Genomic DNA, 72,089 nt, shown 5'->3' with positions numbered 1-72,089 from the left:
ATTTATCAAGAACTCCTAATTTAATCCTTTTAGGAGAAGCAATCAATTCCTATTTTCCAAATAATTATTACTATCTACCCAGAGACTGTAACTTTCATTGGCCAAAGTGTAGAGTCATATTATGTTGTGTATGAAAAAGTTATCTCAACTCCAGAATCAAGTCTAAATAACTTACTAAGACCCTAGTGCAAAGATGAAGTACAGCTAAGAATAATCTTAGAAGATGTAAAAATAAGTAAGTACATAAGACAAATGTAATTAAATTTGTGGCACTAATGTTTTAAAAAAACATTTTAGAATATATTTAAGTGTAAGTTTAGCAGTAAGTTTTTTAATTGCAGTTGGTAATGCTTCACCTGCAGTTTATGGTTGTGCTTTCAAAAGAATCTCCCATATTAACTTATAATTAATTACACCATAAATTCCTAAAAGAATTTAACTACTCAAGTCACAAATGAAGTTTGAAGTTTAAAAGTTGTTTCTAAATTGTACTATTTAGATATACAAGTTTTACTAAATTAAACATTTTTAAAAAGTCCACTCTCTATCTGCTTCTTGTATTACTGTGGTTCATTCACTCTTTCTCAACACCTCAGTTAGATCAGAATTACCTGGCACGCTGTCTGTATTTTCTTATTATTAGGTCTGAGTCTTTGATCATCTTGCTTTTATTTGGTTGCAGTACTTTTCTTTTCAAACAGAAGGCCAAGGGGATACTATGAAATATAGTGCTCAATCCCCTGGGTTCCAAACATAATTCTTCTTGATCTCATTTTGTAGCACTAACTAATTTCTCCCTGGTGATTGAGATCAATCACCCCACCCAATGGAGTGACCCCTGTTAGATCAATGCATGAGCAGCCCAACATGGCCAGAGTACAGTCCCAGATTCCAATTAATCAGATAATTGAGGGTGTTCCTTTGGAACATTCTAAGCTTGTGCACATAGACTTCAAATAAACTGAGTATAAGGTTATGGGTGGAGAAATTAAAATCTCGTTAGCTCTTTTATGTAATAGTAAAAGAGGCTGTAGTAGTCAGGGTCCTCCAAGAAGAAGACACTAAGTTGGAATTAAAAGTGCAAGGATTTTCTTAGGGAAAACAGCCATGTCTGTGTAAGAGAAAATGGAGAGGGAGCCAGAAGAAGCAAGAAGTGCCACTAAATCATGAGGCAAGTCTGAGCACAAGTGAAGAAGAGAGGAAAAGAAGGATGGGCAAAAGCATCCTAGACCATCGTTCAGTTTATGGTAAGTTGAGCAAGGCAGGTATTCAAGCCAAAATTAGCCATCAATCCAGGGCCTAAGAGGAATGGTATTCCTGCTGTGCTCAGTTATTAGCTGGGAACAGATGACCTTGGTAAAAATGGGGAAATGTATTTCAAAGATCAGCACCTAGGACTTTTGCACAATTATACTCCCTGTGCTTGGAGCTTTGAAAGGCTCATTTTCATGGCCACCACAGGTGCCATGCCAACTCATCCCCTTGGTTCACAGACATGTACATTCTTGATAAAGCAGATGAAACCATACATTGGCTCCTGTTTTAAAGCATGCAGCATACTTAGAAGACACCTCAACAACCATGATTGAGCTTTCATACAGCCCTTCCATGATTTGATCAGGTCAATCACACTTCAAATGTGTGGTATAGAGGACTCCTATAGAATCACTTCTGAATGATAGGGCAAAAAGTAAAATCAATTATTTCTGTGGATTGGAGGAGATGGTTACTATTCCTCTGCCATCTAATGTATTTCTTGGTAGAGATGATGTTTGGTGGGATACCATGTTCACAAAAAGACATTATGTAAGTCTACATCTGCAGGTGCTGACAAGAAAAAGTCGTAGGAAAATAGGTATGTAAAACAAATAAATCTCCCAAAATGTGATTATTCCTGGAAAGAAAGTCTTTAACTCTGTAATTTTAGATTAGTAATAAGTAGTCTAATCTAATCACCCTGCTACCCAAGTGGTTCACCAATCCTCCCAGAAAATGATAGCATATCAGAGGCACAGTTGTGATCTCTGTTGTTGGCATGTGGGATACAGTGGAAACAGTTAAATTAGTCTTCGTGAAGAAAAACATGTTGTTGAGCTCATTCTAGTTGCTCAAGTCATTTGTACAAGGGCCTGTTGAGCATGAACAGGAGAAAGATGTGTATGTGTGGAGAAAGAGGCTGACTGACATTCACAGAGCATGTCTATCTGTAAAATGTGTTCTCTCATGACTTCCACCTTGCACATCTTCAATCCCTCTCCCCCCAAAGAGATGAGTTAAAGGTGATAAATTGGGATCTCCACCCTTGTATCTTCAAGTCTTTGATGGAAACTCTAATCTCTGAACTTCCCATCAGGTTGAGATTTTGTTTACTGCCTCAGCAGAGCAATATCAACTTCTACTTGAACCTTGAACCTTGAACCTAATAACCCTCATTCCATGGGTCAGAGATAGAACTAGAATGAGGATCTTGTTCCAATCTGTGTATCTGTCTATATATCTATAACAATATTATTTCTGGGTCTGGGTAATAATGATTGGCTATATACCTGGTCCCATTGGACCTACTGAAAGATGCAATCAGGCTAAAATTAGCTTTTACATTGTTTCTATTACCCTCACTGGCAAGTATATACCTCTAGTGTTTTCCATCTCTGTAGATTAGTGTCAGTTCAGAACCAGTATCTAATAACCCACAGAAGATCTGGGTACTTCCATTTTCCTAACATGGGATTACCCTCATAAATGGCAGCAAGCCATCCACAAGAAGGCTTGGGGGACGACATACAGTGTATACCTTGGCTAAGTTTCAAGGTTACCTCCTCAAAGGGACCTTGACTTGCCATAAGTCCATGTTTTCAATTGCTGTACACTAGCTTAGGTCAGAGAATTATGTGAGAGGTCTTATTGCCCTACTAGAACATCCTGAGCTAGTTTTTATCCAAGTAAAAATAAAATGCTTTACTTTAGAAGAAAAATATCACTGTGGTTGGTTTCCCATCAACCTCACTCCTTAAGAACCATCTAATCCATGAGACATTGCCACAAATGTCTGAACAAAATATTTGTTTACCACCCAGCTATGGCATACTGGGTAATTCTTTCCATCTTGTCTCGGAGAGTATTCACTGCAATATGGCTTTCTGGCTGCCTGTTTGTTTAAGTCAGATAGTCCAGGTTTAAACTGCAGCAGAAGCCAAATCACCACATGATATTATTGCATTCCTCTCTGCCACAGAAAAAAAAAAAAAAAATGCCGTGCTGTCTACCTGTCCTTCATTCCATGAAGCCACTGGTGATCATTTAAGTAAGTGTGATGCTACTGGATGCAATAGATTGCCAATGTTCCATTTCCCACCATGGTGGATTTATGTGGCTACCCTTCAAATATATGAACAATCCAAGCCCATTTGGTTTATCTCCTAGTACTACTTCTAGGATCAGTATCTGGCAAGTAACAGATAGCCAATTAAATTGATTAATTTAGGAAGGGTTTAAAAAAGGATTATTACAAAGAAATGTGTGTGATATAGAGAATTCCTAAGGAATAGTGTAATAACTTCAGAACTAATAACTTCTGAGAGCTATAACCTTTTTTAATTTTTTTTAAAGATTTTTTATTTATTTGAGATAGAGAGAGAAAGAGTATGAGCGGGGTTAGGAGGGTGCAGAGGAAGGGGAGAGGAAGAAGCAGTCTCCCCACTGAGCAGGGAGCGTGACATGGGGCTTAATCTCAAGACCCTGAGATTATGACCTGAGCCGAAGGCAGAAGCTTAACCAACTGAGCCACCAGGTGCCCCCCTTTTCTATTTTTGAAGGTGCATGAAGACACAGAGGTCATGAGGAATGGAGGGAGAACTTTGAAATGAATCACCTGGTAAGTCCAGGGATGCAGCCAGCTGTGGCATTTTGCAAGAAAAGGGACTGGAGAAAACCACTCAGACCTCAATCTCTTCCCCACCAATGACAATCTTCACCATCTTCTTATTGCAGTTTCTGAAACTGTCGTGTTCACAAGAAGAAAAGACCATATACTACTATTAGAGATCAAAAAAGGAAATTAATATTACCAAAAAAAGACAAGGGAGAAAGAAACACCTAAGTGCACAAACAAAGAAGCAACGTCTTTTCTTACAAAAGAAACAGCATTGTTAATATCTACAGAACAGCTGGGGCAACAAGATGAAGTAGCTGAGATTACTAGAGATTATTAAGGGCCAAAGCCATCCAAAAAAGTTCAAATTTCTTTTAGTTTGATATGCTTTAAGAAAGCATCACGTCATACGGTATTTTTGAGAAGAATTCCAGACAAAAGGACCTATCTCTCAACACAAACCTTTATATTCTAGTAATTAGGGATGGAAATGCATTATTTAGTTTGTCATACAAAAGTATAACTTCAGTTAGGAAGAATCACATGTTTGCTGGTTAGCAAGCACATCCAGATAATTGCAGTTGGGTTAACAAAACAGAACTCAATTTTTTTTTAAGATTTTTTATTTATTTATTTCACAGAGAGAGACACAACGAGAGAGGGAACACAAGCAGGGGGAGTGGGAGAGGGAGAACAGACTTCCTGCCGAGCAAGGAGCCTGATGCGGGGCTCGATCCCAGAACCCTGGGATCATGACCCGAGCCAAAGGCAGACGCTTAACAACTGAGCCACCCAGGTGCCCCAAAACAGAACTCAATTCTTCAAGCCAGTCTCTGCCCAAGGAAATGTATGCCTTACTTGTTTTTGTTCTGGCATTAGCAGTCAAAGTAGATCTGTTCATAGCTCATCTCTTTAAATGTATAACATTATGCAACACATCTTTGACTCCTCAAGTCTTTACAACATTGTAAAGGCAGACAGACTTCTATGATAAAGAATAAGAATAATGTAACTGAGGGGTGCCTTGGTGGCTCAGTGGGTTAAGTGCCTGACTCTTGATCTCAGGTCAGGTTGATCCCAGGGTCATGAGTTCAAGCCCTGCATTGGGCTCCATGCTGAGTGTGGCGCCTACTTAAAAAAAAAAAAAAAAAAAAAGACGAAGAAGAATATAAGTGATATTTATTTCAACATTTGTCAGACTTGATCTATGGACAATCTGCATTAAAAGCCCTTGGGCTGCATTACTGAAAGCAAGTTCCTGGGCCCCACCCACAACTTGCTAAATTAGAAATCCTGGGGCTGGGCCAGGTGATTCTTACAGGCACAGAATTTGAGAACCACTGGTTACCTGAGTGGTTGCGATGTGCCAGGCACTGTGCTTAGCCCTTACTTGAGTTATCTTCTTTACAACAACCCTAAGGAGAGGTGAGTTATCCCCTACATATGAAGAAATTGAAGCTTTACAATGTTGACTAATGATGGAGAACTTGAATCTTTGTTAATCTCCTGAAAGTCAAATTTTTTTCCAGGATATCCTGGGTATCTCTGGTTTGGAGCACTCAGTTCTGATTGTAAAAGCATGCTTCCTATCCATCATGACATATGAGGATGGAAAATCTGTTGTTCACATGAAAAAAAAAAAAAACATTTTCACAGACTCACTCCATTTAGGCAGACAAATATTTGGTAAGGCTTTTTTGTAGGCAGATTCCTTTGTTTCTTCCTATTTCTGTTTGCAAAGATCAAGGCAGGGATTACTGGTGCCAGAAAATGCATGTGGGATATCAAACAATTCTGTTGATGGTTAAAGAGTAAAATGACATAATTAGAAGCACCCAGAAAATCATTTCTATTGGTTTGTTTCTTTTCCAACTCAGGGCTGCCCTTTCATTCATTCATTCATTCAATATTTATTGTATGTCTATTATATGCCAGATATTATTCTAGGTACTAGGCATATAATAATGAATGAAAGAGACAAATATCCTGCTCTCATGGAATTTACATCCTAGTGGGATCTTATCTCTGCTTGGCTCCAGTGACCCGGTATGCCTATGAAAATTAGAAATTTACGACTCAGAGATATTCTTCAGGTATTTTCTATTTTTTCACATAATTCCCAGAAGAACCCTATAATAAGTCACAAAGTAAAATACAAAGCTGTGGAGTGTGGTTTCTTCACAGAGTGATAACATCCTTAAGGAACATTTCTGAAATGTGCAGTTGGATTTTTGACTGCCAGAAAGATCAAGGGGCCATTTAATAAGCAGTAGACAACAATGAAAATGTTTTTTACCTAGGGGGCAGTCCCATCCAAAGAAAAAAAAAAATGTCCCACCCTCTACAGCCAGCGTCTTGATGGACATTTGTGCGTGGAAAAAAAGATCTTTGTAATTCTATAGTTTAAAATCTACTCCACTTTACAAGTAAACACTATATTTTGCAAGGTTATACTATAAATCAACTCACCTAAGAATTCAAAATTGACGGAAGAGTGTCATTTATTTTGTTTGGAACTTTATCAAGAATTATTCACCTTGTCAGAAAAATCTTATCACTGATGGAAATGCCACTCTTGATATTTGAATCACTAATACATTTGCGATGATTCTACATACATGTATAACCATTTCACCAAATGTTGTTAGGATTGACATATTAAAATTCACATTATTTTAGAACAAACCCTATAATTATTACCATATAATAGTCATATTATGAGCTACTTTTCTTTTTTATGACTTTTGTAATTACAATTAGATATTTTATATACATATACATACATATGTTTACAGGTAGGTTGTTTTAACCATAAATTTCATTTTAGGACTATAAAGGAAGTATTTTAAATTCTTGTTATAAAGTGGAAGTTTTTCAATGTGATAAAATTGAGAACTGTTACTAAAAGCAATATCAAGTTGGGATAGGTGTCCTTTTAAGCATTGTACATGGCTAGTTATAATACCTGGAGAAAAATGTTAAGTCCCGGGCTTTTAGACCCAAAAGACTTAACAATGACATCACATATTTTGTTACTTGACATAACCAGTTGGGTTAATTTATTGGTCTCCACTCTGAAATTTCTTTCCGAATTCTATAGCAATTCTGTTCCTAGGTATCTACCTATTTAAGACAAATGAAAATATATGCCTATACAAAACTTGTACAAGGATGTTCATAGCAGCATTGTTTGTAATTGGCAAAAAGTAGAAACAATAAAACATACATCCATTGATGAATAGGTAAACAAAATATGGTGTATCCATATAAAGGAATATAATTTGGCAATAAAAACAAAGTAATGATACATGCTACAACATTAATGAAAAAGAAAAATATGCTAAAAAGGCATATTTGGGGGTGGCATATTCTGCCATCTTTCAAATGTCACCACCTTCTAAACCACAAAGGACTTTCCCATCTCTCCTGGACTTTGAACAATTTGTCCATGTGTAGCTGGAAAACAGGAAAGGACTTTTTCCTTTCAGTGTCTAAGTTTGATTAGCTCCTCTACCCATTCATTTTCACCCCACCATCCAGTTTTCTCTTCTTAAAATCTCTAACATTAACTAAAAATATTTCTACATGTATTTGTTTATTTATTATGCAGTCTTCCTTCTAAATAAAGTCTCCATAGAATAAGGGTCAGACCTATTGTCCTCACTGCTGTATCCCAATGCCAAGAGGCACGTGGGGCTCAAGAAATATTTTCTTAAAAAATGAATAAGCCCCCAAGAGCACCCAAGATTTCCTATTATTAAATGCATTTCATTGAAATGAATATGTTGACATTCCCATCGCATGCCCTAGTCAGGCAAGATTCCTCTCTGATTCTCCCTTGCCCTAACAACTATAGGCTTGACTGAATCTCACAGGCTTATCCCAGAGATTGCTCTCCTACGGTAAGCTTGCTCTCCCATAGTATTGGTTGAGGGAATTAAATTCTTCACTCTTTCACTTGTAGGTGCGGTCTCATTAAACCATGGAGAGAAGCAATCATATCGTGACTGAGTTCATCCTGGTGGGCTTCACAACAGACCCAGTTATGCAGCTGATCCTGTTTGTGGTATTCCTTGGTGTGTACTCTGTGACAGTGGTAGGAAATGCCGCCCTCATAGTGTTGATCTGTAATGACTCCCGGCTGCACACACCCGTGTATTTCTTCATTGGGAATCTGTCTTTTCTGGATCTCTGGTATTCCTCTGTCTACACCCCAAAGATCCTCATAACCTGCATCTCTGAAGACAAAAGCATCTCCTTTGTTGGCTGCGTATGTCAGTTCTTCTTCTCAGCTGGGCTGGCATACAGTGAGTGTTACCCATTGACCACCATGGCTTATGACCACTACGCAGCCATTTCCAACCCCCTGCTTTATGGTCAAGCCATGTCAAGGAGATTGTGCATCTGTTTGGTTATATATTCCTATACTGGAGGTTTTGTCAATGCAATAATACTCACCAGCAACACATTCACATTGGATTTTTGTGGTGAAAATGTTATCGACGACTTTTTCTGTGATGTCCCACCACTGGTGAAGTCGGCATGTGATGTGAAAGAGAGTTACCAGGCTGTGCTGTATTTCCTCCTGGGCTCCAACGTCATCACCCCCACAGTGCTCATCCTCGCCTCCTACCTATTCATCATCGCTGCCATCTTGAGGATCTGCTCTATCCAGGGCCGCCGCAAGGCCTTCTCCACCTGCTCCTCCCACCTGGTCTCAGTCACCTTGTACTATGGCTCCATTCTCTACATCTACTCTCGCCCAAGTTCCAGCTATTCCCTTGAGAGGGATAAAATGGTATCAACATTTTATAGTGTGCTGTTCCCCATGTTGAACCCCATGATCTACAGTCTGAGGAATAAGGATGTGAAAGAAGCCCTGAAAAAACTTGTCTGGTTAACACAATCGGAAGTCTGAATTGACATACATTTCTCAAATCAGTGCTCAGGAAGAATGGACTGCTTCAGAGGAAGCCTGGGAAACTGGCTTTTTTGAACACACTTTTTTTTCTAGTCAAAGAAATCCAGTGAAAAAAGTTTTGTTTATATTAGTTTGATTTGCTTTAGTGATCGGACTATAATCTATATTACAAGCTATTGGTTCAACTTAATAGTAACATCGTTTTAAAAAAGCAGGATTAGGGTTTAATGCAAAATAAAAGAGCATATATATGTATATATTGCTTCTAAGATCCCAAAAGATTAAATTTTACTTTACTATCTCCCCTAAGATTGACCTATTTTTTTCCATACATACCGAGCTTTAAAGGAATGTGAAGAAATTCTGGAGGCTTGTGCAATACACCCCAAATCCTTCTCATCCAATACCTGCAGAACTTCTGTAATAGAAGAATAAAAAAAAAATCTTGGGGCGCCTGGGTGGCTCAATCACTTAAGCATCTGACTCTTGGTTTTGACTCAGGTCACGATCTCAGGATCATGGGATCAAGCCCCAAGGTGGGATCTGTGCTCCGCAGGGAGTTTGCTTGAGATTCTCTCTCTCTCCCTCTTGCCGTCTCCCTGCTATCTCTCTCTCTCTCTCCTTCTTCCTCTCTCTCTCCCTGTTAAATAAAATAAAAATCTTTGTAAAAAAAGAATGTAAAAGTGTTAAGAATATTGTGATGAAAAGAGAAGGCAATGAGGTGTTATTTGATGAATGCAGAGAAAAAGAAAGATCAGAAATGCCAGAGCTAACAGAAATGCTGAAGTGACTCCACCTATTTGTTCCAAAATTTTAATTTAAATGCATTTTATGGGGCGCCTGCGTGGCTCAGTTGTTTAAACTTCTGCCTTCAGCTCAGGTCATGATCCCAGGGTCCTGGGACTGAGTCCCACATCAGGCTTCTTGCTCCACAGGAAGTCTGCTTCTCCCTCTGCCCCTCCTCCCACTTGTTCTCTCAAACTCTCTCTTTCTCTCTCTCTCAAATAATAAGTACATAAAATCTTTAAAAATAAATGAATAAATAAATAAATAAATAATGCATCTTATAACTGTGCCCATTACAGCAATAGCTATAGTCTTTCAATAATAAAGTACTAACTGGTGAGGCACAAGCTACTCATTTGTCACATGTAACTAATAATCCTTAATTTTCACTGTGGTTATCAGGAGTATTGAAAAAATATCAACTAAATCTGTCATGTCCTGAATATTAAGCTGTAAGTTTCTTTATGCTTAAAATCTGGTGGGAAAAAAAAAGAAGTAGCGGGTCTAGAATATAGAGGTGTTTTTGTTAATCAGTTTATTTGTTACGGTTTGTTCCACTTGGTCTTGATCCTTTCCTTCACAGAGAATATATGGTGGTACGAAGTGAGAGAGTGTAAAGCAGAATACTTGTTCTATTCTCCATGGAGAGATCACTCTTTTGAGGTGATATACAATTTCAGAGACACATATCTCTTCATGGGTTTAGAAAGACATTTTGGCTGTTTGTTTATTTGCTCATTCTAAACAACTCTTAAACATATTGCTAATATTAAATTGATGTAGAAGACACAAGGTTTACAAAGATACTTTTTGTATACTCAATTAGAGCTTTATGAAGAAGTATGGAGAGAATGCCTTATTAAAAATAAATATTTGTAAAATCTTGAGTAAATTTCCAGCAGTTTAACCATTCTAGATCTTTTCCCCACACAATAAAGTTTGCTTGCCAAGGTTTAAAGACAAACTGCATGCACAAAAACTATCCAATTCCTTTTCTCTTTCCAAGATCCCCCAAAGATAATCAAGGGGATGAATTTTATGTAAATCTAGCACTATAAGAAAGTAAAATACAGTATTGCAAAACATCAAACGACAATCCAAAATTTATAGGTTTTAAATATTTTAATCACAAAATAATAATAAACAAAGAGTGGTTTCTTCAATGTGTCATTGCTTTAAGTATGAGTTGTATTTACTTGAAAATTGCAATGATTACCAACATACAGATAAGCCAATAATTTGGAAAATTATGCAATAAGAACATTCTGCAAAAAAGATAACCTTCATCTCTGCGGCCTTATGGTTTTTGTTGCCTTCCATAAGGCCTCTTTGACATCTTTGTTTCTCAGGCTGTAGATGAGAGGGTTGAGCAGTGGATTGACCACAGTGTAGAACAGAGCAGCCACTTTGTCTCTCCCCAGGGAATAGGTGGAACTTGGCCTTGAATACATGAAGAGCAGGGATCCATAGAAGAGCATGACGGAGATGAGGTGTGAAGCACAGGTGGAGAAGGCCTTGCGCCTTCCAGAGGCTGAGCGGATCCTCAGGGTAGCCAGAAGGATGTTGCAATAGGAAATCAGGATGGCAAGAATGCTGGAGAGGACTGTGAAGCCCACTACACCCAGGAGGACTTTTTCACAGATGTGGGTATCTGTACAAGACATTTTTACCAATGGTGGTGCATCACAGAAGAAGTGGTCAATAATATTTTTACCACAGAAACTCAAGCGGAAAGTGTTGGCAGTATGGGCTATGGCATTCAAAAGCCCTCCAAAGTAGGAGCCAGCAACGAGCCCAGTACAGAGAGAACTGGACATAATACTTGAATAAAGTAATGGGTTACAGATTGCCGCATACCGGTCATATGCCATGGCTGCTAGGAGATAGCATTCAGTGTAGGCTACAACACAGGAAGAAAACAACTGTGCTCCACATCCAGCCAAGGAAATACGTTTATCTTCTGAGACACAATTAGCCAAGATTTTGGGAGTATACACAGAAGGGTACCAAAAATCCAAAAAGGACAGATTGCCAATGAGAAAGTACATAGGGGTGTGCAGGCGGGAATCAATTCGGATTAGGATAACCAGCGTCATGTTCCCTGACAAAGTCATCAAATAGAGCACAAGAAATATTCCAAATAGGATCAGCTGCCACTGTGGGTTTGCTGAGAAGCCCACCAAGATGAATTCAGTCAGAACGGTACGATTTCCTACTTCCATGTCCGCAGAGGAGAAAGCCTGATAAAGACTTTGAGGGGAAAGAAAAGTCATTTTGTGATTTTTCCATTGAAATAAATAAACAAAGGCATAAGTTAGGTCAATAATTATTAGGACATTTATAGACTTTTATCCATGATTACCTAGAATGATAGAATTTCAGTCTGTGACGTGGGTAGACCACAGGAATTAGTGTTAGAATCTGATTGTGAAATTAAGGCTTTCACTTATTAATTGTTTAATGCAGGGCAAGTCCCTTAGTCCCACCAGAGAAGAAAAATGAAGCCCCCAACACGTTGTTTGATTGAAGAAGACATGCATGAAAATATCCAGCCCAATGTTAAGTACATAGTAAGTGCTCAAAAACTTTTAGTTTCCTTCATGCATTATTGAGAATTTATGTGTCACGCATTGTGCTGAAAAATTATACCAATACCAACATACTGTACCACTCCTGTGACTATCAATACAACATTTACATTTGATATGATATGATATGATATGATACAATGTAATATAATACTATAATATAATTAATATAAATTACTCATTATGTGCCAGTTAATATTCTAAATCCTAATCTTGAACCATTTAATCCTTTCTACAGCTTCATAAAGTAGGTACTATTATGATTCTCATGGAGTTTAAGAAACAATTCCAAAGTTACAGAACAGATCAATAGCAGAGCTGGTATTTAAAAACAGAATTCTCTTTATCAGGAGTATGTGCTCTCAACTATTAAGCCATTTATGTCTTTTATAAGTAAATTGTTTTTCTCTTGTTCTCCTGGTTAAGGCAATATATAATCCTCCTTCCAAATCATCTTGTCTCTAAAACTCTGAGGGAGAAGCTAAAAGGAGGAATCTAATTCAAAACATGTGGAATTGGGCTGATGTCCCAGTAGCCAGTTGACTATCCCTTAGTTAAAAAGGTAGTGGCAGAAAGTTAAAACCAAGAGGGGATTGTGATTTACTTCCATGTTCCGAACATTCTCCTTTGCTAAACCAGAATCAGTTTGTAAGTGGACTGTAAATGTGAATTTTCTGCCCCAAAGTCTATTGTTCTGCTTGTTAAGAAGGGAGGTATCTTAATCTTTAAATATTAGGTCTCCTTATCTTTCAAATGTAACTGATGATGTCAGAGAGGACATGACTTGAATGGTGGTGACACTGTGGTAGGTAAAGCTTGGAATCCTGAACGTCACTCATTCCTCCAACTATTACCATATAATGGATCTCATCTCATTAGCACACAAAGCACAGATGCTTTAGTCCTATACCCCCTTCCATACAACTCTCTCTCACTACTTGTCTTCACCTATTTAGGACTTCAACTAAACTAAATTACTCACATAACTGATTTCCCCTTAATAATCTCACATCCCGGGAGCTTCACATTTATTGTGCTATGCTGGTGTTCATTTGTACACTATAATTTTTTTCTGAATTAACTCAAGCTTGAGTAATAGTTATCTTGGCAGGGATTTATGGTCATTATATCCATAATCTATAAACTGGTGGGCGATAGCCATCATCCCAATAATTATTATGAACCTCCTCTGCTGTGTTCATTTATCTATACGATGAAAAATACCTGTGCCTTAATAAGTTCATCTTTAATATGAAATAACTTGGGGAAAAAATGAAAATATCTGACAGTGCCTATTACTAGTCTTCTATTCCTGCCCTTCGGAGAGGCAAATAACTGAAAAAAAATTCATAGTTTTTTGGTCACTGCTCAAAGTCTTCACAGAAGAAGAGATATGGAAAAGAAACCTGAGAAATGAGCTCAGTACTATCCCATTGTAGGAGTAAGGAGGAGAGGAGAGCATTTCCATGAGAAAAAATGACATATATCAGAGCCCTCACATGAGAGAGAGTCTGGTGAGCTCAAAGAGTTGAGAGGCGTCAAGTAAAGACAGGGTGCAAAGAGGAACCAGTAGGTGAGCCACAAGAGTGATCAGCTCACAAAGCCTATTGGAAGCCATATTAAGGATTTTGGCCTTTACACCAACACAAATGGTCTTGGGGAAAATAGAGCAGAGTTTGAGCAAAACAAGAGGATGTGGATTGCTGGTAGGAAGAGGTCATGGGATTTGAAATAGAGTGATGAAAGAAGAAGATAGCAGGAGGGGAAGAATGAAGGGGGAAATCGGAGGGGGAGACCAACCATGAGAGACGATGGACTCTGAGAAACAAACTGAGGGTTCTAGAGGGGAGGGGGCTGGGGGGATGGGTTAGCCTGGTGATGGGTATTAAAGAGGGCACGTTCTGTGTGGAGCACTGGGTGTTATATGCAAACAATGAATCATGGAACACTACATCAAAAACTAATGATGTAATGTATGGTGATTAACATAACAATAAAAAATTTAAAGAAAAAAGAAAGAAATAGAGTGATGAGACGGGGCCTTTTTCAGAAAATAACATTTGAATGGGATTTGCAGGAGATGAGGTGTAAGCCCAGACTCTTCTCTATTTTCCCCAAGATGTACTGTCATTTTCTATCTCCTGAATATGGTTTATTGTCCATTTTTCCCATCAGCATGCAATGACACAGGTCAGTACGATTTCTCTGTTTCGTTTACTGCTGTACCCAGCACATATAGAACTGTTCCCAGCAACTAATTGGCACTTAGTAAATATTTCTAGAATGAATAAATGGGTAATTATCTTTATATCTTGAAGTTGTTTCCCCCCAAAGTATTGTCTACTTCTAACTTAGTACAAACTACTTAGAACAAATTTACCCTCAACCGGACTTTTCTGACTCAGCATACTGTATCACTTTAAAAGGAAAATTATTAAAGACAGACCTCCTAATCATCACACTTGTAACAATCAGGATGTCCTAAAATCCACCTTGAATCTGAAACAAATTGCAATGAAAGTGTGGATGCAAAATAAAAGATACAGAAATAGCCTGAGCCAATTGTGCTAAAGCATCTCATGTAGAATGGTTTCTCAAGATGTGTGTTCTCCTGTTTCCTGCTCCCTCCACTGGAGCACTAAACATTTGGGGGCAGAATGTGTCCCTCTAACACCTGAAAACTAGTAGCAAGAAGTGAAAATATCACACACAGTAGATTGGACAGCATGGAGCACCACAACCACCATAGTCCAAAAGGGTGTCAACTTTATTCACCTCTTGTTTACCCCACTGTGTTAGTGAATACATGATGACCTAGAATAACTATGAGATTGAATTTCAAATTCTAAATGAAGGTAGGCATATCATTAGTGGACTCCTATATAGCAGATTGTGTGTGTGTGTGTGTGTGTGTATTTGGCATAACAACGATCCTTTGAGAGCCATGACTAACTCTGTATTTCCCTTCTAATCGAGCAAGGCCAAAGAAAGACCAAAGCACTTAACTACTCCTGGTTCCAGTTGCTTACCCTTGGCCAGGAAGGACAGATGCAGGAAGTGACAGGCTTTTCCTTTTCCTCTGATATTTTGGCATGCTTTGTTGGAATCGATATATGTATTTTCTCAGCAGACCTTTGAGACCTCTTTCACAGAGCAGCCCAGAAATATACACCTCAGTCTCTTAAGACTCAATTAGAGTTCGTTTGGAGTATGGGGACGGTATGTTAATTAGGATATGATGAGATGAAAAATATTTTACTAAAATCTCACTCTCACCATTAAGTCACAATATAATCACAAATGTGTCTGATAATAGAAACCTTCCAAATTGTTCTAATTAAACTTTTTTAGAGCGTATCATTTGTGGTCCATAATTTTTTTTTTACTGCCAAAAGATCTTCTACGTTCCCATGTCTACACTGTGCTTCCAGGCTACATTTCCCTGTCTCATTCATCAGGAAACTCCTATTAAACCCTGATATTATGGATTGGATGGCAACCCTCTAAAATTAGTATGTTGACTAATAGTGATTCAGAAAGTGTATTTGGAGATAGGGCCTCTATAGAAGTGACTAAGTTAAGGGGTGCCTGGGTGGCTCAGTAGGCTAAGGGTCTGACTCTTGGTTTTGGCTCAGGCAGGTCATGATCTTGGGGTCCTGGGAATCAAGCCCCTCGTTGGGTTCCATGATCAGTGCGGAGTTTGCTTGAGATTCTCTCTCCCTCCTCCTCCGTTCCCTCCCACTCATGCTGTCTCTCTTTCTCTAAAATAAATTAATTAATCTTTTTTTTAAGTGATTAAGTTAAAATGAGATGGTTAGGGTAGGCCCTAATCCAATCTGATCCAAGTCCTCATAAAAAGAAGAAATGGAAATTTAGACTTACAAAGAAGTATCAGGGTTACTTGTGCATAGGAAAGACCATGTGAGGAGAAAGCAAGAGAGTGGCCACCTACAAGCAAAGGAAAGAGGCCTCAGAACAAATCAACCATAACAGCACCTTGATCTTGACCTTTCAGCATCCAGAACTGTGAGAAAATAAATTTCTGTTGTTTCAGCCACCTGGTCTGTGGTATTTTGTTATGGCAACACTAGCAAATGAATATACTTAGTTATCAACACTAGGGTTTTTTGTGTGTGGGTACTGCTTCACATTTTATATGTAAAAAGACATAAAATTAGGAAATGAGAGACATCATGGTGAAATAGTCTCTAAGTTGTCATGAATTCAAACACAAAGTTGAACAAGCAAAGCAACACAAACATTCATAGAACCTTAAAGGCTGTTTATTGCTTCATCTAGTAGAGATTTTCACAAGGAATCTTCTCATGGGTGTAAAAGCTTTTTGAAATCTGTCTCTCTGTCTCCCTACTTATCTATTTCTATCTATATCTCCATTTCTGTCTTCATACAGCTGCTATTCTTTTGCCCTTGATTCTTCTAATTGTTGAGGCAATACTCCGTCACTGAAAGCTCACTGTGACTCTGAGATATTTGTGCTTTCCTGTATCTGTTGCCAAAAAATCTTTGTACCATGGCAAACAAAAAACAAAACGAAAAACAAAACTGCTCTCCTTCACCCTTCTCAGAATCCCAGGAATTTTAGACTGTTCCCAGGTGGCAGGCATAGCAGTTTTTCCAAATGTACCCACCTTATGTATTTTAAGCACATATTCAAATACATTAGTGCCAACTTAAAAAGACAATTGCAGTCAAGTGTTTCCACATTATCCAGTAATTTTATTTTTTTGCTTATTTTTGTTATTTCTGAGAGTCTAGGCTAATCACAATGATGTGGAGATAACCTAGAAAAAAAATATATAGTCATCTTTCCCAAGTATTTTCATTTAAAAAACGGTGCCCTATCTAACATTTTCTTCAGAGCATCTTTAACATCTTTATTTCTTAAGCTATAGATCAAAGGATTTAACAACGGTATCACCACAGTATAGAACACCGACACCACTTTATCCCTTTCCAGGGCATAGCTGGTACTTGGTCGGGAGTAAATGAAGAGAATAGAGCCATAGTACAAGGTGACAGCTGTCAGGTGAGAGCCACAGGTGGAGACAGCCTTTCGACGGCCTTGGGTGGAGCGGATCTTCAAGATGGCAGCAATGATGAAGAGGTAGGAGGCGAAGATGAGCACAGTGGGAGCAATGACATTGGAGGCCAGTATGAAATAAAGCACAGTCTGGTAGCTCTCCTTCACATTGCAGGCCAGCTTGACAAGAGGGGGCAGATCACAGAAGTAATCATCAATGACATTGCTCCCACAGAAGCTCAGGGTAAATGTCTCACTGGTAATGATGGTTGAGTTAAGAAAGCCACCAAGGTACGAAGCTGCAACAAGACTTGCACATAACCTTGAGGACATCGCCTTCGAATAAAGCAGAGGGTTGGAGATGGCCACATAGCGGTCATAAGCCATGGCAGCCAACAGGTAACATTCACTGTATGCCAATCCAGCAGAGAAGAAGAACTGAGCTAGGCAGCCAGCAAAGGAGATGCTTTTGTCTTCCGAGATGCAGGTCATAAGAATTTGGGGAGCATAGACAGAGGAGTACCAGAGATCCAGGAAGGAAAGATTCCCAATGAAGAAATACATGGCTGTGTGGAGCCGGGAATCAGCACAGATCAGAGAAATCAGGGTGATGTTCCCTGAGAGACTGGTGACATAGATGATGAGGAAAATGACAAAGAGTACTTTCTGTAACCACAAGTCTGCTGTAAACCCTAAAAGTATAAACTCTTTCACTTTGGTGGAATTTTTCTCATCCATTGATTTTGGGTTTCTATGGTCCTTTTCTGTGAAAAGATCAATAAATATGTCAGTATATCAACATACCAACTTTCCCTATCATTTGCCATTTTAGATCACTGAAATACCCAACTGATGCATGTATGTTGTTCATTGTGAGACATGTTAATGCCATAGTGGATATCACTCTTTTCAGACAACGGAGAAATCAGTTCTGTGTTGTTGTGGGAGATCAGTTATCATGCACATGACATTGTGTGTGTCACCATATTTTTTTCTTTGAGTATAGTTGACACACAATGTTACATTAGTTTCAGGTGTGCAACATAGTGATTCAACAACTTCATACATTATGCTGTGCACACCACAAATGTAGCTACCATCTGTCACTATACAACGTTATTAAAATACCATTTACAATACTCACTATGATGCACCCTTTATTCCCTGTCACCATATATTTTTCAATTAATTTTTCCTCCTTTTCCGGAGAGGATGATTGAATTGTTTATCTTTTCTCTTTACACTTGATTGAACACCTTGTGAAAGATAAGAAAAAGGAAGCTTGAAGGAATGTTCTGGTTTCTCTGCTGGTCATTGACTCCTTTTGTCTTTACTAGAGTATTACATGAAGAAGCATACTTTTATTATTCTAATCATATTTTGGAATATCCTTGGAAATGCATTTACTATAATTTCCTTGAAAGCAATAACTATATTTTATACAACTTTTTGTCCACAAAACCAAGAACACAGCTATGCATAAAGTAAAACGTGTATGACTTGAATAATAGTTTTCCTTTGATAGTAGGACTGTGAGCCATTGTTACCTGAAGGGCACTCAAATGGATGCTGAAAGGAAGCAAAATGTTAATCAATGAATGATTGTGTTCATAATGTGGTTGAATTTCCTATAAAGAGTTAAAACAAAACAAAACACCAAACTGGCCATACTGAATGGTTTGCAGCCATACAGTAAGCTGAATATGGCCTGTAAAGATATACAGGTTCTAGTTCTTGGAGCCTGGGAATATTACTTTATATGGGGAAAGACTCATTAAGTTCAAAATGAAGAATCTTGAGTTGGGGAGATTATCAGGGTGGGCCCTTAATGCCATCACAAATACACTTATAGGAAGGAGGCAGAGGGAGGTCTGACTACAGACACAGGAGGTGGAGAGGACAGTGTGACCACAGAAGCAGAGACTGGAGAGCTAAAGCCACGGGGGCTGCCCGCAGCATCAGGCCTGCGAGGCAAAGCCTGGATGCTCCAGTGAAGCTTCTGGGTGGGGAGTAGCCTTGCCAACACCTTGATTTTGGCCCAGCGATACTGAGTTTGGACTTATGACCTCCAGAACTGTGACAAAACAAATTTGTGTTGTTTTGTGCCACCAAGCTGATGATGATTTGTTAATACAGGAAGTTGTGGAATTCAACCTCTGACAGTCTTCGTTCCTTCTGAGGCAGACCCAGGAGGCAGGCATGTTGCCAGCAAAGAGGAAAGCATTATCTCCGTTTGTCTGTGGTAAGCCCCCAGGATGCCTACTACTCCAGCACAGCACAATGAAAAAAGCGCTAAGTTATCACTGTCAGGGTTCTGAGTTAATATTTCTGCTTTAGATCCAAGGCTTTATAAATCTCTTATGTCTGAAGGACACCTGGGTGGCTCAGTTGGTTAAGCGTCTGCCTTCAGCTCAGGTCACGATCCCAGGGTCCTGGGATGGAGCCCCACATCCGGCTCCCTGCTCCACGGGAAGCCTGCTTCTCCCTCTCCCATTCCCCCCTGCTTTTGTGCTCTCTCTCGCTGTGTGTGTGTGTCTCTCTCTCTCAAATAAATAAATAAATAAAATCTTTTAAAAAAATAAAAATCTCTTATGCTTGAGGAAAAAAATTATTTTTGCTCATATGCTACATGGTATACTTAAAACTATTGTCTCACCTACTTTCCTTAGTTCAGTGGGCCTTCAAGAGATCACCGATGTGATTAAACACTTTGAAAACTGGAAGTTAAAACTATGAATTGCATTCTCTGTGACTTCACAGTTTCTTCACCTCAGTAATCTGTCCTTCAGATATATTTGCTTTACCTCCCAAGGACTTCCAACTGTGCCTATGCTATGACTCCTTAGAGTTTCGCGTGTTGCCATGCAGAAACCTCCCCTTCTTTGATATGTGGCTTTTACACAAGCTGGGAAATTGCTGAGCTTGACCTCAGAATTATACTGGGAATGAAAATTGCAAGAGACATTTCTTCCCCGGATCTGTCCTGTTTACCTCTCCAGTTATTAAAAATAAAATAAACATACATGTCAATATATACATATGTGAACATATATGTCAACACTTTTACAAAGTAACAGAGGGTTGAAGGTGTCTAGGGTGAGACATAAGACACAAGTAAATAGCATAAATAAGAAAATGTGCAAAGGAAAAGCCAGACCAATACATAAAATAGAGGCAAGAATAAAACATGTTGCACACGAGCAAGTCCAATCCACTGCTCTGTGCAGACCACAAACTTGCCTCAAAATCTTTCACCAGCCCATTTATACAATTAGTAGCATCCAAAAGACAAGTAAATCAGCCAAGAATTTGAGCAAAACATTACCATTCTTATTACCAACTTTGAAATCATTTCTTCCAAGAATCCTTGTGAAAAGAATGAGTGAAATATAATGCAAAATATATTGACTAGTATTCTTATATATGGAGACACACAGAAAAAGAGCTTTTTTGAGCTACCTCAAAATTCATAGACTTAAACCTGGCTGCATGCCTTGTTAGAGTCATGGGATGCTCAGAAACCTTCTCCCCAGAAAATATCTCTCTTCCCCATCTTTCAAACACCTGTTTATAGGGAGACCTTTCTAAGAGGTAGATGCTTCTGTGAGCAGTCATCTACAAGTAACTGAGCTCTGAATTCTCAGTCCTCTCCAAGCCACATGCACCTGCCATGATATCTATATCTATATTTCTGTATAAAGAATTCAGGTATTAAAGAGAGTGAAAAAATAGAGACAAATAGATACAGATGTAGGTACAGATAGATACATAGAGAGAAATAAATATAGATAGATTACATAAATAGAGGTAGAGATATAGATGATAGATGATGGATAAATGATAGATAGATGATAGATAGATAGATGATAGATCCAATTGTACTCCTCCTCTTAAGGAGCTCCTATTCCATGCACTGCCTAACATAGAAAAAGAAATGTTTTAAGGTCATGAAAATGTTGACTCAAGTTAATATTTCTGTAGTTTAACTTACTTTAAGGGCTAATAAGTTTCCTGCAAAATACAAGGAAAGACAATAGTGGACCACACACAGCTACATAGAGCTACGGAAGTTTCACGAGAATGAAAACATGTCACGTACACATCTAATTGCCTGTTTCACTGAAAAAGATAGGAACTGAACACAAGACATTTGGAGACATTTCACCTTTTTTCATCACATATGTTAATAAGGAAGAAGACCTTATTGTATTTCACAAAGTCAAACTATGTTATGGTTTGATTATATTAAGAATTGTAGGGGGGTTTTTTGTCCATATAGTGATATACTGATGGGATTCCTCTGGTTAAACACAATACTTACTTCATGAATGTAAATAATGACTTCATTTGAATTTCAACTCAAGTCCACAATTTTTCATGTTATCTTAGAAAAAAAAAAGTGCCTTCTATTCACTCCATGGGAATCCTCCTTCCAATGGTAACAATGCTGGGAGAAAATATAAGCCTGAGCTTCCCTTTGGGATATGCCACTAAAAGCAAATCAGATCTTCATGTGCTATTCTGGTGCCAAGTGAACAATCATAATGCTCAGTTACCTTTCTGGAATGAAAAAGGGAGAGATCATTTATCATGAATATAATTGGTCCAATTAACCTATAAAGTCTATTTCTTTTGTGAGTTTCATTTGTGTATTTTATATAAAACAATTCAGCGAAAAAATAATCAATAGACTTGTCTGCGTATGATAGATGCTCGGGAATTATTTGTAGTCCATAATGACAATAGTAATAATGAAGATAATGAAGACTAGAATTTTAGCTCTAAACCATATTGAGTACCACTTAATAAAATGTGCCCTTTTGCAAACAATGAAATTGAGAGATGGGATTTGAGAAATGAAATTGAGAGACAGAAGCAAAGCCACATGGTTAGAGCAAACTTTATCTCTACATCAGACCATAATTATATTTATCTATTTGAAATATATTTATCAAGCAACTCCTAGGTATCCAGCACTGAGTTAGATGTTGGGGGAGATATAACTATGAGTCAAGGTATGGTCTTAGGTGAGCTTATAATGGTTAAGAAGCAAGTCCAGGACAGAGATTGCCTAAGTGTGAACCCCAAGTCTACAACTCACTATTTGTGTGATCAGGAACAGTGCACTTAAACTCAGTAAGCCTCAGATTTCCTACCTATAAAATGGAAATAACCTGTCTTCCCCATATAATTCTTGTGAGGATGAAATAAGATAACATATAAAAAGGTTTTAATAAATATCACTTAAGGGCGCCTGGGTGGCTCAGTTGGTTAAGCGACTGCCTTCGGCTCAGGTCATGATCCTGGAGTCCCGGGATCGAGTCCCGCATCGGGCTCCCTGCTCGGCGGGGAGTCTGCTTCTCCCTCTGACCCTCTTCTCTCTCATGCTCTCTATCTCTCATTCTCTCTCTCTCTCAAATAAATAAATAAAATCTTTAATAAATAAATAAATATCACTTAAAAATGAGTAAAAATTAAAATAAAATAGAGAGAGATATAGTGCCTGTTCTTTTGGAACTTACTGCCTTATGGGGGAAGGAATCAAATAATTATATAACATTATATTTATACATTAAAACTAGTGTCATAAAGGCATAATAATAAAGCGTCCACAGGTTATATTACAAGACCTGACATAGTGTGTAACCTTAGGGAAGGTTTATCCGAGGAGCTAATATTAAACTTAGAAATAAAGGATAAGAGAAACAAGAGTTCAGTGGGTAAAGTGGTGACAAAGATGGGGTGACAGGCTACCAGGAGGATGGGGAGAGCAGTATTACAGGGATTATAGGAAGTGCAGACGTCAGAGTCGAAAAAAAGTACTGTGGATTCAAGGAACTGAAGGAAGTTCAGGGTGGCTGGACCCTGATAAATAGAGAGATAAATAGAGCAGCACTGAATTAGGCAGGAGAGGTGGGCAAGACCAGACAGCATAGGACTGGGAAGACCTTGTTAATGACCGTGGAGTATGTCCTGCGGACAATGTGAAGCCATTGACATTTTAAGAGACAACACTATATCAGGCAAACTGCTCTATATATCTTTGAGTCTCTGTAAAACCTACAGGTCATTCCCGTACTGTGACTTAGAAAGATTGTATCAGCATTCCACTGATGGTGGAAGAGCACTTCTTCCATCCAGCACAATCTGAGCAATGCTCATCACACATGGCCAGTCTTGAAGCAGAGGATGGATGGGGAGCTCATGGAGGATGAGAGGTGGAGAACATCACGGAGCACCTGGAATTGCTAGGAAACACACAGAGATTGCAAAAGGACAGAGATGCTTGGTGCAACTGTGTCAGGGAGGGACCAGAGGCCATTTTAAGAAGGATAGAAAGAAGAAATAGGATCATACTCACTGACCGCATTCTTCAAATTTAGTAAGAGACTCTTGCATAATGGAGGACACCCCCCAAAAAAATGACTAGACAGATTAGAGTGGGTCATTAACACTTCTATAAGTAGAAACTAAATCAGAAAAAAAAAAATGTTACCATTGTTGTTTGTGATTCTAGTATAAATCACCTGTCCATCTCAACAACCTCAGACTGATATGGCAACTCGACAAGATAATGTGTCAAGGTCCTCTGCAAGATGCAAAGGCTCATAAGTTACATCCTTCCTGTTCAGCCACTTCTGCTCCTCACCACCACCATGCCCTCGATGATGCGGCCCCTCAGAACTTGGGCTGTTGCCTGCAAAAGCCTCTATTGTTACCACCTCCCCTTGGATTCGGGCATGCTGCCCCTCGTGCTTAGACTATTCTTGCATGCTACTCTACCTGGCATGCTTCTACTCAAGCCGCACGCTTCAAGCCAGAAGTTAAACTAATACGTTTGGCATTCCCCACACTCCCTGCACCAACAAAATTAATCACTCCCTACACTTTGTACGAGGTGATCACCAACCCAGTGCACTCTGTACAAATTACGGTGTGTAACATCGGGAACTCAGGGGCACTCCACACCTGACCCCCATTCTCAAATCTTAATAAGAGGAATAAGTTACAATTCTAAGTGTTTGTGAAATGCCAGGCACAGCATGGAGCGTTTTATGGATATTAACTCCTTCAAACCTTAAACCGTTCAAAGAGAGAAAAACCTGCGTAGAGCAGTGGAGAACTTTCCTAAACAACGTACAATAGAAAAATGAAAAATGTATGAGATAACAGTTCTTTAAGAAATGAAATTGTTTTTAAAAAAACAGAAAATGTCAGCAACTGCATTTAAACCTGTGAATCATTCAATCAGTTAATACATGTAGTTTAGAACCGTGTTTAGAATACACAATAATCGATATATAAGTTTAGAACTAATATTAATACTGTTCCTGATGTTTCATTTCTTTATTTTGAACATTGCAGTGCATTTTACATCTTTCTTGAGGAGGTGAGGCACTAAAATTTCAGAAATTGCCGTTTTTCTGGTGCTGTGAAAGGTGCTCCTTATGGGGAGAGCTTTCTAAGAGGTAGATTTCTCACAGAAAAGATCTAATTTTTTAAAAATGGGTAAAAAGAGAACAGAGTAGAGGTAAAGGCTTAAGCTAGTGCCATTATTCCCCTGAGTGCTCAGAACTCTTTCCTTCTCTTTATTGGCTTCATCAGACAGTACCAAAAGCACTGACTCTCTTTTTTAAAAATTCTCCATTACTATTGTATTACAAGTTTCTAAAATTCCATAAGAACATAATTATCTTCGAGGATCGCTACATCAAAAACTAATGATGTATTGTATGGTGACTAACATAACATAATAAAAGGAAATAGTCATGAGTTAATCATAAAATGTCTAATGCTCCCTCCCAGTGTGAGAGCTATTGGAGCTTTCTCTTCTTCCTTCACTTCTTTCCTTCCCTCCTTCCTCCTCTCCTTTTTCTTTCCTTCCTTTTTCAGGAGGCGGTGTCATGGTACCCAACAAGGAGTAATTGCTCTAAATACTCAGAGAACCAGGTTATTGACAGAGTTGTGCCTCTAACTCCGTGATGTTGAGCAGATCAGTTTCCCCACTCAACAAAAGAAAGGGCTCATCCTAGCGTATGTGTAAGGCAGTTCTCACTTCTAACATTTCTGTGACTCAAAAAAACTATATGTGAGTTTGAAGCCTGAGCCATCAGTAGTTAACTCTTCAGAGAAACCATTAAAGCAAAATGCTAACCTACATTCTTCTTGCCGGTGTGAGACCGAGGCTTTGAGACCCAACATTGTTACTGATCTCCTCTCTAACAAGTTGCCTTGGGCATCATTAGGATTGATTGGGCTCTCAGAGATCCGCAATTACCAAACTCGAAATTATTTATTTCACTCCTAAACAAGTTTCAGAGGAACTAATTAATCAAGGCAATTTTAATATAGAAACTTCCTGCGTGAAAATTGCTGTTCAACTCTGAAAGTCAGCTCCCAGGGCCTGGCACAGGGAGGCAAACAAGGAGGGCTGAGCCTGGGGTTGGGCGATGCCTTTGTAAATGATCAGAGCAGGGGGGCCACTTTCCAGCATGATCATTCCCTTGATTGCAATCCTGTCTCCTTGCAATTTTACCCCCTGCTCTACAACACAAAACAAAACTTTACTCCAATTTCAGCAATATCTGGCAAACCCAGGAGATTAATTATAAAAATCAGGTTAACCTGGTGATGGGTATTAAGGAGGGCACGTATTGAATGGAGCACTGGGTGTCATACGCAAACAATGAATCATGGAACACTACATCAAAAACTAATGATGTAATCAATGGTGACTAACATAACATAATAAAATAAAATTTAAAAAATAAATAAATAAATAAAATGAAAAAAATCAGAAGCTGTAGTTGGAAAGGCTGTAATGCACATCTTGTCAAAGAACACGTGTCTTATACACGGACACCTCTAGGTTGGAACACTGTCACTTGATCTTGGACAAGTTAAATTTAAAACTCCTGTTTCAGTTCCTTCCAATGTAACAGCAGGTTAAATAGCAGTGCCTGCAGTGGAAAATTAAGAGCTCAGCAGATATTAAGTGTTCTCATTGTGTTGCCATCACTCTACCCACCCTGGCCATTGTCTTAGCTCCTACCGGTCCCTAACCTCCAGTCTCCTGGAGTGGTAAGTGTTGGCTTCTTGCGATAGAAAGAATAATGCCCCAACTCCCCACTTTGATTAGGGAATATGACTTCATCTCATCTCCTATGCATTTCCCCTACCCCTTTCCTTCACAGTTCCTACGATCTCAGCTAAATCAGACCTCTTCTCTGTCACATCACTGAGCCCTTCCTTGTGCCTTTTGCACCACCTGGTATCCTCACCATGGCTAGACCTCCAACCCCTACCTTTATTGTCAATCTCAAGGATCACTTCCTCCGTGAAATCATTCACTGCCTTAATCCAATATGAAGCTTCCTTCTTTCTTTTCTTCCTATATCTCTTCCTTCCTTCTTTCCTTTGAGCCTCCATTAAGCCATGAACTTGCTTCTTATGACCATTATATTGTTATAAATTTTAGTCATTTATACATTAGCCATGCTTCATTTGGTTGGAAATTTCCTGAGGATAGAGACTTTATCTTTCTGGTTATTTTGATTAACAGTAATGATAAACGCCAACAAATCTCTATACTATTTAACTTCCATAAGTAACCCTTATTTCATTGTTCGTAAATGCTTACAATTCTGTTTTATAAATGAGGAAAATGAGGCACTCCTAGAAGCAAGTTAGCTTCTAGAGATCACAATGAAGGTTAGTGACAGAGTCCAAAACTCCACTTCTTTGACTTCATATCCAGTGATCTTCTGAGCCCAATATTTTCTTGATCTTATGTGGACAAGATTGATGGTCCTTTATGTTATCAATGATCCTTATGCTTTCAGGCTTTTCACATAGTTACTTACATATTTTCCAGAGTATTAGTTGGATCTCAATTTTATAAAACAAATTTATGTAAAACTGAAAGCATGTCACGTCCCCAGCCCCACCCCCATTCCCCCTTTCTGCTCCTTCCCCCTGCTCCCGACACAGTCTTTCCCACCAGAGGGTCCAGAGGCCCAGAACCTCCTAAGAACCTCTTATCAGGTAGAAAATCCATGGCACAGGGGCCTCAGGTATAAAATCAGGCAAATCAAGATAAGGGGCAGAAGGGGTAATGTATCTTTTACACTAGCAAATAGTAAATAAAATACTTGAAGTCTATACATTGGCAGACAATGCTTAAAACAGTGCTACTGACTGAAAATGAAGAATACATAGCTAAAACAGGCTTCTTCTTAAATCCCAGCCTCAATTAAAAATAAATAGGAGGAGAGTCACTATCCTTGAAAAGGACAGCAGAGAACTAAGTGGACATTCTGAAGAGATTTCCAGAGGTTTTTAAGTAGATTAAAAAATTTGGGGGGGGTGCCTGGGTGGCTCAATCATTAAGCATCTGCCTTCTGCTCAGGTCGTGATCCCGGGGTCCCAGAATCGAGCCCCGCGTCAGGCTCCCTGCTCAGTAGGAAGCCTGCTTCTCCCTCTCCCACTCCTTCTGCTTGTGTTCCCTCTCTCACTGTCTCTCTCTGTCAAGTAAATATTTGAAATCTTTTTTTAAAAAATTTTTCTTAACTCATTATAGAAATGTAAAGAGAAATTTTTTTAAGAAGCCATGTTTGGCCAGTCTCACCACACAAATATAACTGCTACTAAGTTAGATGATTTCTTTCTTTTCTTTCTTTTTTTGTCTTTTGTCCCTGTGTAGTGCTTTTAACACATGTATATATCATTTTATTTTTATTTCACTTAACACAATGTCTTTAAGTTTCATTCATGTTGTAACGTAGAAAAATCTTATTCCTTTTCAGAGCTGGATAATATTCCACTGTATGGATAGGCCACATTTCAAAATCCAGTCATCCTTCAATGGATATTTGAGTTGTTTCCAGCTTTGGGCTATGGTGAATAGTGCTTCTATGAATGTCAGTCAGCTTTTTAGACATGCAAAGACAAAGCACAGATTTTCTGCTGAGATAAGGATGCATATGATAATATTAAATATTGGACAACTTATAGTCATTCATTCAACAATATTACTAAGTACCTACTCTGTAGCAGGCATTCCACTAGGGTAACATTGATGAACAAAAAGAGCTTTTTCCATCAGCATGCAAAGTATAGCTGTGCCAAGGAACATGAGGACGAAGGTGGGGTAGCTGGCCCCCCTGGCCTGGGAGACTCCAACTGTAGACAGCTTCTGTAGGCATTTTTCAGAAAGCAGTTCACACAGAGAGGGTCTGAAGGCATGCTCCATGGGCCCCAGAGGGACTAACCCCTACATTCATTGTTCCTCTCTGCTTCACTGCAACACACTTTTGTGTCCTAAGTCAGGCACCTGAACAACCACTTCCACAGCCCCATTGGAGAGAAGGACCATGGTGCTACATGACATGTACCTGCATCGAATGCCCAGGGAGATACAGTCAAGCAAGTGTTGGTGAATAGGTGGGCCTGGTGGAGTCTCTGGCAAATGTTGCTCTGTGTAGTTTCCTAAGCCTGTCTTTGTATTTACCAGATACATCTGTGGCTTTCCTCTGATTGTCACTTTACTGACGTTTAGGCTGCCACATGCCTGTCTAACAACTCGTGAATGTTCACATCAGAGATGCATCAGAGTTTGAAATTCATATGTCAGCATTAGAGTGGATCTGAATTCCATTTTCATTACACTAAGAAACCTCAACATTGCATTTGTCAAAAGGAGAAAAGGAAACACATCCTTAATATCATTTCTCTAAACCTAATTTCAGCTCCTCTAAATATAGGATTGCTGTAAAAATTTTGTCAAATTATGAGTGAAAATTGTTCATTAGGAATTGTTCAGGGTAGTTTCAACCAAAAACCTATAGTGAAACTGTTGTGCTCATGGACGCAAACTTGAGTTTCCTATTCAAAAATTTGGAAAGAAATTATTTGTTACACAAATTCAAAACATCTTCCCTATAATTTTTATTTTATTTTCATTAGTATTATATTTTATTTATTTTTTTAAGATTTTATTTTTTGACAGAAAGAGACAGTGAGAGAGGGAACCCCAAGCAGGGAGAGTGGCAGAGGGAGAAGCAGGCTTCCTGCTGAGCAGGGAGACTGATGCAGGACTTGATCCCAGGACCCTGGGATCATGACCTGAGCCAAAGGCAGATGCTTAACGACTGAGCCACCAAGGTGCCCCTAGTATTATATTTTAAAATAATGAATTGTCTGAACGAACCCCAGTGAGATACCCCAGTCCTTTCCCAATTGCTTGATTTTCTGAACAAGGATCACTCTTCTCTATTTTACCATGACACGATGGTAACCACTGTGATCGTTAATTTCACATGTCAACTTGGCTGGGGCACAGTGCCCAGATATGTGGTCACACATTAGTCTGGGTGTTTCTGGGAGGGTATCTCTGGATGAGATCAACATTTAAATCAGTGAACTTTGAGGAGATTGCCCTCTGTAATGTGGGTGGGCCTCACCCAATCCGTCAAAGGCTTGAGGAGAATAAAAGACTGACCTTCTCTGAGCAAGAGGGAATTTGGCAGCAGACTCCTTTCAGACTTGAACCACAGCATCATCTCATTCCTGGGTCTTCAGCTTGCCAACCCACCCTGCAGATTTTGGACTTGCCAGCCACCATAATCCCATGAGTCAGTTCCTTTAGATAAATCTCATTCTATCTATCCATACACAACCTATTGGTTCTGTTTCTCTGGAAGATCCTAATATAAACACCAATGACAGTAGCAAATGACAAGTGCTCAGTATATACCATGGACCCATCCTAGCCTTACAAACATTAACTGTGTATCTATTATTATTACCATCCCCATTTTGTGTATGTGGTTATAGGAGCTCAGAGAGATTCAGTAACTTGGCCAGGTTCACACAACTATTAAGCAATACAGTTAAAATATGAATCCAATCTTGGTTGTAAGTCATATGCTCTTATCCAATATTCAATATACTGCCTTTCCAGAGCTGCTTAGGAATAGAGTTTCTCAAACCACAGGTTGAGTCCTATTAGTGAGAAATAAAATTATTTTAGTAGGTCATGACCAGCATTGTTTAAAGAAATTGAATAAAAAAGAATAGAGTGGAACACAAGAGAATAGAATAGAATAGAATAGAATAGAATAGAATAGAATAGAATAGAATAGAATAGAAGTAAAGCAAGAGTCACCAAATTTTTTCCATAAAAAGGTATATAATATGTAAATATTTTAGGCTTTGCTGGCAGACTGTCTTTGTGACAACTACTCAACTCTGCTTTTGTAGTCACAAAGCAGCCATAGCGAAGCCACAAACCAGTGGTTCTGACTTACACGTTTTCACCCCACAGAGCTCATCTAGATTCATTTTTGATACAATAACCAGGGTGGGGATGCTACAGGCCTCTAATGCAAGAGGCTAGGATGTGACTTAACCATCTGCAATGCAAACAACAATGCCCACAACCAAGAGTCATCCAGTCCTTAAAATGTCGATAGGGCTCCCATTGAAAAACCAATGTAACAAGATGGCTGTATTCCAACAGAACTTTATGGACACTGAAATTTGAATTCCAAATAATTTCCATGGTCATGAAATATTATTCTTCTATTGATTTAACCAACCATTTAAAAATGTAAAATCCATTCTTAGCTTTTAAACTATACACAAACTGGTGCTAGGCTGGATTTGGCCCCCACACCACCAAATGTGGTTCAGTCCCTGAAACTGAGTAATCAAAATGTACAGCAGGTAGTAAAACTAAGCATATTTTGTGGAACTCTTCTTTCAGTTAAACACTTATATGTTTCTACTGGTTATGTTATCTCTGTGTAAAATAGATAGATAGATAGATAGATAGATAGATAGATAGATAGATAGACAGATAGATAGATAGATAGATAGATGATAGATAGATTTTTTTTTTTTTTTTTACTATGGGGCATATTTGAAAGACATGATTCTTTGGGGATAAATTACTCTTTTCTAAGTGTGAACTTATGGTACCCCTCTGAATTGTGGTTGATTCAGTATGTTCTCCTTAAATTAGAAATTTGGGTTGAGACTCCACAGGAAACCACCTTTAGATGAAAAAGTGAACTCAGGTTGGATAAACTCATCCAGGACCCAACTGTGAGGGCTTACATGTGGTGTTGTTCCAGGAGTTGCCAAGCTTTAGGCAAATGGTCCATGGGTGGACTCCTTTGTCCTATGGGATTGCCCTACTGGAGTCACAAAGCAAGCCACCTGCAGACTCAAGGCAGCCATGTTGTAGCCCCACATCATCCCTCAGAATCATACAACTCTTCACTACCTCCAGTCTTTACTAAAGTCTCTTCAGAAGTTGCAGCCTGGCCTCAACTATGTTGTGGGTGGCTTAGAATAAAGTGGGTCTGTTTGTAGGCTTGTCTTGAGGTTAATGTAGAGCATGAAACCAGCCATAATACCTAGCTTGCTAAAATGTAACACAGAGGCCACTGAGGGCAAGGGAGGGTTTCGGAGAAGGGCTTGGGCCTTTGGAATGCCAAGGCCCATGTGACCACTCTGCCATTGGAATGCCACAAGGAGTTACCTTCCCCAAAGCTTTCTTAGCCCAAACTGCCACCCTGTGATCTAAGAGATGTATGCATTGTCCCTTAGGCTGTTCAGTAGAACACGCAGATTAGTATATCTTATCTTTCCCGTAAATCCTCTCAGTTTCAGTAAGACCCCTTGTCACACATCACGTGCTTGAGAAACAGTGATAAGGATATCCTGAAGGACCAATAAAAGCGGGAGCAAAGAAGAGCAAAGGGTCTTCATCTCTGAGCTTTGACCCCCTTGCCTTCTCCTCTCTTTCTCGGCAAAGTTTGGAGTAATCTTTCATCCATCAGTACAGGGATTGCTGGCCATTCCCAGCAGGTTTGGGAGAAGACGGTGGGGTCTTGGATGAGTGGCTATCACTGGGAAGCAGGAGAGGAGGCTTGCACAATGGGAATGAGGACCTGTGGGTGGAGCAGAAGCAGCGTGAGGCAGCCTTGAAGGCAGAACTGAGGTGACTTTCCCAGCTGCCTCTGTGTTCCCTCCCAGTACTGCATCCTAAGATCCTGCCAAGGCACCAATACTGGGAGATCTGACATACTTCCAATAACACTCTGGTTCCAGACATTTGCTGTTTTCATTGAATGGTTTTTATTGGGAAGCAGGAAAACATATTTATAGTTCTTGAAGTGATTCCACATCCATTCTTTAATTTAATCTTCATGATAATCTATGATGAGGCACATACTATCATTACTTCTGTATATCTCATTATGGACTTGACTGATACAACAAAAGAGTAGTGGACAGAAGAATATCTTAGATCAGCTATCCTACAAACTGTACAGATGCAAGAATGATGTTTGTTTACTTCACTGTTGTATGCAGCACCAGGCTTGGTGCTTGGCACATAGAAGAAGTTCAATAATTATTTGTTGAATAAATGAATGCATGACATTTTCCAATTCTAATTTTTTTTTTGTTATTATATTATGTTGCTTCTCTACCAATGAATGGTCTTGGAGAAATTTTATTCCATCTAGGAAATTCACTGTAAAACAATGTTCTGAATTTTAAATGAGTCTATCATAAATACATTTGATAGCAAGTCATATTTTGGGCTTTTACAAAGCATAAGTTAATAACATTTTTCCCTGAGCCAGTAATCTGGTTAGGATAAATTATCTCTAAAGCCCCATAGCTATAAAGCATGCCATGATTTTGTGGAAACTCCCTGATCAATTTTCTATTTTCAGAGACTGTGCATTGTACAATAATCAATAGAAAATAACCCATAACACTTTGTATGTAGAAAGTACTCAAAAGTTTAGAACATTTATTTATTTATCTAAATAGTAGACAGGTCATGACTCTCAGTAAAAGCTTCTTAATCAACTTTGCTAAATTCATCTTAGGCAAAGAGGTGGATGTAGGAGTTCCTTAAAATCCTAAGGACATTTCTACGATGATTTAGCCCTGATATTATAATGTCACCTAGGAATGCTGATGAATTTCTTCCGTGAAACTCTCTGCTTTTTGTGTCTTCACTATAAAATCAAGAGGTAAAGCTATATTGAGAAAGATAAGATAGAATCAGGTCAATTTGTTGGGTCTCTGAGAGGACATGGAGACCCTGGTGTGGGTGCCCACTCTCCATATGCAGCAATGGTGCTCAGACCTAAAGGCTGTCCATCATTCATCTTGCCATGGAGTCATAACCATGAAATTTAGCTGCATGTATGAACTCCCTTGTGATCCCACAAACCTACTGACCTTACTAGAAACAGGTAGGTCTAGACTGAGAGTCTACCCTCAACTAAGGCATTTCTCTATGTTCTTGGCTGGGTAATAAACTTCATTACCATGGTTTTAAAGGCACCATCATATGCACAATCAAGTCCCAACCTGCAAAAGTTTAGGTAATAATCCTCTCAACATCTTCCAGAAAATTGAATTCTGAGAAGATATAGGCTTAACACCTTCTATCAGAAGCTCCTTCGGTGTTAAATGCATTAGAGACGAGCACAAGTCTCTATTACTATTAAACGATCCCTGTGGACCATCCACCTGTCAGAGTTGAACACAGATCGATCTCCAGTCCCTGAGACATACATAGTTCTTTGTGTCAAGGTCACCCCCCAAAAAACTAGTGTATACAGCTAAGGATTTCATTTCACTCATAAGGTTAAGCATAAAATCCCACATCTTTTTTTTTTAAATAGATTCCTATTGATTGGAGCTAGATGTGAGTGCAAAACCCAGAGCACTGCATTTTTTCAGATTGATTTGTTTATTTATTTTAGAGAGAGAGAACGTAGGGTGGAGAGGCAGAGGGAGAGGGAGAGAGTCTTTAGCAGACTCAGTGCTCAGCAAAGAGCCCAAGGCAGGGCTCGATCTCACCACCCTGAGATCAGGACCTAAGCCAAAACCAAGAATCAGACGCTTAACTGACTGTGCTACCCAGGCACCCGCAGAGCACTGCATATTAAATTCCAATGTCAAGGAGTCAGCAGGGAAAGAAAATATATTAGAAGAATGACAAAAAAATTAATAACTGAAATTAAATAATAAAGCTTTTTAAATTTTTTTAAAGATTTTCTTTATTTATGTGACAGAGAGAGAGAGAGCACAAGCAAAAAGAGCGGCTCCCTGCTCAGCAGCTCTCCACTGAGCAGGGAGCCCAGTGTGGGGCTCGATCCCAGAAACCTGAGATCACCTGAGCCAAAGGCAGACGCTTAACCAACTGAGCCACCCAGGTGCCCCAATAAAGCCCTTTTTTTTTTTAAATAATTGGACTGTGAGGTGTCTGAGAGAAGCAAAATTAAATGGACTGTAGATGTGAACTATAATATTGGTATATTACAGATAAAAGATCACATACAAGGCTGAATGAATACACATTGATTGACTAAATGAAGGAGTAAGTGGAGAGATGAATAGATTAAGGGGTGCAAACCAGCCCCCCACACTTGCAAATGGCCTGGAATCTTAGGAATCCACACAGTTAGTCTTTTTTTTTAGATTTCTCCCCCAATTTCCTTTCTACATAAGAATTTAGGCCCTACAAAACTTCCTCCTAGTAACAGTCCTGTGGATGGCATCTTTGACCTCCTTGTTCCTCAAGGAGGATAAGCGGGTTCAAGAGGGGGATCACGGCTGTGTAAAACACCGACACCACTTCATTGAGATCCAGCGAGAAACTTGCACTAGGCCATACATAATAAATAAAGAAAAGATGGAGGACGGAGACAGCCGTAGGTGAGAAGAACAGATAAAAAAGCCTTTGCGACTCCCCTCGGCAGAGTGGATCTTCATGATGGCAACGAGGATGTAAATGTAGGAGACCACAATAGTCAGACCACTGAAGACTCCCACAGCTCCAGCCACGACAAAACCTACCAACTTAGTAAGCCTGCTGTCAGCACATACAAGGGAAAGCAGGGGGGACATATCACAGAAGAAATGATTAATGACATTGAGGCCGCAAAAAGGAAGATGACATGCATTTGTTGTGTGGGTCATGGTGTTCATGAACCCGATGAGGTAGGGACCAACCACCAGCTGGATACAGAGTCTCTGAGACATGGCAACGGAATACAGTAATGGGTTGCAGATGGCCACATAGCAGTCATAGGCCATGGATGCCAGGAGAAAACACTCTGCTGCCACAAAGAACCCCAAAAAACCACTGTTGCAAAGCACAGCCCAAGAAAGAGATGACCTTCTTCTTTACAAAGAAGTCAGTGAGCATCTTGGGGCTCACAACAGGAGAAGTAGATGTCCACAAAGGACAAGTGGCTTAGGAAAAAGTACATGGGTGTGTGAAGGCGGGAATCAACCCAAATCAGAATAACCATACCCTAGTTTCCAGTTAGATTGATGAGGTAGAAACTCAAGAAGAGCAGGAAGAGGAAGACCTGCAAATGGGGGTTGTAATTCAAACCTGTGCAGATGAATTAGGTGACCTTCGTGTAGTTTTCAATGGCCATCGACTGCTCTGGTTTCCACTAGGAGAAGAACAGAGGAGTCACACATATTTGGTTAACATATCTTCAAAAACGGGACACAGAAAAAAATATACCAGTAACTGGGAGAGCATCAGGAGTGATATAACTTTGTTGCATGTTGTGGCCAAGGAAACACGTGAGATAGGGACCAGTGCAAAAGATCAGATCTGAAGCTATCATATTTTAAGACTCCACAGAAATCCATAAATATGGAAAGGAGAAAACAAAAATCTAGAAAAGAGAAGCGGCTTCCTCAAGGTCCCATGGCTAACTGATCGCAGAGATGGTTCCAGAACAGATGTCTAATAATGCTCACTGCAGAACTTTGCTTAAGTTCACCAGGTGAACACACACGCAGGAGGGTGGAAGGGAGGCAAGCTGTGGAAGAAATGAGCAGCCACTCATTTTTAGGATGTACGCTGTGCACTTTGTGATTATAACCACCTGCATGGTCTCCAACTCTGGAGCCCACCTCCTCTGACCCTGGGAAAGTCTTCATTGTGAAGCAGGAGTGATGATAGTAACACCTACCTTGTAAACTGTTGTGAGGGTACAACGAGATAATGCCTGCAAAGCATTTAGCAGAGTCTCATTGAGCACCCTGATAAGTGCACAATAATCGCTAGTATTTTTGCCTTACATGCTTCATTGAATAAGCCTGCAAGGTAAATATCGTTATTTCCTTTTACATAGGAGGAAAACTGAAGCTCAATCCACATTCATGATGTGATGAATGGCAGAGATGTGATTTGCACATGCGTATGCCCAAACAGACTGTGCTCTTTGTCACACTGCAGAAATTGTGTGTTCACAATTCTGTTCCTCACAAAGAGATGCAAAGTCCACTCCACTATGAGTACAGGATGATGCATGTTTGGCTGCCTAATGGCCTCATGTTGAGGTTACAGCCAACAGCCACTAGTGAGAAGTCCATGGGATAATAGACTGGTGCCCCTGAGTATCACCTTTATGGAAACAACAAGGAAGAAATCTGGAAAAGAGCCTACATTATCCCACCTGTACACCTTCCATCTCTCCCTTGTCACTCCCTCAGGGTGCCCTTGGTTAGGTCTGCTGATCTCTTTGAACCTGAGTTGCTTCATGTGTTCAAGGTAACTAAAACTCTGCTTCTTACTCTCTCAGAGGAAGATGTATAAGTGCTCCTAACACCACTACTTACTTTTTAAAGATTTATTTACTTATTTAGAAGAGAAAGAGCAGGGGGAGGGGCAGAGGGAGAGAGAGAATCTCAAGCAGACTCCCCACTGAGGGCAGAGCCTGATGTAGGGCTTGATCACACGACCCTGAGACCATGACCTGAGCTGAAATCAAGAGTCAGACACTTAACCAACTGAGCCACCCAGGCACCCCTATATTTTACTTTTAAAAAGTTTCATTAGCCCAGGACTATTGGAGTGCAACGTCATACTTATGCTAGATACTTTTCCTCCAGTTTTCTAATCTGAAATGTATTATTTGACTTTAGCAAGGTCTCTTCTGCTGCCAATAATGCAGCTTTACCTTAGATCCTTTGCTTCAGGCCATTAAAGAGAAAGATCAGATGGCCAGGCAGATGGTACACCCAACACACTCAGCAAGGTCTTTTAACTTTAGCAAGGTCTCTTCTGCTGCCAATAATGCAGCTTACCTTAGATCCTTTGCTTCAGGCCATTAAAGAGAAAGATCAGATGGCCAGGCGGATGGTACACCCAACACACTCAGCTCTTACTCAGGCCTCTTCAAGAGTCTAGGGACTCTTCCAGGGTCCATCAAACACTATCTCTCAGTCTTCCACTTAGCAATTGCCCAAAGCTCCTGAACAATGCCTTGTCAACCTTGGTTTCTAAACCTACCTAAGCCTTCCATGCACATTTTAATTTCTCAGCTTCTCTGCTGCATTTGGTGCTTAGAGGAGAATGTAGTGCTCCATAAAGATCAAACCACACAGAGCGGGGGAACACAACCAGCTCTTGTGTTCAGAGCACTAGCATAATATCAACACAACTTATGATAATAATCTTCCCTTAGCAAGGAAATCACCCAGGTGGTGTAGACAGGGATGTGAGTTGAATTCAGTGCAATCTTTTTCCCTTTACTGCTAAAGCATCTGTCCCATTTTATACTTATGTGAGTATATTTTGATCCAGTTGCAAGACCTAAACTTATCTCTACATAAATTATCTCTTCTTAGATTTTGCTCAATCATCCAACAAAGAGGAGGATTGTGCTAGTCCTGGCCATGAGCCAAATATATAATTTATTTTAATTCAACTTAAAATAATTTGTGTTCTCTTGAACTTGTTGAAAATCAGGTAGAAAGAACAGAAAAATAATTTAGAAGTTCTCAGTTTACATTCTAATAGGCTCTCTCTTCTTTAAAGATGGCATGAAGAACTAAAGTAAGAATGAGCGCAGTTTGTTAGCTTTCATCCCTCCCCTTAATATGGTTGCCTTCTCATGCACAATAGGTCAGAATTTTCAGTAGTCATTTGGTTTTACTATGTCTTTTCTTCCAAGAAGAAAATGTGGAATACTCACTGTAAAATAGATTCAGAGTCTTCATCAATTAGATAAAAATTCCCTGAACTAGTTGCATCATCTTTTTTTTGTGGTTGCTATGGAAGATCCTCTGTCCCCAATGTCTACCATATCTTGGTAATGAACCACTAAGGGAAAGTGAAATCAAAGTTTTGCTTCATATCCTAAGTAAGTCTGATGAGATCTGTTTTCCGATCATTTTATATTTGTTTTTAACTGGATATAGTCTCTCCATTCTATTTCCAGGCTAAACCAGGAACCTCTATGGAATCCCTGGTAAATTGAAGTAGTGTGGAGAGGGTGGGCCACGGGAGGACCTTAGCTCTCCCTGTCTCTCTCTCTCTATTACCTTCATATCTTGGGAGAAAGGGCAAAGAATGTGGAAAATGAACTCTTCTCAAAGATAGCATTTACCACATGTAGCCAAATAAATTAATCTTCCTGGGACTTTGCCCAAAACATGCAAAGAGTTTAACCCTTGTAAGCAAGTGTTGGAAGAGAATTTCTGAGGATATATTAATGATCATTAAGCTCTATAGCAAGACATTATATTTGACCTGTTAGCATATGGCAAGGGAAATACATTTCTTATTGCAAAGAAAGTAATAAAAGCCAATAAAACGAAACGTTTTAGAGTTCTGTTTCATCTGCAACACAAATAGCACCAGCCTGACAAAACAGTCAATACAGGTTCCAGCCTGAGAGAGGGAAAGTGTAAGCCCTTCAGCAGCAACACGACTTCCCTACTCTAGGAGGTTTTGTTTGTTGAGTTTTTGATTTCTTAGCATGCTGCTATATTCTTTAAAGCAAGTTTTTCCAAGAGACCTTAGTTTTTGATAATAACTTTCTGCTGACTCTACATATGAAAGATAATTTCGTTTTTCCCCTGAAAATTGTTTTGATAGTGCCCTTTTCTTTCTTTCTTTCTTTTTAGTTTTAAGTTTTTATTTAAATTCCAGTTAGTTAACAATCAGTGTAATATTGATTTCTGGCACAGAACTTAATGATTCAACACTTACATACAACACCCAAGTGCTCATCCAACTGCCCGTCACTCATCCACATCTCCTTCATCAACCCTCAATGTGTTCTTTGTCATCAAGAGTCTGTTTTATGGCTTGCCTCTCTCTCTTCTTTTTCCCTATGTTCATCTGTTTTGTTTCCTAAATTCCACATATGAGTGAAATCATATGGTATTTGTCTTTCTCTGACTGACTTTATTTCAGATAGCATGATACTCTCTAGCTCCATCCAAGTTCTTGCAAATGGAAAGATTCCATTCTTTTTGATGGCTGAATAATATTCCACCTTCTTGATCCTTCATCAATCGATGGATATTTAGACTCTTTCCACAATTTGGCTATTATTGATGATGAGTTTTCTGGATAATAATCCATTTTATTGTATGACAGTGTGAGTTCATATGTTCAATATTGCTAAAGGTTTTTATATGTGTGTTTTCTTAGGTAAAGTGTCTACAACAAGCATTTGTCATTAGTCAGGTTTTGGGGAGTGACTTTGGCCCTGTTTACTGTCCTCCTGATGGTTGGTTAAAGCTCTTTTCCTTGAAGTACTGGTTAATACTTGTTCTGTAAGCATATTTATATTTTCTTTTTGGGGACAAATTTTTAAGCAGAAATTAACATTTTAGTTCTCCCTATGTTGCTTATCACATAGTTATTTTTAATTCCTTTATGTAAATCTGTTTTGAATCTTGAAAATAGATATTTCTAAGATTTCTATTAAAATTTACTTCCTGAAAGGGGGACCTGAGTGACTCAGTTAGTTAAGCAACTGACTTGATTTCAGCTCAGGTCATGATCTCAGGGTTGAAAACTCAAGCCCTGAGTCAGGCTGCATGCTGCATATGGAGCCTGCTTAAGATTCCCTCCCTCTCCCTCTGCCCCTACCCTCTTCTCTCTCCCCTGTCTAAAAACTAAGAATAAAAATAGAAAAAAATCATAATAAACATAAAAAATGTTTAAAATTTATTTCCTGAAATAAGTCAAAGAAAGACAAATACTGTGCGATTTCATTTATATGCAGAATCTAGAAAACAAAACAAAACAAAAACTCAATATATACAGAGAAGTGATCGGTGGTTTGGCAAATTGCCAGAGGCAGGGGTTGGAAAGGTGAGTGAAATGAGTTTTAAGATAAGTAAATCTCGGGGATGTAGTGTACAGCATAGCAACTATCATCAGTAATACTGTATGTATATTTGAAAGTTGCTAAGAAAGGAGTTCTTAAAAGTTCTCATTACAAAAACAAATTGTACCTCTGGTGATAGATGTTAACAAAACTTGTGGAAACCGTTCTTCAATACACACATATAGCAAATTATTATGTTGTACACCTAAAATTAGTACAATGATGTTATATGTCAATGAAATTACTTCCGAGGTCATAAAAACCTAACTTTCAGATAGTTTATTTTTAGCTCTATTGATATAATCACTGTTGATTAAAGTTGAAATTTCAAATTCACAAGGCAAACCCATTTGTCAAAGAAAAGGCAAATAATTAAGTTTATTGTTAATGTATATTTGTGTGCCCTTAAAAGTTAGTTTCTTCTTAACCTAAATGACTAATACTAGGCAAGGAAAAATGAGCAAAGGAAAGAAAAGTACAAATAAACTATATTAAGCTTTACCACAGATCATTCACCCTATGCTGCAAAAGTTTTGCACATTTTTGGTTGACAATAGTGTAAATTAATTAAAAAATGTTTTACGCATTTTTGTTATAATAATATCAGATCAATCTTGAAAAATCTTTCAAACTGATGCAATTTTTAGCTGAAACATAAGCCTTCCTTCTGACATCTGCAATCTAAAGCAATCTCTCCCTCTAAATTTCAAAACCTGTAATGACCTCCCATATGGAATTTATTGGTGCTACCTTTTCTTATGGTAGTTTCCTGTCGCGTTTACTGCAAGACCATAAAGGAGAGAGACCACAATGCAGTCAATGCCACAGACATTGGAGTGTCCAGGGTGCACTGTTATGGCTGGACCAGCTGTTAAGCAGCAAAATACATTCATAGTCTTGGGAAAAATGGCTGTCTCTCTCAGCCCTTCACATGCCCACCACCCTGAGCCCCCCACCCTCTACTCTAAATCCAGACTTCCCTGCAGTCTAGCCACTGGAAAGATAATGGGAGGATGGCTCATGGCTGCAGGACCCTGTTTCAACCAGGGTTCTTTTTGACAGATCCGTACCGTTGTCCCACCTGCTATATTTTGAATACCATCCCTGACAGATGTCCACTCTTTGCAAGATTCTGTAACATGGGGTGAAGGATGCAGAGAGGACCAAAAACGGATCATCAAAGTAATTCAGTTTCCTTTCTTATGTACTTATAAAGGGAAGTACATTAATGGCCAAAAAAATAAAATAAGCAAGTTGATTTTTTTTGGTAAGTATCATTGGATAAGGAATGTCAGGGAACAGAAATCATGAATTGAACTGTTACTCCAGTTGACAATTCATATAGAAATTTTCCATTGAGAAATTATCAGCATAAGGATTTTTTCAAATTTACATTTGAATTTAAAAAATATTTCTGCATTTATGTAAAACATCTCACTACTAAATATATCAAGAAAAATTCCAAAAATGAAGTAGGGCATCAAATACCAAACATACTGAATAATAGACCCTCTGTATAAGCAAGTGTTAGACGAAGTGATAAGAATGGATAACTGAATATAAGTGCCATCATTAAGCTGCAGATTTTCCTAATAAAGTCAAAGTGGCTGTTCAACAAAGGGAGAGCTTGAGAACCAGGCCGACTTAATTTGGCATCTTAGTCTGCCATGTCTTTCTGTGTAGCTTCAGGCAAGTCACTCCACTTCCATGACCTTCACTTTTCATGATCTCTTGAATAAGAATGATTTCCACCTTACAGAGTTGCCTTAAAATAAAATTACCTGTACAAAGCCTAAAACATTACCTTTTATTTAAGAATTTTACATCACCTGTTCTTTTTTGTTTTAATTCTTTTTTGGTTTTTTTTTTTTTTTTTTTGAGAGAGAGAGAGAAAGTGCAGGGTGGGGGGGGAAGAAGGAGGGACAGAAGCAGAGGGAGAGAGAGAATCCCAAGCAGGCTCCACGCCCAGCATGAAGACCTACAGGGGGCTCGATCCCACAACCCTGAGGTCATGACCTGAGCTGAAATCAAGAGTCGGATGCTATCACCTGCTCTTAAAGAGGGTTTCAACAGCTCAACTGACAATAGCATTTTACAGTCACAACTATTATTATTATGTAAGCATTATCCCATGAAGAGGAAGGGGATTTTTCTTTAAGATATTTTTAAATTCCTGAATCATTAGATTAAAATACAAATATGGAAAACCATTAAACTTCAAAAATACATGTTTGCCAAGTATTCTAATCTATGCTCAATATTTAAGGATGAAAGTCATAATAAAAATGAAAAAAAAAACCCACACATTTTTATTTATTTTCAAAGTTGCAAAGGACCAGGAAAAGTACTTTGCAACTAATGTTACAAAGCCTTTTTATTTATTGTTATGACGATGTAAGGAGTTGTAAGAATGTTCGATGACGGAGTACAATCTCTGAGCTATGTGTCCTAGAACAGGTGTGCCATAACTTTTTTATGCTTCATAGGACATCTTTCCCCCTTAATACCTTACTCTCAAAATTTGAAAGATAAGAACGTGAGACTAGATCAGAGATGTTAAATTTTTATGTGCAATGAACATTAAAGAATTTGATGAGAGGCAGAAAAAAAAGAAAAAAAGAGAATGTGATGAGGGATCCAGTGTAAAGTACTGTAGTCCCCCTTTATCCACCCGAGATGCATTCCAAGACCCTCAGTGGATGCCTGAAACTGTGGGTGGTACTGAACCCTCTATAAACCCTGTTTTTTCCCATCCATACATACCTAGAATAGATCTTAATTTATAAGTTAGGAACAGTAAGAGATTAATGACAATAAATAATAATAAAATAAAACAAATCAATATACCATAAAAAAAAAGTTATGTGAATGTGGTCTCTCTCTCAAAATATCTTATTGTACCGTCCTCATTCGTTTTCTTGAGATGATGTGAGATAATAAAATGTCTACGTGATGAGATGAAATGAGGTGAATGACACAGGCATTGCAACATACCGCTAGGTTATTATTGACAATACATCGGAAGGAGGATCATCTACTTCCAGACTGCAACTGACTCCAAGGAACTAAAACATCAGAAAGCAAAACCAAGCATAATGGGGGAACTCATGGTCATAGGCCCAAACACACAAAATGTATCTGTGATTTCATGGCCCTTCAAAATTAATTTTTAGACTTTTGAAAGCTTTTTCCAAGCCTATCATAATTTCAATTATTAAAGGAAACCATAGTGGACAAAATTATTGTGATTTATAAACTGATGCTGCCATCTAGTGGCTAAGTTTAGCTACACCTTGAGGAGGAATTCAGACAATGCTATTTCACTAAGGAAACTTGCTTTCCTTTTATTTGAACGTATCCTACATTCACTGAGACCATGTTAATAGGTGACTTTTAAAAATGAGGAGGATAATAAAAGATATTTCATGACTGATGTGAAATTGTACCTGTCATAGTACTGAAAGCACATACTGTGAAACAAACCTTGACCCTCTTATTCTAAAATAAAACTAAATATGTAAAACTAGGCTTTTAAGAATCGAGGATATAAGGCCATTTTGAGGGAATCTTTATTAACATAAAGTGGGAGAAAGACTAATATCAGCCTTAGAAGTTAATGATGCTTCATCACATTCCTTTCAAAATTCTGTCAAATCACTTCTGTGTCAGATATTGTGCTAGACTCTGGTGATCAAGGAGTATTTCCACAGGACATGTGATAAGGAAGCATTTCTCTTTGTCTAGGCTGCTAAAATTTTATAAAATTTGATCAGGAGCAGATGGTGTCTTATGCCTTCTTAACATCCATAAAGATGATCATATAAAATTTTTATTAGACAAGCAATAATAATCATATTAGAAATAGCAGTCACAATCTTCTGAGAACTTATCTGTAATATCTTTCTTGATTTTATAATAATAAAGTGCCCTACATAATGTTATCTCCATTGCATAGATGGGTATAGTAAGAAATTTTTTGTTTAAATTTTCTGTATTATTGGATACAGCTTCTTATTTTGAATTCTGCACTATGCAGTGTCACTCGTGAAATGTGAATATAACTAGACCATTCCCATCTAAATTCTCTCTCTCTTCCTCTCCCTCAATATATCATTCACACATGCGAATCTAAGCATATTTAAAAATAGGGGTTTTTTTTTCCCCCTTGGTTGTCTTTCACCTTGGTAGGGGATAAGAATGTGAAAACAGCATCTCTTTCTCTCTCCAAACATCTTCCTTAAACCTCTCTCTCTCTTTCCTCAAAGTTCCATTTCGAATGTGTCCATCTGGAATGGACCAGATGTCCCTTTTCCCTTCTTTGGCAGGAGAATCACTCTTTCAGTGTAAGTAACATGTCCATCCCACACCTGGTAGGGGCTGTAAATCATGAGACTCTGCCTTTCCAAAACCTCAGAGGTAAGCACTTACTCCAGGAGAGGATCTCAGTCAGAGAATCCCAACACCCTGGACACAGCTGCCAGATCCGGGGTGGGGAAGGTGGGGGGGGTGGGGGTATGGGGAGTGGGCGAGGGAGGGCAGGTACTGGCCCTAGCACATAGTGCAAGCATACCTTCAAGATACTGTGGTTCGGTTCCAGAGCACTGCAATACAATGAATGTTACATTAAGCAAGTCAAATGAATTTTTTTGGTTTTCCAGTGTATATAAAAGTTATAGTTACATTATACTGTAGTTTATTATGTACAATAGCATTATGTCTAAAAGAACAAGGTACATGCCTTAATTAAAAATACGTTATTGCTAAAAAAAAATGCTAACCATCATCTGAGCTTTCAGCAAGTTGTAATCTTTTTGCTGGTGGAGGGTCTTGCTTCCATGTTGATGGCTGCTGACTGATCAGAGTGGCTGCTGAACATTGGGTGGCTGTGGCAATTTCTTAAAGTAAGACAACAGTGAAGTTGGCCACATCCATTGACTCTTCACTTGACCACTGAGAGGTGATTGCAGGCTTATTAACTGGTCTCATTTCAGTATGATGTCTCAGAAAATAGGGAGGCTTAAAGGGAGAGAGACGGGGGCACCAGCCCGTTCAAAACACCCCCATCTACGACAAGTTTCACCATCGTATATGGACGTGGTTCGTGGTGCCCCAAACAATTACAGTAGTAACATCAAGATAGCTAATCACAGATCATTAGAGCAAATATAATGATAGTGCAAAAGTTTAAAATTTTCAAGAGTGACCAAAATGTGAGAGGCAGACTCAAAGTGAGCAAATGCTGTTGGAAAAATATTGCTGATAGACTTGCTCACTTCGGGGTTGCCCCAAACCTTCAATTCGTAAAAAGCAAGCATCCGCGAAGCACAGGAAAGTGAGGTGCGATAGAACAAGGTATACGGGCATTTGTTTCTCTCAAAGGGTGTCAAATGGGGAGAGAGAAAATGAACAGAAAGCTCTTCTCAACTACATGCTTTTTTAATTATCTTCTCCTAATTTTATTCTCCTTTAATTCACTTAAAGCTTAAAAGTCAAGCCAATAGTCAACCAAGGTGTAGTGTGGGTGTTCTGCTCCTATCCTCTGCCTTCAAAAGAGGGATTTACATCAGTTTGAATTAGGATTGGTTATATAAGTTAGGAAACTCAAAATAACAGTAACTTTAAAAAATTATTTAAAGAAATTTATTTTCTCTATCATAAAACAAATCTGGAGGTAGTCAATATAGGGCTGATAATGGCTGATATAGAGTATCAAAAACCTAAATGCTTCCTCATGGTGCCAGATGAGTGCTCAAGGTCCAGCCATTAAATCTGCATTCCAGGTAATAGGAAGGATACAGGTGAGAAGAAAGGCACTTCCTGAAATTCTAAGGAGACTTCGTAGAAGCACCTTACAAAGTTTCCACTCATCTGTCCGGGACTTGGTCACGTGTCAACACTCACCTACAAAGGAGATTGAAAACTGCAGTCTTTTATTGTAGTTTCAATGTGCCCAGCTAAAAATGGGACATCTATTAAAGAAGGGGAGAATGAAAGACGGGATACTTCTTTAATAGTTTTTGCTATAGCCACAAATGGAACCTATTGGTTTCTTTTCTTAGCTCTTCTTTTTCCTAGGTGATCTTATTAAGGTGATGGTGTTAGCATAATAGCTAAAAAGCATAAGTTTTGCTGCCTGGGATCTGAGGTGAAGCCCCATCCCCACAACTTATTGGCTGCCTGGTGCATCCTGACATCTACTCCTTCCCGTTATACTATTATTTGTGGTACTAGTACCGATGCCCAGCTGACTTACCTTCACTTACAAGCCTCTCTCCCTCAAATATGTGCTCCATGGGGGTCTTTGCCTGTCTTATTCACTGCTATATCCTCAGAACTTGATAATGCCTACAAATTAGGAATCATCACTCATTGTCATTGTTAATTTTATGAATTCTTTTGGCAATTAAACATCCTCTTGAGAAGAATATTTAATAGAAAATAGTTTATTTAAAAATATTTGATTTGTGATTTAGTTTAAAACTGGCTAAAATAATATTTAATATGAAATTTTGTAAAATTACACACACACACACACAGAGAAAATTACCGGAAGAATATAAGCCAAAGATTTCACATAGATTATCTGTATAGGCAAAATCATATTACAAAAACATGTGTTTTTTAAGATTTTATCTTCTTTTGTTTCACTTTCCAAATACTCTACAATAATTAAAGCCCCCCAAAATGTGTTTTTATTGTTTTTCCTAGGCAACAACAAAAAAATTTTAACTTTAAGCATATATTTTATATTCTTATTAGTTCAAAGACTTTTTGATTCAATTTATACATTAAATTATGTGATAACCTAAGTAAACTGAAATACCTCAATTAAAAAATTATTTTTGCTTCATCATTGAAAAGAAGTGGTACAAACCATGGAGAAAATGGTTTGTGGAATCTCTTGGAGGGCACAAAGCTTCTCGTCACATGCAGTGGGAACTCTTGTTAGGTTACAGAGGAGTGTGCTCTCCAACAGCATCATGAGATTTGCCTTCAGCGCCATTATAATTTGGCCTTGGAATTGCTCAAGTGAAATTCAAGGAGATTGCAGTTCCTGAGCCACCACCCTGAGTTCAGATAATGGTTCACATCCATCTATATGAGTTCTAATGATTCATTCTTTAGATGAGCTACCCATAAGTTATCAAGAGCCTTGGCAAAAGTACAGTGTCTACACAGACGATCCCAGTGGATTTCAGGGACTTTTTAAGCACCTGAAGAACACCTGATATCACCCTCCGTTCTGAAGGTCGGGTTCTTTACCAAGAGCTATTTTAGAGGCACTGAGGCTTAAAATCAATTCTGCATCCCTTTTCTTGACTGGAAGCTTTTTCTTAAATCATTTATAAAACTTTCATTATTTGAGTGAGACATAAAATGTGGTGTATCTTGTCTGGTGGTGTCTCCCAACATTATGAGATGAACAAAGTCTAAAGACTCTGTGGCCCAAATTATTTGTCCAACACCACAGCCCCCCAAGGCTGCAAGAGTCAGGTATTATGGGAGGGACCTGCCTGGTTGTGATTTGGATCAATTTGTGCTGAGACACAGAGTGGCCCTGAATGACGGTGAATGAATTCCCTGCCCTTACTGTTACGTAGCTTTCCTTCTCCCAAATGGCTTCAGACGTGTTACGTGTCCCATCACTCATGCCAGAGGGCACATGGGGCTCACAAAACACCCTCTGGACCCCAGGGTGAACAAAGCTACCATAACTCAGGTGAAAAAGGTTTGGGGTGCATAACTTTCCTAGTCCAAAATCATAGAGAAAACAGATCAGATTCATATTTGTACCCTGTAGCACTAAACTTAGAAATTGGAGAATCTACTGCTGAAAACTCAATGGGAGGGGAAAAAACAACAACAACAACAATAAACACACACACACACACACACACAAAAACAAGAGAATGTGCAAGAACCTTCCTTCAGTGCAGGATCTGTGCTATAAAGGCACAGCCTAAAACACTGACAATTTTCCTTTCAGCGAGAGAAAAAGAAGTCACTTATTTCACCACTAACTGCAAACACACACATCTAAATGTTGATCCCAGCCTTCATCTAATTATTTCAAAAATAAATAAGTGATGTAAATTAAATGGAAGACATTTCTGAGCTAAAATCTGAATCCTTTTCAGAGCATCCCATCGGCACTAATTCTGTCTCTCTAGTTTCCTAGCCCATGACTCATTCCTGCTGTCTGAGACAGTTGCCTCATTGAAACCATGATCATGCCTACCCTATATACCACTTCACTGTCTTGGTATTCAGTTCCCTCCACAACCTGCTCACTCCCTCTGAACTCAAACCACTCTATGCCAGTGCTTGCAAAGTGCTATGCTTAAAATAACTGCAATATTCAAAGCAGGTTCATGATCCCAAGAAGGAATCGCTGGGACACCCTCATTCCATCAATACTGCCAATGAAAGGATTTGTTTATCCAGGAACTCCATCATGAAATTTTTTTAGGGCACAGACTTGAGATACATTTATACTTTAGTCCTCCCTGTATCATTCCTGAGGCATGTTTCACTCTGCTTCCCCCCCCAATATCTTTCTACAATCTAGAGATAAATTTTCTATTTTTAGATCACACTCAGTGATCAGGACTCAAATGTCTGCAGACGCAAGCTTGCACCAAAAAAACACTTTTCAAAACTCATTTTCTCTTTTCTGATGTATAATTCCTCTTGAATTGTTCAACTGTTGTATGAGGGACAGAAAGGTGTTAAAATATATTTTAAACTTCATTCTATTGTATTTCTTTTTTTTTCTAATCTGTAACAACTAAAATGACTAACATGAAAATAGTATATACATTTTCTGCATTTTAGTTTACCTCTGACTTCTCAACGCCTATTGCCTCTGATTTTTTAGAATTTTCTTGTTCTCTCATTCACCCATTAGCATTTTATTTCTAACTTCTATAATAAGCAATGCTGATTTATTTGTCTGAAAGAAATAAGAAAAACTAAATATCAAATATTAAAGTAATAGTTGGAATAACTTCAGAGTCAAATATGTAGAGAGGCATATCTCGTCACTTGTCACTTGGTGGAAGAATAAGAATATGAGTTTTGTATCGTCATATTGTTCACCTTTTGCTTGTCTATATTTGCTTTTTTCTGCAGTGATTGTGACATGGTATTCTTAGAGGCAAGAATAAAGAAAATACACATAAAAGATATTTAAACGAATATGATATGAGGAGTTCCTTTAGTTAAAAAAAAAATCATTTGTACCTAAGTGAGCTGCTCTGTTGGCTATTTTCGATTCTGTATTTAGGAATGGGGGTCATATATGTCATTGCAATGAATCTCACCTGGTCAGCACACGTATATTGGTCCCACTAGTGCCAGTAGCCAGATGATCCAACACTTATTAGATTTTTATCCTATACCCAATAATGAAATTATTTGAGGAAGCAGAACTGCTCTGACTCTGGGTGACGGGCTTTTTATCATCCGCACGCACATGATTGAAATGGAGCTTTAAAAAAATAGTTGGCGAGGATACCATACTCCAAATTCTGCACATTGCTTAGCATCTTCAGATGATGACCAGGTAGACGAACCATGTCTAGAAGCTTTTCGTTTTATTTATTTTGTATTCCAGACCGGAATTTAGCTTCTGATGCAGAACTTCCTCCTGACGATCGTTCTGCGCATGGCAGCTTTCACTTCTTTATTTCTCAAGCTGTAGATGAGAGGATTCAACATGGGGATCACCGCGGTGCAGAACACCGACAGCACTTCATTGACGTCCAGAGAAAAAAAATGCACCTGGCCTTACATAGATAAAGAAGAGAGTCCCGTATAAGATGGACACCATCGTGAGATGGGAGGAGCAGGTGGAAAGGGCCTTGCGCCTCCCATCTGCAGAGCAGATCCTCAGGATGGCAGTAGGATGTAAAAATAAGAGATTATAAGGGTCAGGCTACTGACAACCAGGACGGCTCCAGCCACAATAAAAACCAACAATTTATTGATCCGGGTGTCAGCACATACCAGAGAAAGAAGGGGGGACATGTCACAGAAGAAATGATTGATAATGTTGGAGAGGCAAAAGGTAAGCCGGAAGGCAGCTGTTGTATGAGTCATGGTGCTCAGGAACCCAACAGTATAGGGTCCAACCACCGGCTGTATGCAAAGGCTCTGCGACATGGTAACGGAATACAATAATGGGCTACAGATGGCCACACAGCAGTCATAGGCCATGGACGCCAGCAGAAGACACTCAATGGCCACAAAGAACCCAAAGAACCATTGCTGCAAAGCACAGCCCAAGAAGGAGATGGCCTTCCTTTCAGCAAAGAAGTCACTGAGCATCTTGGGACCCACTACTGACGAAAAGCAGATGTCCACAAAAGACAGGTGACTGAGAAAAAAGTACATGGGAATGTGAAGGCGGGAATCCATCTGGATGAGAATAATCATACCCAAGTTTCCTGTCATGGTAACAAGGTAAAAAAATAGAAAGAGCAAGAAAAGGAAGACTTGCATCTGAGGATGATACCTTAAGCCTATGAAAATAAACTCTGTGATTCTTGTATAGTTTCCATCAGCCATTGATTGTGTTGATCTTCTAGAGTGAGAAAAGCAGAAAATAGATAATGCATACAACTTTAAATAATTTAAAAGCATAACATAACACACAAGAAAAGAAACTACAGGTCCAATTTGGGAACATCGATATAAAAAGAGACTAAATTAAATGCTAGCAAATCAAATATAGTGAAGTTCTTAAGAGCAATATGGCTTAAATGTTTTAAAGAGAAAATCAGAACTAAGAATTGGGTCACCATTTGAAAACCTATAAGATTACTCACCACATTTACATATTAAAAGAAAATATATTATAATTATTTTAATAAAATTCTTTAAAGAATTTGATAAAACGTGGCTCTCAAAAAAGAAAAGGAAAAGAAACAGAGAAAAACTTCCCAAACTGGAAACAAAAAGGAACCATTTAACTCAGTAAAAAAAATCTTCCTGAAACTTCCAGAGAATATATGTGTGCAGGGTAAGCACTGGAAACATTCACACTATAACCAGAAACTATATATTCTCACCATTTGTACTATTTAACGTTATACTGGAGAGCACATCTGAAGTACTAAACCATAAAAAAAGAAAGACAATGTAAAAATTCTAGAAAACAGAGATAAGAAAATACTGTCACTATTTGCAGGCAAAACTGTACAATAGTCGACCAATAAGATAACTTTTTTAGAAAAAATTAAACAGTTCAACAAAGTAGTGAAGATAAGTATAAAAAAGTCAATAATAATTATCTATGAATTATAATGGAAAAACTTACATTCATTGACTCAAATTGATAAAATAGCTATAAATAAGCCTAACAAGGAATGTTCAAGATTCGTAGGAAGAAAAATACAAATTATAGAACTTTACTGTGCAAGGGAAGAAATGCCTAAATCAGTGAAAAATACATTTCATGTTTTTTTATGTATTTATTAAGATTCCTTTCTTCCTGAGAAAGCAAAACTTAGCTTTAACAGGAAGAGTGAGAATCTGCATGGCCATTCTTCAGGTTGGAATAACAGACACAGATAAATCAATTGTGAAGTGAACAGGAAACAATATTTCTCTCACAGATATGCTACAGCTATAAAGTGTCCTAACAACACTGGGGGGTGGTGATAAATGCTTTATTACTCAATGAGACACTTTATTTTTTTAATTATTATGTTCAGTTAGCCAACATATAGTATATCATTAGTTTTTGATGTCATGTTCAATGATTCATTAGTTTTATATAACACCCAGAGCTCATCACAACACGTGCCTCCTTAATACCCATCACCCTGTTACCCCCTCCCCTAACCCCTTCCCTTCTGTAACCCTTAGTTTGTTTCCTAGAGTCCAGAGTCTCAGAAACTTTATTTTCTAAAATTATAGCTATCTAAGATTTTTGTTTGAAATTGTATCAGCAAGATGAAACATCCCACTCTGGTCTGGAATATCTAAGTCAGTCTGACAGAGCAAAACAGTCTCAATTCCCAACACAGGTACAAAACTCCACGTGAGGGATGTCTGGATACAGGTACAAAACTCCACATGAGGGATGTCTGGATACAACTCTCTACAACTCTCTTACCTTTGAAATTTTCCAGGAAACAGGACCCTGCGCTACCTGTTTGGTTTAGACCTATTCTGATGTTGTGATGTTGGCCCTTTACACAGCCCTGCTTTGTTTTGAGCTCATCAGAATTGTTCTTGATTTAAATTTCACCTAACTGCCCCACTTCTCAAAATCCTATAATAACTCTAATTTTTCTTTGTTCAACGAAACATCCATGGTTGCTAGGGTGTATGGTCTCCCTCATTGCAATGGGTTAAAAGCTGATTGGGTCAGGCTACAAACTTGGTCCTGGATGTTTAAGACTGATTTAAAGAACACCCACCACACTGTGTGGCAATTTTAATGCAATTCCAACCAATTGGAAAAATTAAATGAAAATATAATTTTTAATAAGACAATCTGATTTTTAAATTCAGGGAAGAGAAAAATATTCAAAGATAGCAAAGACAATTTCAAAAAAGAAAAACAAAGAAAAGGGATGTAGTATTCTGGATATCAACACATAAATAAAGCCATCATACTTACACCAATAAGGTGTTGTTACTAGAATAGATGGGAGATGAATAGGAGACAGAAAAACTAGAAAAACCATAGGCAGACCTAGGCATAGATATCAATTTAGTATGAATAAAGGTTTTCTTTCAATCAGAAAAGTAAAGATTAATTACCCCTACAAAAGTGTTACAATATTTGGATGACCTTTTGAAAAAATAGGTAATATTAAAATTCTACCCCACACCACTAAACTAAAAAGAAAAATTCTAACTATAAACATGTAACATGAAAACACTAAAGAATAGTGTTCTGATGTGTTGTAGGGTTGGTCTTCTAAAATAGAACATAAAAATCACCTGAAGAAAATGGTGAAACATTTTTACTACATCATAATTTTAAGTAGATGGATACCAAATACACTCCAAGTAAAAATAAGACACACAGATGGAAAAAATACTGACGCATATGTCACAAAGGATTAAAATCAGATCACACAAAGAGCTGCCACAAATTATCCACTAAAATACTCATTGTGACACCAGGCAGAAGATGCAAACTGGCCTGCCACAGACACTCAAAGTCCCAACAAACATGAAAGGATGTTTAATATCCCAAATCATCACAGAAACCAAATTGAAACAATTATATACTATTTTCACCCATCAAATTGACAAGATATTCAGAAATGAGAAATATAAAATACTGACAAAGCCGGGAGACAATATGGTGGTCACAGGAGATCAGTGGCTGCAACAGGGCCACTGCTTCTGGATGGCAGTGTTTTACTGTATCTTCATTTTTTTTTTAAGTGCATACTTGATGACTCAGAAATTCCATTACTTAGTATCTTCCCTGAGGAAACACAGGCTGGAAAAAATGGTATCTGCTTCAGTGTTCCTTCAAGTGATAAAAAACTGGAATCCACATAAATATTCTCCGAGAGGCATTAACACCAAATAAACCTTGGTATAGTCATTTTGTGAACTACTGTAGAAACATTTAAAAATTAAGCAACAGATTACCAGAGGGGAGGTAGGTGGGGGCGTGGGTGAAATGGGTGAAGGGGATGAAGAGAACATGTATAGTGATGAGCACTGAGTAATGTACAGAATTGCTGAATTACTCTATTGTACACCTGAAACTAATATAACACTGTATGTTAATTATACTGTAATTAAAAAATTAAAATTAAGTAGTAGAAACATGGTTATTTTTGTAAAATATGTGAAGGAGAAGCAAGTCATAGAATGATGTATACAGAATGACAGTAGGAACATTTTCAATGTTTTCTTTAATTTTAATTATTTAAGTGTGTGTGTGTGTGTGGGTGTGGGTGTGTAAATAAAATAAGTATCTGGACAGGTAAGGCACCAAAGCAGTACTCATTACCTCTGAAAACAGAGGGACAGTGAACTAGTATGTAGGTAGGGAATCAAGGGGGACTCTATTTATCCACAATTTTAAGATTTAATACAAGGTGAAAATGCACATGCATTACCTTTGTAATTAAAAATAATCTAGGGGCGCCTGGGTGGCTCAGTAGGTTAAGCTTCCGACTCTTGGTTTCAGTTCAGGTCATGCTTTCAGGGTTCTCGGTTCAAGCCCCACATTGGATGCCTCACTCAGTGCGGGGTCTGCTTGTCCCTCTGCCCCTCCTCCTGCTTGCACTCTCTCTCTCTCTCTCAAATAAATAAATAAAATCTTTGAAAAAAAATCTAAAACAAAACCAAAAAAAAAAAAACAATCTAAAACAATTCCCTAGTTGCTTTTATTTACTTATTATTTATTTATTAAATTAATTGTATTTATTTTTATATGAAATTTATTTCAACATTTAAAAAGAAAAAGAAGACAAATTAGCTACAATCAAGTGGGAGAAGAACAACAGGCAAGAAAGAAATGTGCAAAGCTTCGGAGGTAGAAAGTGAGAAACAACTGCAAGCTATGCTTTTGGAGTTCAAGATTTCTAAAATTCTAAGAAGCAGAGAGAACTCTAGCCCCAACCTCATCCTTTATAAATAAGAAAGTGAGGCTCCAGGATGTCTGACCCAGGATCACAGAGCTGGTGGCAAATACACAATCACTTTCCACCCACAGGTCTAAGCAATGATTGGCTGCATGATAAAATACCTTTAAGGTTACAATGAATATGGAGCAGCAATAAGCACTTGTAGAGTATGCAAGACTTAGGCTGTGCCCCAGGTGCTTTGCAAACATCACCCTATTTGATTTCCACCCAAACCTAGGTAAGAAACATGTTGTTACCCCATTTAAAGAACAGGCAATCAAGGCTCTGAAGTGTGGAAGATGGTGCCTGAATTGCCAGAGTTAGTATCTCATAAGAGTCATCGGAGATTGAGACACTGCCCCATCTGAATACAGTCTCCATCCTTTTAAAGATGTCATTCTCCCCAGAGGGGACCTTCGATCTCTCCAAGTCTCAACCCAGTTCCTCATGCTCTTTAAGGGATAAAGAATCAAGCAATATACGTATGTGAATTTAACAGTGAAGGGGCTGTTGATGACAAAGAGAGCAATGAGGCCCCAGAGAAATCCCGTGTAGAGTCAAAGTTTGCTCAAGTACAAGGGCTCTCAAACATCTGCAGTTGTGCTCTCATTTAGAATTCCCTCCTTTGTACCCCATGGTTTGAATGAGATGCTCATAATGCAGGGCAACGTTCCATGCAGATGGCACCCCTCCTGGAGAGGGTGACCCGACCTCTCTCCTGCTCTGGGCAGTCATTGAACTTGAAGAGGTTTTCATTTGACTAGAACCTCTTTGTTCATCTTACAGAATTTCACATTACTTCATATTGGATTTGCTGCATTTGTTATATTCAACCAATTATGGTCTGACAGTGAATATTTCTCTATGTACCAAAAAAAACACATTTTAGATGTCAGTCATTTTCATTTTCCCATAAACCCATTTATTTTGAACTTCTTGAAGAGTAAATGCAGGGACTGAAATGGATTTTTAAAAATGCTTTAAACTTACGCTCAATGAGTTGTTTCCTCTTCCAAGAATTAAAATTAAAACAGAGTATAAATTGTACTCTTTTTCAGCATGTACTCCTTCTGCCCACCATCATCTGTGCCTCCGTACAGAGAAGAGGTCAGACTTTCTTAGAATCACTTGGTTTTATTCTTAGTTTTCTTCCCGAGGAACTGGTAAGATTCCACTCCAAAACACATTGTCTTTTCACTTGGATCTAAGTTTCCAGAAGTAGTTACATCATTTCTCTGTTCTGGGAGAACTTAGGTACCAAAGCATGCCATGCCATGGGAATTTGGTAAGAGGGAATTAAAATGTTATTACTATCTTTAAACTCTAAAAAAAATCCACTGGGATCATCTTACTTGTTTTCTGCACTTGACTGAGTAAACTCTTTATTTCTTATCTCCTTCTTAAACAAGAAACTATTTAAAGAGTAAACTTTAGTGCCATGTTGTAACAACGGCTAGTTTTCCTCATGAGAAACACCACAAAATCTCAGCAACCATTATTTACAGATCATTACAGCAGAGGCTCGGCTACCAAGATAGCTTAATTAGCATTGTGATCGTTCATCTTGCATTTCTAATACTCATAGAAAAATCACTGAGAATCAGAATGTGTAAAGAATCTCCATCATATTCACACAGGGCTTTTTATGAGAAATTGAGAGAGGTTTCACTTACAAATTCAAGCCTGATACTACATTTTTTTCAGCTTTTATTGATGAGTAACACACAGAAAAGTGCAAAAATCTTAAGTGTACCACTGCATTATTGCATTGTGAGCACATGCATGTACACCATCACCCAAGTCAGGAATTACAACATCTCCCCTATCATGTTTGTGAAATTCATCTTTTGTTGAATAAATCGCTAGTTCATGTATTTTGTTGATGCTATCACTCAATTATATTAATATTCCACAAATGACTTATCAATTACTTTGTTGTTGGGCATTTGCCCCGTTTTAACTTCGGTGATTTTTTTCTCTACTGAGCATCCAATGAACACCATGTGCTTTGGTGTTCATAATCATGTATTTCTCTTGGGAATATACCTGGGAGTAAATTTCTTTGTTATGGGGCACAGGTATTTTCATATTGACTAAGAATTTAGGAAGTTGTCCCAAACCCATTGCTCACACTTCTGTAGGTACTGTACGAGAGTCATTGTTTGTCATTTTAACCATTTTCGTGAGTATATAGTGGTATTTCATTGTGCCTTTAGCTGCCATTTCTAGGGAAATTGAGAAATTTTGCAGTATTTATAGGCCATTTCCATAACGACTTTCATGAATTGCTGTTGAAGTGTCTTGCCCACATTTTGTCACAGGATTGCCTGTCTTTCCTTAAAAATTATAATATTCATATACTCCAAATATGTCATTTATATGCCTTGTAAATACATTTTCCCTTTCTGTGGCTTCAGTGTTTACACTCTTAAGGGTAAACCTAAATTTTTATTTTAGTGTAGTTCAGGGAATCAATATTTTTCTTGATATTTAGTATTTTTGTAGCCTACTTTTTTAAAATTTCCTATCATATGTCATAAAAGTATTCTCCAATATTATCTTCTAGATGCCTTAATTTCTTGCCTTTCACATTTCAATCTCCAAATCATCTGGAATTAATCTTAATGTGTATTGTGAGATGGGAGTAAAATTCCACTTTTTTTCCCATTCAGACATCCAATGGATCCAACGCTATTTTTTTTTCAATACTTTCTTTCCCCACTACCCTGCTCTGTCACCCTTGTCATAAATGAAGTGTCCGTGTATTGAGTCTGTATATTCCTTGATAATAGGGATATTAGCATGCATTCGTTAATACACTTGAACACTCTACTCTGTCCCACTGGACTATTAGTCTATTCCTGATCTTGACTTTTTTTTTTTTTGAGAAAAAAAGAGGGGAGGAGCCAAGGGAGAAGGAGAGAGAAAATCTTAAACAGGTTCCACTCTCAACATGGAACCCAATGCAGAGCTCGAACTCATGACCCTAAGATCATGACCTGATCTGAAATCAAGAGTCAGATGCTTAACTGACTGAGCCATCCAGATGTCCCAGTCCTATCTTAATTTCTATAGTTTTGTAAGTCTATATTCAGTAGAGGAAGACATCCCACCTGACTTGTCTTCTTCAAAATTAACTGGGATATTTTGGATACTTTGCATTTCATATAAACTTCAGAATCACAGCAAGATCTTGGGAAGATTTAAGTCTGGATTCACTTTAACATTACTTCTTCAGTCCTGCAGGACCTACATTGACAGCTTCCTTTCATACCATGGGAACAGTATAAGATTCAAGCATGCTTATTGGTCTCAACTGGTACCAAAAGATTGGGATTATTCCCTGAATATTTTCAGACCACAATTCTTTGAAACTAGAACTCAATCACAAGAGGAAAGTCGGAAAGAACTCAAATGCATGGAGGCTAAAGAGCATCCTACTAAAGAATGAATGGGTCAACCAGGAAATTAAAGAAGAATTAAAAAAATTCATGGAAACCAATGAAAATGAATACACAACCTGACCCTACACCTAAAGGAGCTAGAGAAAAACAGCAAATAAAGCCTAAACCCCACAGGAGAAGAGAAATAATAAAGATCAGAGCAGAAATCAATGAAATAGAAACCAAAAGAACAGTAGAACAGATCAATGAAACTAGGAGCTGGTTCTTTGAAGGAATAAACAAGATTGATAAACCCCTCGCCAGACTTACCAAAAAGAAAAGAGAAATGACCTAAATCAACAAAATCATGAATGAAAGAGGAGAGATCACAACCAACACCAAAGAAATACAAACAATTATAAGAACATATTATGAACAACTATATGCCAGCAAATTAGATAATCTGGAAGAAATGGATGCATTCCAACTACCAAAATTGAACCAGGAAGAAATAGAAAACCTGAACAGACCTATAACCCCCAAGGAAATTGAAGTAGTCATGAAAAATCTCCCAACAAACAAAAGCCCAGGGTCAGATAGCTACCCAAGGGAATTCTACCAAACATTTCAAGAAGAATTAATACCTATTCTCCTGAAACTGTTCCAAAAAATAGAAATGGAAGGAAAACTTCCAAACTTGTTTTATGAGGCCACCATTACCTTGATCCCAAAACCAGACAAAGACCCCATCAAAAAGAAGAATTATAGACCAATATCCTTGATGGACATGGATGCAAAAATTCTCACCAAAATACTAGCCAATAGGATCCAACAGTACATTAAAAGGATTATTCACCATGACCAAGTGGAATTTATCCCTGGGCTGCAAGGTTGGTTCAACATCTGCAAATCAATCAACGTGATACAATATATTAACAAAAGAAAGAACAAGAATCATATGATCCTCTCAATAGATGCAGAAAAAGCATTTGACAAAGTACAGCATCCTTTCTTGATCAAACTCTTCAGAGTATAGGGATAGAGGGTACACACCTCAATATCATAAAAGCCATCTATAAAAAACCCACAATGAATATCATTCTCAATGGGGAAGAGCTCAGAGCTTTCCCCTTAAGGTCAAGAACATGGCACCTGTCCACTATCACCACTGCTATTCAACATAGTATTAAAAGTCCGAGTCATAGCAATCAGACAACAAAAAGAAATAAAAGGCATCTGAATCGGCAAAAAGGAAGTCAAACTCTCACTCTTTGCAGATGATATGATACTTTATGTGGAAAACCCAAAAGACTCCACCCCCAAACTGCTAGAACTCATACAGGAATTCAGTAAAGTGGCAGGACATAAAATCCATGCACAGAAATCAGTGGCATTCCTATACACCAACAACAAGACAGAAGAAAGAGAAATTAAGGAGTCGATCCCATTTACAGTTGCACCCAAAACCATAAGATACCTAGGAATAAATCTAACCAAAGAGGCAAAGAATCTGTACTCAGAAAACTATAAAATACTCAGGAAAGAAATAGAGGAAGACACAAAGAAATGGAAAAACGTTCCATGCTCATGGATTGGAAGAACAAACATTGTGAAGATGTCAATGCTACCTAGAGCAATCTACACATTCAATGCAATCCCCATCAAAATAACATCCACTTTTTTCAAAGAAATGGAACAAATAATCCTAAAATTTGTATGGAACCAGAAGAGACCCCAAATAGCCAGAGGAATATTGAAAAAGAAAAGCAAAGCTGGAGGCATCACAATTCCAGACTTCCAGCTCTATTACAAAGCTGTCATCATCAAGACAGTATGGTACTGGCACAGAAACAGACACATAGATCAATGGAACAGAATCGAGAGCCCAGAAATGGACCCTCAACTCTATGGTCAACTTATCTTTGACAAAACAGGAAAGAATGTCCAATGGAAAAAAAACAGTCTCTTCAACAAATGGTTGTGGGAAAATTGGACAGCCACATGCAGAAGAATGCAACTGGACCATTTCCTTACACCACACACAAAAAGAGACTCTAAATGGTTGAAAGACCTAAATGTGAGAGAGGAGTCCATCAAAATCTTAAAGGAGAATGCAGGCAGCAACCTCTTCGACCTCAGCCGCAGCAACTTCTTCCTAGAAACATCACCAAAGGCAAGGGAAGCCAGGGCAAAAATGAACTATTGGGATTTCATCAAGATAAAAAGCTTTTGCACAGCAAAAGAAACAGTCCACAAAACCAAAAGACAACCGACAGAATGGGAGAAGATTTCTGCAAATGACATATCAGATAAAGGGCTAGTATCCAAAATCTATAAAGAGCTTATCCAACTCAACACCCAAAGAACAAATAATCCAATCAAGAAATGGGCAGAAGACATGAACAGACATTTTTCCAAAGAAGACATCCTAATGGCCAACAGGCACATGAAAAAGTGCTCAACATCGCTCAGCATCAAGGAAATCCAAATCAAAACCTCAATGAGATACCACCTCACACCAGTCAGAATGGCTAAAATTAACAAGTCAGGGAACGACAGATGTTGGCAGGGATGCGGAGAAAGGGGAACCCTCCTACACTGTTGGTGGGAATGCAAGCTGGTGCAACCACTCTGGAAAACAGTATGGAGGTTCCTCAAAAAGTTGAAAATAGAGCTACCATACAATCCAGCAGTTGCACTATTGGGTATTTACCACAAAGATACAAATGTAGGGATCTGAAGGGGTACGTGCACCCTGATGTTTATAGCAGAAATGTCCACAATAGCCAAACTGTGGAAAGAGCCAAGATGTCCATCGACAGATGAATGGATAAAGAAGAAGTGGTATATATACACAATGGAATATTATGCAGCCATCAAAAGGAATGAGATCTTGCCATTTGCAATGACGTGGATGGAACTGGTGGGTGTTATGCTGAGTGAAATAAGTCAATCAGAGAAAGACATGTATCATATGACCTCACTGATATGAGGAATTCTTAATCTCAGGAAACAAACTGAGGGTTGCTGGAGTGGTGGGGGGTGGGAGGGATGGGGTGGCTGGTTGATAGACATTGGGGAGGGTATGTGCTATGGTGAGTGCTGTGAATTGTGCAAGACTGTTGAATCACAGATCAGTACTTCTGAAAGAAATAATGCAATATATGTTAAGAAAAAAAATAAAAGAAGAAGAAGATAACAGGAGGGGAAGAATGAAGGGGAGTAAGTCGGAGGGGGAGATGAACCATGGGAGACGATGGACTCTGAAAAACAAACTGAGGGTTCTGGAGGGGAGGAGGGTTGGGGGGATGGGTTAGCCTGGTGATGGGTATTAAAGAGGGCACGTTCTGCGTGGAGCACTGGGTGTTATGCACAAACAATGAACCATGGAACACTACATCAAAAACTAATGATGTAATGTATGGTGACTAACATAACACTAAAAAAATTTAAAGAAAACGATTGAAGGGACAAGGATTGAAGCTATACATACCTGTCTGATGCACCTTACTTTGTAAATTTGACTCTGAAACCACATAAATGTTCTATTTTTACACTATAGTAAAACAAAGTTTTTAAAGTTAAAAAGCAAGATTATGTAAGTGATGAATCACTGAATTTTATCTTGGAAACCAATATCGCACTGTATGTGAACTACCTAAAATTTAAATTAGGGACACCTGGTTAAGTGTCTGTCTTCATCTCAGGTCGGGACCTTAGGGTCCTGGGATCCCGTCCTGCATCAGGCTCCCTGCTCAGGGGGGAGTTTGCTTCTCCCTCTCCCTCTGCTCCTCCCCCCGCTCGTGCTCACTCTCTCTCTCTCAAATAAATAAAATAAAAAAATCTTGAAAGAAATTTAAATAAAAAAAACATTAAAAAAAAGAAAAAAAACAAAATGAAATTAATGAACCTAACTGGGTATTGAGTTGGTGACCTAACCATACTGTCAGGAATGATTTAAATGAAATTAAAACCCAATAATTTGACCATGCATTCCTAATGGGATATATAAAACAAAAGAGCTACAAAGGAATATTAAACCAGGGCGCCTGGGTGGCTCAGTCATTAAGTGTCTGCCTCTGGCTCAGGTGAGTAACAGGAACACTCATTCATTGTTGGTAGAAATGCAATGATACAGCCACCTTGGAAGACAGTTTAGCAATTTCTTGAAAAGTTAAACATATACCTATGCCAGTTCCAAATATATATATGAAAGTCAAGTATCCTGTCATTTATAGGGAAGCAGTAACCATTTTGCTGTGGTTTTTCAACTTCTGATTCCTATAAGCAAAGCTTTCCTTTTTAACAGGTATCAAGAGGAAGGCCAGAGATCTCATTTCAGTTGAAAATGAAATCTATGTGTGCTTTCTCAAATTTGACCCAGAATTCAGTGTTTATGTGGCAAAATACCAGCACAGGTTTCACATTTAAGAGGTAATTTTTATTCTTTATTTTTAGTTTTAAGAAAATAATATTCTTTTTTTTTTTTAAGATTTATTTATTTGAGAGAGACAGAGAGAATAAGAGCGCACGGGAAGAGGCAGAGGGGGAGAATCCCCAAGCAGACTCCCGGCTGAGCACAGAGCCCCATGCAGGGCTCAGTCTCACGACCCATGAGATCATGGCCTGAGCCAAAACCAAGAGTCGGACGCTCAACCTATAGAGCCACCCAGACACCCCACAAAGCTTAACTTTTAAGTCTCATGTAAAATTAAGTCTTGGGCTATATTTTTATTCATATTGCTTTGCCATATGATTTTAGTAACTTATTTAACATTGTCGATGTATTTTCATGTTGTAAACAGCATTAATTAAAATGAATTTACAAACTTTATTTAAATTAAATCAACTGAGCCTACTTTTTTCAAAAGTAAATCCCATCTTGGATTAAAACACTTACTGAACAGAAATGTACTATGTTGCTTTATGAATTTTCTAAATGTATAAAAAGGAAAGAAAGGTAAGCTAAGCTTGATTGCCTATTTGTTTGTCAAGAAAAGCTGGCTAAAAGTCATTTTTAGTTTTAAATAGGGGGAAAAACTACTTTTGCTGATACCACATACCACATATCCTATCTTACTAGGGCCCTCGATAGTGGAAACTATGAGAGGATTTTTAGGTCTACTTGGATAAGGGGAAAGGGGGAAAAAATCAAGTAGGAAATTTTACGGTAAGGGTGAAAAAAAACCCTGAAGTTTCCTCTACTATGTACCTGCGCCCCTCCCACCCTGCATTAGAGTTGATATCCTTTGCAGGAAAGGGAAACCACACAGAGCATGTGAGTAAGTTGACCAAAATTAACAAATCCACAGAAACCTATTACTCTTTACTCAGAAGAGACAATTATTACTGGATCATTACATCTACAACTCATGGGTCATGCTAATGTACCATGGGCTGTAGAAATCATTTGTACACAGGAGGTCCTTGAGAGCTGAAAAACATTTCAAAGTCCCTCTGGGATAAAAAGATTGAGATTTGGGATGAAGACAATGTGTCTGAACTAGTTAGAGGAGATCGTTGCAAAACACTGTGAAGGTACCAAATGCCACTGAATGGTACCCTTTGAAATGGCTAGTGGTTGGGGCATCTGGGTGGCTCAGTCGGTTGAGCATCTGCCTCCGGCTCGGGTCCTGATCTCAGAGTCCTGGGATCAAGTCCCCACATCAGGCTCCCTGCTCAGCGGGGAGTCTGCTTCTCCCTCTCTCTCTCTGTCCCCCCTCCCCGCTTGTGCGCGTGCTCTCTGTCTCAAATTTAAAAAAAAAAAAAAATTGAAATGGCTAGTGGTTAAGTTTATGTTATGTGAATTTTACAGCAATTAAGAAAAAAATCTGACTAGGATCTGTTGAAGCTTCTAGAAGGGTAAAAGACTAGATCTGGCCTGGAAGGAAACTGAAGTTCTGAATTAAAAACAGAGGCACGAACTGGTAGAGGCAGCTCTAACGAGAGCGTGTTTCACACTCTGCTACCAAAATAACAAACAGGTTTGAGTGCAACCCAGTTCACTTGCACACATGACAGAAAGCAAAAGTTCACGAAAGGACACTTACTGTTCACATGCCATCAGACATTACTCTGATTTTTTTTATTCTTTTCTAGTCCATTTTGCTTCTTTCTTTTTTTTCTTTTTTTTTTAATGCTGGCCATGATTCATTAAATTGATCTCATAAGGTGACAGGCCAACTCTAATGGACTCCAGTGTCAGGTTGAGGGGTTTGCACCTGATGCAAGTTATTTTAAGGCAACGGAATTAACCACTAAGAATATAACCAGAAATCTATAAGCAGAATTTTAGATCAGGAAAAACCTCCACCCTGTGCATAGAGTCATTGTTTTATGATTATCTTTGTCAGTGCACTAAATTTAAATTGATTTATCTACCATCCCATGAGGAAGTCAATATGTATACTATGTATTACTCAGAGTGTGTCCTTCAGCTGTTTATCATTTAAATTGCTGGTAAATTTCCGAAAGAACACTTTTCCTTATATATTAGTAAATAGGCTTATATTAGTCTAGATAAAAATAAATTTCAAGGTATTGCCCACACCCTTTTGTAAGAGAGGCAGAGGGATTCTGAATTTGTTTTATTCTACTGCTATGAATTCAAATAGTTTATTTTCTTCTAAGAAAACAGTTGCTTCACTATAAATTAGAGACAGACTATAAGATGGCAGCAAGGTAGCTTCATAAAAAACAGAAAGTGTACTCCTCATTATTCATTAGGGACCTTCAGGATCAGCTAGCCAGCCATCTGTCCAAAATGCTATAGAAAAGATTTTTAGCTTTGTCTGGAAATGTCCCTTTTAACTTTAATATCCTATTATTTTTGACAATATGCCTGAGATTCTCTTAGCTCAAAATAAATGCAGGATGTAAATTGTTGGGAAAAAAAAAAAGTATTCTGAGGATCAAAATCAATTAGCTTGCAAACTCTAGGTCCCCCCAAACACACGCACCCAACTCGGTGCTAGAATACCCAGAAGCGCCTGTTACTATATGGGGGAGGGGGCACTTTCTCCTTTGATGATCCAAATAGTGACCTCTAGATTCCATGAAAAGCCATATTGTAAAAAGAATTTTTTCAACTTTGCCAATCCCTGAAGAGGCTTTTTTTTAAATTACCCTTCCTAAAATAAATTGCTCTTCTTTCCTTGATTATTTTGTTTGTCAAAGAAATCACCATATATATGTAAATATTTTTCAATCTTCATGTTTGTTTGTCTTTACACTAGCCTGAAAACTCCAGAAGGACTTTTCTTCTCAATATGAATAATAACCAGTAAAATGTCAGGCACATAAGAGGCCTATATAAAAAAAACTGTTTAATTATTGATTCTAACATTCTTTGACTCCCATTCTTAGACTCTTAATTAAATAGCATTTTGACTCACATCATTACTCAACACAGTCACAAAAACTGGCAGAAAGCTTGGTGAAAAACAAGCAAGACAAGTATGTTCTAGGGCCTTACAGATGATTTACAACCTATAAAGAAAGCCCTCAAGAGAAGAGAGAGTATGGCTCTCACTGAGTCTTAGAGTTGCACAAAAATATGGTTGATCCCCTCATTTCTTAGACTTGTTACTAAGTTCCAGAAAATAAAACACAGAAGTATGGTTGAAAGAATATTGGACCTGGAGAAAATAAAAGTGTGACCCAAGTTATGTAGTCATGGGAAATACATTGATTCTTCATGTGTGCCAGACTGAACATCTGCAAAAATAAAATTGCATTCTGCCTATGACACAAAATTCAGTAAATCACAGTAACAATAAACACTTTATTAAAAAACTGAACTGCATTCTGCCTTTCACATGCACGACTCATGTAACTACAGTGGCAAAATCTCAACAGTTAGTACTATGAGAGGAGTATTGGGGACGTACAAGGCCTTTGTAAAATGTCTGCTCCAAACACAAAGGTAGTATTTCAGAGCACTATAGTTACATACTTCCTGAATAATTCACTTTTTTCCATTTTCTTGATATATAATTCATATATCACATTGTGTTATCCCAAGGTGTACAACATACTGGTTTCATATACATATGTATTACAAAATGACTACCACAATAACTTTGGTTAACATAAATTGCCTTATGTCATTATACATTTTTTTCTAGTGAAGAGAACTTTTAAGATTTGCTCTCTTAGCAACTTAAAAATGTACAGGACAGAATTATTAACTAGAGACACCATGTTTACATTACATTCCCAGGACCTATATATCTTATAAGTTGATGTTTTTTACCTTTTTTCCATAATACATTTGTTAATGGTTTATGTTTAAAGAATCAAGCCCAAGCTTGCAGACAACTGAGGGATCTCAACACCTTGTAAGCTAAACAGAAGTACTATCAAGTCACTGATGATGATTCTAACATTTATCCAGGATTTAACAAAGAATCTCTCATATTCTACTCACAATCCTTGAAAATATTTTCAAAGCACTAAGGCTCAATAATCCTCTCATCTCAGCTTAACGATTTAAAACTCCTTCCTGGTCAATGACAAATTAGAAAATTGTAACCTAGAGACGTTGTGTGACTTTTCAATGACATAATGTAATAAAAAATGAATCTGAACATAAAATTTGCACTCCCATCACTCAGCCCATGTTCTTGCATCTTGTGTAAACATCTCCTTTCAATGTGTAGTACAAATGGAATCTAGTTTACCTACTCATTAGAAACTGCTTCTTCTCAAGTGTCCTTCTGAATGAATCTTTGACCTCCCTGTTTCTCAGGCTGTAGATAAGGGGGTTCAACATGGGAATCACAGCTGTGTAGAACACAGAAACCACCTTATTAATGTCCAGGGAGAAACTAGAACTAGGGCGTACATAGATAAAGAAGAGTGTCCCATATAGGATGGAGACAGCTGTCAGGTGTGAAGGGCAGGTGGGGAAGGCTTTGTGCCTCCCCTCCACAGAGTGGATCCTCAGGATAGCAAAGACAATGTAAATGTAGGAAACCAGCATAATCATACCACTGAGCACTCCTAGAGCTCCAGCAAAGAGGAAAAGAACAAACTGATTGATGTGGGTGTCTACACATGCCAGGGACAAAACAGGAAGAAGATCACAGAGGAAGTGATTGATGATATTTGGACCACAGTAAGGTAGGCGAAAGGTGAAAGTCGTGTGGGTCATGGTGCTCATAGGACCCACAGCATAAGGCCCTACCACCAGCTGCACACAGACCCGCTGGGATATAATGAGAGTATACAACAAGGGCTTACAGATGGCCATATACTGGTCATATGCCATGGAGGCCAGGAGGAAACATTCAGTCACTACAAACTGACCAAAAAACCAGATCTGAGCAGCATAGCCAAAGAAAGAGATTACTTTTTTTTCCACAGAGATGTCAGTCAACATCTTAGGAATTCAGGCAAATACCTTCTCTCACTCTAGGTGAAGGGTGTTGGGAATGTAACTTCTCCGCCAATTCTTTTAGATTTTAGATAAGTATTCAGCCATTTTGTCTAAAAGATAGACCTGTGATGTCTAAGAAGGAGGGCAAGCTCAGACGAGGGAAGATGGCTTTGACCAGGGTTCAAAATCTTCCACCAAATCTCCTCGGTGACACCTTCTCCCAAACACTTATGATCTTCCTGTCATTGGCTTATATACACATTAGCCTCATCAAACTCCATCAAATTTTTTTAGTTTATCAAAGAAGAAACTAGTTCTTAAATATGAGTAAGTGTTGTAACCAATTAAGTATTAATAGGAGCTGGGAAAGAAAAGCAATAATTTAAAGATGAAAAGGACACACCTGGGCACTTATCCCAGAGAAATGAAAAATTATGTCCACATAAAAACCTGTATCATTTTATTCACAGAAGCTTTAATCATAATAGCCAGACATATGAAACAACCAAAATGTCCTACAATACGTAAATAACTCAACAATCTTGGTATATCATACCATGGAATACTATTGAGTAAGCAAGAAGGAGGAAAATACGATACACACAACAGCTTGAATGGGTCTCCAGGTCATTACCCTGAGTTAAAAAGAGCCAACCTCAAAAATTCAGAATTCTATCATTACAACATTTATATAACATTCTGTAAATGGTGAAATGATAGAAATGGAGAACGGGTTATCGGTTGCCTGGGATTAGGAAAGGGAGGGAGAGTGAATGTGTGACTATAAAAGCATAGCACATGGGACATCCATGTAAAGATGGAAGAGTTCTGCAGCCTGATTGTCGCATGGGTTAAACAAATCTATCTACATACAAAGTTAAATGATATAGAACAAAACATACACATCACACCAATGCCAATTTCCCAAATTTGTTGTGGTGTAGTTGGTAAGATGTACCATTGGGGAACCCTGAGAGAAGGGATATGAGCCTCTCTGTATATTTTTGCAACTTCCTGTGAATCTGTATTTCAGAATAAAACTCTTTAACAAAAAAGAAGAAGAAGAAGAAGAGGAAGAGGAAGAGGAGGAGGAAGAAAAAGAAGGAGATGGAGATGGAGGAGGAGGAAGAGGGAAGAAGAAGAAGAAAAGAAAGAGAAGGAGAAATGAATGAATGAATGGGAAGTGAGAAGAAGAGGAAATAAGGATAGGACTTCAAAAATGGGAAATTGAGGAAGGGAGGCACATGTTTTCGACCTTGAAATAATCATAATGATTCCCAACAATGCAATCACACAAAAACGTCAATGGGCTGTGCAGGAGGAGAAGTATCGACAGAAATCTAAAAACACTTCCCCTCGTAAGAAAGCTTGGAAAAGGTTTTGCTTAACAGGAAGATAATGAAATGAAAATCCACTGATGTCCTATGCTCTCATAGGCAAAGGGGCTTGGAACAAAAAGGCCTGGAGGGGCGGAATCCAAGATTAGTCAGAAAAACTGTACCTTAGTTGAGAGATGTTCAAGAAGTTAATATTTTCTAAGCATACAAACATCACAGGTAATTGATATTTGTATTTGCTTTGTACTCAAGGAAGATGTATATGAAAACAATAGTTCATGACTGTCAAAATGCATATTACTTTATTTTTCTCAATCCAAAAATTTACCCAATTCAAAAATTCTAACATAGAAAAATCATGATCCTAGGTATGCATGTGACTTTCAGCATGAGCAGCTTGGAATTCAGGTCAGTGGATTCGGAGGTTTGCTTTCTACTTATAAGACCCAATGTAGGGAAAAAGGAAGAAATCAAGAACCAGAGAAGCCAAAGCCTAATTCTAACATCCTATGAGCCATAAATCTTGCAGCACATTTCACTATCTCTACGCCAAACACAAAATTCAATCAACATGTACATTCAAGTTCGGTCATTTAAACCAAAAGACACAGACTCAGCATTTGACTCCTACCAAATTATTCTTCATGGTAATCTTAGAGATGATGCTTTTCCAGGCATCTGAGCTCATTTTTTGTTATCTAAATTCCTAAAGGCAATTTAGGAAATCACTTAATGCACTTATCGGAAGAAACACACCCTAGACCCATTGCCTGTCTATGTCATAATGAATTATGAAAGTAGCATTTCCTGTTATAAAAACCAATTACCCTACAAAGATAGACTTGTCATTCTTCTCATCTTCTCCAGGTGTCTAGAAAGATACACAGTACAGTGATACCATCTTGAAACCCGGGCCTTCCAATAACACTTCAAAAAGGCATTAATTGATCAATCTGCCCAACACACAGCAGAGGTTTTTCTAAAGGGTTGTTGTGGAGACAACTCCCTCAAGGGAAAAAAAAAAAAAAAAAGCTCAGGAGATCAGGCCTATAGAGAAAATATTAAAGTTATTTCAAGAGAAAAATATTGTGACTTGAATCCATTGGAATTACACAAAATAAACCTCTCTCTCCCTTTGGGACCACCCACACACACACTTCAAAATCCAGGTATATTTTTGGGCTTTTGTTTTTACTTTTTATTATTTATTCATTTATTTATTTATTTGAGAGAGAGAGTGTGTGTGAGCGGGGCAGGAGCAGAGGGAGAAGTAGAGAGAATCCTAAGCAGACTTTATGCTGAATATGGAGCCTGACACTGGGGCTCAATCTCAGACCCTGAGATCATGACCTGAACTGAAATCAAGAGTCAGACATTGAATCAATTGAGGCACCCAGGCACCCTAGAAATCCAGTTTTGGGCCATTTTAAGTCTTCAACTGCTGCATGATATCACCAGCCTTTGGCATGTGCAGGTTTGAGAATCTAAAATAGAGCCTTGTTTCTGAGAGATTATAATCAGAAGGTGATTCCGGATACACAGCAGCAGGAGGGATTCCATGATTAGTCCCTGAGTTACCAGGATGGTAGGATCCGTGTAGCCAAAGGGTTTGAAAATAGTCTCTTGGATGTGATTAATCTCAAAGGGAGGTAAATGTAGGTAGATAAAAATAAGGTGGATTGGGGTGCCTATGCAGCAAAAGAAAGCTCTAAGTTTGGACAGCATTTTTGAGAAACAAAGGGAGTCCACATTGGCTGTATAAAAATTTCAAATATATGGGTAGAAAAATGGGTTTGGGTTCAAACTTCATAAAGCTGCCTCGAGAGTATTAACCCATTTAAACTTCATAAAAGCTCAGTGAAAGGGATGAATACAAAGATCTGGATTCTCCTCCCTCTCATCAGGATATTCAGTCCATTTGCTCTTTTTTTTAAGATTTTATTTATTTATTTGAGAGAGAGAGTGCAAGAGAGCAAGAGCGGGGGCAGGGAGAGGGGCAGAGGGAGAAGCAGTGATCCCCACTGATCAGGGAGCCATTGTCTGTTGCTGGGCTCAGTCGCAGGACGTTGGGGTCATGACCTGAGCTGAAGGCAGACGCTTAACCAACTGAGCCACCCAGGCGCCCCAGTTCACTTCCTACTGGAACAAACAAAATAGGATTCTACCTCAGAATCTTCCTCTCTCTTCCTTCTGCTTCTAGTGCGTTTCTCTCCAGGTATCTGCATGATTTTCTTCACTTCATTCAGACTTTTGCTCATCATAGAGGCCATCTCCAATCATCCTTTTTAAAGAGTAAAGCTAACCCAACCCCAAGCCTCATCCACTTTCCCCCTTACACAGTGTTTTTTTCAAAGCAATTACCATTACATAACATTGAATTTTTATCGCATCATACCACCCTACAACAACTAGTGTGGATTTTGTTTAGTTTTTCCACAGTTATACCTCCAGCTTCTGGAATAGTGCTTTAAAGAGTAAATGTTCAATAAATATTTTTAAACAAATGAGTAAATGAATAAGTGGACACATAATTTTAAGAATGTGGCTGCAGAAGAAAAATTAGATTAACTTCTTGAAGGTATTGGGTAATATGAACTTTCTGTGAGAATGGAAAAGAATTAGTTGTTTCGTTGAGAGATCATCCTAGGAAGATCAAACTTGAACAGACAGAAGTTTGTTCCTGGATGGGAGAGGGAAGAAGTGAGCCAAGATTGAACTTTAAGGGCCAGACTTGGAACAATGCTTTTATACCTTTGTTGGCCTCGACTGCCTGGCTGGCTTTTGACTTCTTCCCTTAGACACCTCCTGGAATTCATTTCTACCAAAATTATGACTGATCCAAGAGACCAAAAGTTGATCTCACCACACAGATTATTGGGCTTTAGAGATACAAGTTCACTTCTGCTACAGTTTCTACTGTCTTTAGAAAAGACATGAGGGCACTAGTATCACTAATATGATTGGTGGTATCAATTCTCTCTAGAC

At 38.4% G+C, this 72,089-nt stretch overlaps 5 protein-coding genes and 1 pseudogene across 5 annotated transcripts; 1 reads left to right on the top strand and 5 right to left on the bottom strand.

Annotated features, from left to right (window-relative positions):
* The first annotated feature begins 7,853 nt into the window (after positions 1-7,853).
* On the top strand, positions 7,854-8,789 carry LOC114215427 (olfactory receptor 9G19-like). The gene has a single exon (XM_028111421.2). The coding sequence runs from the start codon at positions 7,854-7,856 to the stop codon at positions 8,787-8,789; it is 936 nt and encodes a 311-aa protein (XP_027967222.1).
* A 2,072-nt stretch (positions 8,790-10,861) lies between these two features.
* On the bottom strand, positions 10,862-11,815 carry LOC114215126 (olfactory receptor 9G4). The gene has a single exon (XM_028111039.2). The coding sequence runs from the start codon at positions 11,798-11,800 to the stop codon at positions 10,862-10,864; it is 939 nt and encodes a 312-aa protein (XP_027966840.2). The 5' UTR covers positions 11,801-11,815.
* Positions 11,816-17,006: 5,191 nt separating this feature from the next.
* On the bottom strand, positions 17,007-17,945 carry LOC114215218 (olfactory receptor 9G19-like). The gene has a single exon (XM_028111106.1). The coding sequence runs from the start codon at positions 17,943-17,945 to the stop codon at positions 17,007-17,009; it is 939 nt and encodes a 312-aa protein (XP_027966907.1).
* A 16,809-nt stretch (positions 17,946-34,754) lies between these two features.
* Positions 34,755-35,689, bottom strand: LOC114215219 (olfactory receptor 5G9-like; annotated as a pseudogene).
* A 14,331-nt stretch (positions 35,690-50,020) lies between these two features.
* On the bottom strand, positions 50,021-50,965 carry LOC114215400 (olfactory receptor 5G9-like). The gene is given in 3 exon segments (XM_028111384.1): positions 50,021-50,173; positions 50,175-50,302; positions 50,305-50,965. Coding segments are annotated over 3 exon segments (942 nt in total).
* An 11,578-nt stretch (positions 50,966-62,543) lies between these two features.
* LOC114215220 (olfactory receptor 5G25-like) lies at positions 62,544-71,374 on the bottom strand. Its single transcript, XM_088017482.1, has 3 exons — positions 71,270-71,374; positions 67,087-67,770; positions 62,544-62,636 (listed from the first exon to the last, which is right to left on the bottom strand). Exons 1-3 carry the CDS (start codon positions 71,372-71,374, stop codon positions 62,544-62,546), a joined length of 882 nt encoding a protein of 293 aa, XP_087873608.1.
* Positions 71,375-72,089: the final 715 nt, after the last annotated feature.

This window comes from Eumetopias jubatus, unplaced genomic scaffold, assembly GCF_037043125.1.
Source record: "Eumetopias jubatus isolate StellerSeaLion01/CBP00866 unplaced genomic scaffold, mEumJub1_p1.0 scaffold_13, whole genome shotgun sequence".
In the NCBI taxonomy this organism is placed as follows: Eukaryota; Metazoa; Chordata; class Mammalia; order Carnivora; family Otariidae; genus Eumetopias; species Eumetopias jubatus.
Note: the sequence above shows the minus strand (reverse complement) of the source record. Positions and strands in the feature narration are given on the sequence as shown.

What these genes read in the sequence shown, in the direction of transcription:
- LOC114215427 (XM_028111421.2), top strand. Translation starts at nt 7,854, where the DNA reads ATGGAGAGAAGCAATCATATCGTGACTGAGTTCATCCTGGTGGGCTTC.
- LOC114215218 (XM_028111106.1), bottom strand. Translation starts at nt 17,945, where the DNA reads ATGGATGAGAAAAATTCCACCAAAGTGAAAGAGTTTATACTTTTAGGG.
- LOC114215220 (XM_088017482.1), bottom strand. Translation starts at nt 71,374, where the DNA reads ATGGCCTCTATGATGAGCAAAAGTCTGAATGAAGTGAAGAAAATCATG. An exon ending in AGAGAGAGGAAGATTCTGAG is followed by an intron (nt 67,771 to 71,269) that starts GTAGAATCCTAT and finishes TGAATTCCTAAG; the next exon opens with ATGTTGACTGACATCTCTGT. An exon ending in GAAGGACACTTGAGAAGAAG is followed by an intron (nt 62,637 to 67,086) that starts CAGTTTCTAATG and finishes CAGCAAAATGGT; the next exon opens with TACTGCTTCCCTATAAATGA.
- LOC114215126 (XM_028111039.2), bottom strand. Translation starts at nt 11,800, where the DNA reads ATGGAAGTAGGAAATCGTACCGTTCTGACTGAATTCATCTTGGTGGGC.